Consider the following 72089-nt stretch of genomic DNA (forward strand, 5'->3'; position numbering starts at 1 on the left):
GGGCCTGAGAAATACATGCTTGTCATTGAAGTACAAAGGTTTTTCCTTTTACTATAGCTTACCACTAGCCTGTGACAGACAGCCAAAAGCATTTTGCCAATGAGTGTGGCAATTCCTTCAAGGCCAAAGGGCTCCTAACTAATGAAGGGGGGAAAAAAGCAGAACAGTGAGGTTTTTGGCTACAGAAAAAATTACAAGTGCCTTAAAAGACATTTAACTATGCCCCTACTAAACACACTGCTGGATGTAGAGTATTAGACTACTGTTCTTTCTTCCTCAACAACCTCTGTAACTTTTAATATTTCTTTCCCCAACATTCAGGCTGGTGATAACACATCCTAGCCTATTTCTCCACATGTACAAATGAAATCAGGGGTAGAAAAAGTAGCGTCCGTGGAAGGGGAAATTTGGTAGGATATAACCATTCTATAACACCAGCAAAGCGTTTGTGCATTAGTCCTAGAATTCACTCCAGAAACACTTAGGCAAAACTGGCATTCAGGGACAATGTAATAAGCTTCACAGATGCCAAGTTAAACCACTTGATATTTAAAGAGAAAAATTCTTCGTTCCAGGTCATGAGAGTAAATATACACCAGAAGATCCTGGACCACATATTATCTGGACAAGTACTGGTAGGAAGATGTTCTCAACTTTTCAGGCCTGCACTTGAGTGGAAAAGTCAAAGAAAAATCCCATCAGAACTTAAAAGAAAGCAAAAAGAATATAAATTACTCTTGCAGTCCAAGACAATTCTGTTTTGTTTCTTTAACTACATAAATACTTTGTATCATTTTAGGCTATAACTATACCTGGGAATATGAATTCCTCAACTGAAAAACAAGGGTAGTTTGTACAGTGGAGTTACAACAGTGAAAGAATTGAAACAGGCCTTACTTGAACTTGAAGGTCTCTGCTTGGCAGAAGTGAAACACAATACCTTGTAAGACCTCATTTATTCACTCCCTGTAGAAGGAAAGCATGCCTTCATTTATTTATTTACTCACTCCTTGAACCAGCTAGGCCCCCAGTCCTTGGCTGGCAGTTTCACTGACAGCACAGATACCCTTGGTGCCTCCTACAGCTACAGGAAATCACGAATACTTAGTAATTATTACCTATTGTTCACATTGCAAGGGCAATTCCCTCCATCACCTAGAGAATAGCAGTATTTTTTTTTCCTTCTGAAAGACCATCAGAATTTGTTATACACAGTTATATCCCTCCTTCTCTTCATCAGGGAATTAGGCAGAGATTTTTAATTCAAGATGTCCCTTAGCTAGAGAGGGATGGTATGGTTCTCTCCTGGACTGCGATGCTGACAGCAAAACTAGACCCCTCATCTCCTCCAGAAAAACTGAGTATGAAGTTGTATGGTTTTTAATGCTGAGGAGAATGATCTTTACATGCAATGCTGATACAAAAGGGTCTTGATGTATCTGTCAATTTTCCAGCATTCTGTGGTATTCTTCTCTTTCCATGTTACACAACTAAAATACACACCCTGCTAACTGCTGTGAAATGCAAACGATTCAATAGAAAATGCTCCTTAAATATCAGTAGTTTCATCCTTCAACCCTCCTCTTCCTCCCCTTATGATAAGCAATTTTATGCCAATTGAAAACATAAATGCTGTGCTGAACACCTCAACAGCAGCATCAATCCAACAAATCTATTCCATTTCAGGAAGCATCTGGTCACCCAAAACATAATCTGGAAGGCCTCGTATTTTATATTCATCTGCATAGCCAAAATCTACTAAACTAAATCTAAAACTATTGCCCCACCTTGATACAAACTTACTTTTAGGAAACAAAGTAAGTTTTATTTTAAGTTAATAGGAAGCACATGAATACCATAGTGTAGTGTATAAAACCAAACTCATTCTCAAAAAAATCTGGAAAGGGAATATGCATCATTGGGTTGGTGTCAAAAGAAATCAGATTCCTTAGAATATATAATCCTGGTTATAAATTTTAAAAATTCTAGAACATTCCCCAACACTAATAAGCCAAAATGTTAGATGCCTTGAGGTGAATACTTGTTATTTTCCCTACATCTAAAGCAAGTACACTGAATACTTTAAATGTTATTTCTAAAGCATCTTCAATCTATAATTGCAAAAATGTCTGTGCTTTGCCAGTTCTCCGGAGAAAGATTTTCTATAGACTATGTAGAAAGGAATTTAAAAGGGCATCAAAATGTTAAGACTTCTCACCAAATATAAATATAACCTCATTTAACTGGGGAAACAGTTTGAGATATGTGCATGGGAAGTAGAGAAGTACAGGGTTTTTAAAATACAGGAAAAAAAAAAAAAAAAGAGTTGCATTATAAAACATATAACTCAAAATCAGAACGGTTCTTTAATAATCGCAAATGAACTTTTTACAATATCAATTTTCTAACTTTCTGGGCACACTTCCTGGTAAACACTTGAGTGTCCTCTGTGAGTTACAAAGAGTAAGTTTTCTGTGTTATACAGCTAAAAAAACCTGGACATTCTTAACAACTTGGCATCACATCTTTTTTTTAAAAAACAGATCACACAATAATTTAGACAGCATTTATAGCATTATAAAATCAGAATCCCCCTCTTTAATTACTCACAAGAGCAGCCATTAAGAATACAACAGCTTTAGGAATACAAATAATGAGGATGTAAAACTATCTGTGCAAAACTGCATTATTTTACTGTCTAAAATTTCAGGGAAGTAACACCGCCAAAAGCAGAGAGAAGATAACAAACAGTCATGAAAGTAATGCTACCTTAGATTTTCAAACAGGAATTACATTATGAAGTAAATATTAGGTAAAGAAAAAAAAAAATCTGATGGCACCTTGAACAACAATGACAAGTGTCCTGGAAATTGCAGTTGAACAAGAACTGATAGAGGTTCATGTTAAAGTCTCTTTCAGGAGTAGCGATTGATTTGGGGGTATCAACTCTAGCATTTCTTTCCATGCAAAAATCTATCTTTCCAACATCTTTGCTTTGCGGGCTACTAATGCATTTAAGAATGAGCAGTCTTTTGAGGAGTGTGCTTTCTTCCATGCATCTGAAATCTTTAAAACAGCTGGATCATTGATTCCCTGGATTTCCCTACTCCAATCCATTTAACTGCAGGAGAGAAAAGCAAACTTTTATTATAAGTAATACAAAGCAAGACTGGATTGTAACTTTTTGTATCTTATCTTCCTGAGTGCTTAAGATCTTAAGTACCACAGTCTGAAGAAAAACACAGCATATACTATTAATACATTAAGAAATGATAACTATGTCTACTGTTCTCAAAGTAAGAATGCACTGGTAACTCAGAAAAGCAGGAATAGTCCTGAAGCTGCCATAATAAATAAATCAGTTTTCCAGATCACTGGAAGAAGGATACACAGAAACTGTCCGAAAAGTAAAGATTTGTATCATCATTCCATTCCCAGCTTTGGATGGAACCACAGGATCATCTGACAGGTTGAGGGAGTTGGGGTTGTTCAGCCTGGAGAAGAGAAGGCTCTGGGAAGACCTTATAGCAGCCTCCCAGTACTTAAAGGGGGCTACAGGAAAGGTGGGGAGGGACTCCTTATCATAGAGTGTAGTGATAGAACGAGGGGTAACAGTTTTAAACTGACAGAGGGTAGATTTAGATTAGATATAAGGAAGAAATTCTTTACTGTGAGGGTGGCGAGGCACTGGCACAGGTTGCCCAGAGAAGCTGTGGCTGCCCCCTCCCTGGCAGTGTTCAAGGCCAGGCTGGACGGGGCTTTGAGCAACCTGGGCTAGTGGAAGGTGTCCCTGCCCATGGCAGGGGGGTTGGAGCTAGATGGTCTTTAAGATCCCCTCCAACCCAAACCATTCTGTGATTCTATGATCTTTATTAGTGAGCATAAGAGAAATTTATTAGTTTAGGACCTCTTACTGTCAAATATATTTAATTGCATTAATATAGCAGTAGTCCTACTGACTTTATAATAGCAGCAGAACTAAACCCCTATTATAACCAATCCAAACAATACTTAAGCAAGTTATAAAAACTTCAGTTGAACAAGAACTGTAATATAAACCAAAGAAAGAATGCATATTAAAACTTTTGAAAATTTTCAATTCAACAGCTAAATAGATAAGATGAAAAGAAGTAAAACTATAGTGACAAGTATCACCAGGTACATCAGAATAAGCACAGCTACGAACTAGTTTTTGATATTTTAAATCATTAAGGCAAAGTACAAGATAGGTCTCATGGAGCAAGAAAACACCAAAACAACAACAAAAATCTGTTTTACTTACCAGGAACACCCAACTCCATTTCTATAAAGCGAACATAATTTTGTGCATTTACAGGCAGCTCATCAAACGTCCTTGCATTTGATATGTCCGTATCCCATCCTGGGAGTGTCTCATACTGAACCTCTACTTTATTTAAGACTTCCTGGTTGGCTGAGAAGCAAACAGAACAAAAATATTATGTCTACATAGATTATATATTCTTTACCACTAAACACATAACTGCAAAGCTTTTTATTCTTTTCTTATACAAAGATGTTTACTCATAAGGTAACACCAACACTAAAGGTGCTGAAGTGTCCTTTTTTGTTAAAATAAGCAGAGAAAAAAAATATTAAGACTTCAGGAATTCTAGTACTCAGTCACATATATATGTTTTTCTTAAACCACTATCTTTTCAGTTCAGAAAACACCTTTTCAGGAAAAGTAATTCCTCAAAATTTGGTTGTTTTTTTTTTTTTTTTTCCCTGAACAGTTCCAGCTCCCCCTTCATGAGAGACTTTGATGACATGAAGGCAAAATTAGGCACCAGCCTGTAAATATCAGGCAGTTAAAACTTATTTTAAAATGGCATAGGAGTGCACTTTTTACTAAACATAGTTATAAGACGTAGTTTATATATAATAGACTTCTGATACCCACAAACCCTATGCCCCAAAACTCTACAACAAATCTGTCAACCAGTGTTGAGTTCGACATGATTTACGTATGAACAGTAACTGTTCCAATTACTTCTCAGAATAGAAGGAATGAGTATATTCCATTTTGTCCCTCATTTAGTAACTTGCTACAACGCTGTCCATTAACACTGAATCCTATGATGATTTAAGTACTGGAAAAGATGCTAAGAATACTGTCTAGAATTGAATCATTCCAGTAACTATGTGAACATTAGTCTTGGAATGACACTGGGCAGTGAAACAAAAGCCTTAAGCCTGAAAATGGTCAAAAAAAATTGATAAAGAAAATGGGAGGTGTCAGGCATTCTTGCCTTCCTGAAAAAGACAATGCCAAAGGCACTGTAATTCATGTTACGTAAGCTCCATGTCTCAGATCAAGTCATTCCTGCAAAGACACCTAGTCAACCAGGGAAAGGGTTTTAGATGCAAGAGGCACAGTAGAGGTGCAAATACAAAACCACAGCTACTCCCCTCCAGTGTGTGCGTAGCCAACAAACTCAAGCTCAGCATATTGAATAATTTGACCTGCAATGTTGCAAGGACAGCCTTTAGGAACTAGGCATTTTGAGTAAGGGTGAAAAAGAACTACGCTCTACTGACTGCAAAGCTTACAACAGTGAAGAAATGCACAATTTTTGGACTAAGGTATTCACAGGTTAAGGCAAATGATCCTGAATCAATACTCGTTGTAATCAGGACAAATAGTCAAGCACATTAAGGATGTTGGGTTGCAGAGGCCACAGATAAGCACTTCCTTTAATGTCATCAGCAGTAACAACTGAGGTGTTGGCTGCTGACCAGGTGATCTGTAAAACAGAATGGCTATATTCAAAGTGCAAAACCACAAACTAATCTCCAGGCATTGTAGATGGTGTAGAGTAAAATGCTAGCTTTCCTCTTTCTGAAGAGAGAAAGTAAGTGACTGAACACCTCATCTTAGAGGTCCACAGGCTTTTTTACTTGGAATCCTCTCTGATGAGGCTAGCTGGGAGAAATCTGGAAACACTTAGAACTGAATTGTCTAATCTTGTCTACAATCTTCCATTAGTCTGTATTAGTTCAATTCCTTACTTCCCCAAAAGAGATGAAGAAAAATAAGGGATAAATTTCTTCATGTTTCTAATGATTCATTTTGCTCCAGCAGGTGTGATAAAAGATGATGTGCGATAAAGATAAGCCATAAACTCAGTGTAGTAACAGATGTAGTCATCATCTAGATTTCTCTCAGCTCTTCCCTTAGGGGATTTATCTTTTAGACTTTCTGGAATATTCCTTATTAACAGCTGAATTAGATAACAGAAAGAGCAGATATAATAGTATCTGGTAGTCTGATAGCATAATTTGGAGAGGGAATGATGTGATGTTACTTCCAACTCAAAAAAGAATATCTGAAATTTGGGATCTTGGCACCACTGTAAAAGAAAGATCCTCCAGCAATTTCCAGAAACCGAACATAAAAACAGTCATATAGGTCAGATCAAAAGTGCATCTAGCACGGTGTCCTAGCTCTTTCTTTAATCTACAGTAGATACCCAGGGAAAGAGCACAAGAAAAAAAAGCAGGCATGAAGTAAAGTTTCTCCAGAATAATCTCTCAATTTCCTAATTATCTGTGTTTTCAAAGTCTCCTGAGCTAGAGGTCGTGTCTGTGCTGAGGTCAACTGATGCCTGAAATTGGACTGGAGGTATGAGCAGGACTAGACTATGGCTTTCACATTCCTTTTAAACTGATCAGCTCAGAGCTAGCAGGGAGTTCTACCTTTCTTTCATAAACTCCTATGACTGAACAGAAATGAAGATACTGGCCAGCTCCACAGCAAAAGACTACAGCCTCAATGATACCAACTGAAGTCAGCTGAAAATTTACAAGACATTTTCAGTTCTTTCTTAACAGGAGATTATGAAATGCCCACAGAAATCTAAGCTAAAAAAAAAACAAGTGAGACTCGTATGACTCTCTGATCCAGCTGGAAAAAGGAACAATATAGGAAATATGGCATGTTTTTCCTGAGAAGATGGGCACTGTGTGTGCTTCTAATTTAGAGACAGTCATTTCACAAGAAGGGTAAATCACTAACATCTCCAAGAGAGTGGGAGGGTAGGGAGGGGAGAGAGAAAGAAATACCCTGCCAGCAAGAGATTCCCAGACTAGATCTCTTCTAAATTAAATTAAAAATGCCAAAATGGCAAGTTTTAAAAAAATAAGTTCTGCAAGTGCACAGCATGCAGAGATGCAGACATCAGAAATAATCTAATGGTCTGCAAAATACAAAGTGGGAAGAAAGTTTACCTTTTTGTTTTTTATGCCAGAGGCAGGGGTAATAAGTAACCTGCAGCATATGTGCTGAAAATGCTGCCAAATGTTGCAGAGTATAGCAAAGAGAGAGGTATGGAACACAGAGGCACTGTGAGAGACAGCATCTTCCAGCTTACCAGAAGTTCAGCTCAAACTTCTTCCTGACACTTAAGGAAGACAGCATGTCAACAGCAAAGACAACAGCTTCTACTAAATTTCTACCAGAATTCTTAATTGTTCACACAGTAAAGAAAAATGGAGTTAGGCAGGTGAGCCACGTTGTGCTGCTATGACCAAAGGTCAGCTACCTGTTACCTAGCCACATACAAAGAGCAAAGTCTGCCCTCAGGAGTTCTAAGAAGATTCTGGTCCCATTTGAGGCACACAATGAATGGGGGGGAAAAAAAAAGTAATCACTGAAGTCTTAGTACTGGAAAACACGGCCGCCTGTTTATGTCATCTTTAACGATGGACTGCCAGAGAAGGTCCTCCTGGCTTGAGCACAACACAGTCCAAATAGACCCCAGGTTAGAAGACAGGGCCACAGATGAAGCATCTATCTACTCTCAGTTCAAACGGCTGATCTCCATTATGTTCAAAGGCCATCTAAAGTACACATGAATTGCCTTAATATTTTGATAAGGGTAATTATCAGGAGATACCTGAGTCTTAGAATCGGAAAAGCATTCCCTGGTTTAGTGCAAGATGAGTATTAAATTTCCTGTCTAAAAGTGCACGCCGTGTCATTCAGTATGCATTCGGATTGTAACTGCCACTTTAGTCTGATGATTCTGGAGGGCAAATCAATTAGAGAACTCCCCCAAGCACATGGTGAAAGAGAAGATTTTTTGATAATCCCTTATGAATTTCCCTGAAAGATATGTGCTATTTTCAAGGACTGCTGGCAGATCATCACTTATTCCTTTATACATAATTACATCTACATAAATCCTACTGTGAGTTGTATCTGATTACTACAGTTGATCTCTTCACCCACAAAAAGTTCTCTGCTGATATCATATGAAAATTGTAACCCATGACCAGCCTCAAACCCTGAGGTAGCAATTAGAATGCAAAACGGGCAGTTATGTGCACATTAGAAAATCAAAAATCCCAATCTTTAGTACTGGTTAGCATTCTCCCCTTTTCTGAAGTATCTCCACTATAGAAACTGAAAAAGATGCATTATCCATGAAAAAAATGTTTTGTGATATTTTAATATTTTAACATGCAGATACATTTTCCAGGTAAAAATGCTCACCAAAATGACCACTGTCCTCTGCAGGAACTATAGTTTCTATCATGCTAAGCTGATGTCTCTTGGTCCAGCATTAGAAAATAGTCTTGCTTTCACCTAAACTAATCGCTCATTTCCTCCCCCACCCCTTTTTCCTCTTTTCCATTGCGTAGGTGTGACAGGTTTTTGGCTGCTCCGTGAACCATTAAAGGGAAGTGAACTGTTAGAAAAATAACACAGCGAGAGAAAAACCTGGCTTTTCAACAGGATCAGTTCTCTCATGTAATCCACCACATGCTTAAATGAAGTCTGCCCTGCTAGAAGAGGGGATAAATACTGTAGTGGGAATAAAATGCTACACTTAGAGTATGTATTAGTTTATTATATATATTCATATATATTCGTAGCTTCTAATTTAGCTTGAAGGTAATGCAAGCTGTATTAAAGGAAAGGGATAAATCAGTAACAAACATTTAAGAAGCTTTATATAGCACTTTATCTTTCTAGTAGACAAATGACAGTATTTGGTACAGGCGTCTTTAGGGTGCAAGTACAGGTGTGGTATAGGGTCTCTCTGGTGCATCTGGGAAGACATCAGTGGCTTGATGCTGATGTAACACATTCCTGTCATAAATTTTACAGGTCAAATGCATTTAAGTATCATATTATATTTCATCAAAAATTAAAATTGTTAAACAAGCAGTCTTACCAGGAAAATGAGGTATGATTTCACCATCTAGTTTGTACGCAACACCAACTTTGATTTCTGGAAATACATCCAGGATATCCAATTTGGTAAGCGCCAAACTATAAAGAAACATTATTCTGGTTAAACAAGTGCACCAACTCTCAACTCTTATCTCATTGTAAAAATACCAAAAGAAAAATTGATTCCTGCACATTGCAGTTAATTGTCTTTCCTTAGAAAAATAGCTCATATGGCACTAATCTATTTATCTGGTGTGACTTAAAATGAAACAAACCCAAAACCAAACCACACAAACAGCCTTTTTGTTGTGTCCTTAGATCTAGTGCTATAAGAAAACAGTAAAATTCAAAGAACAAGTATTCTCCAATTAAAGTAACTGGTCTATAGCTTTAAGTGTTAGAATTTTAATTGGTCAGAGTGCTGCCAGGACACTTTTATGACCATTCATTTGAGATGGCTTCATAGCATGATGCTTGTCATTGTCTGTTCCTGTCGTCTGCCAAATGTTCCTGTTCTACAGTAAAGGCAGCAAAATAATCAAACACTGGCTCTCTAAATACCTGGCTGCATCCTATTTTAAGTAAAAACCACAAAGGACAAACCCAGGAAAATTCAAGTAATGCATGTATTTACACAAGTTGATCTACTAGAAATTTTATACCAGTTTTGTTTCAGATACCTATTTTTCATTTTAATTAAAATCCCAAAGTCATATCTAAATTTTCTACATTTACACATACTGCTGATGATACTGATGGGTTCCCATCTGTCTTATTTTGAAAACAAACTAACAAAACAAAATCCACAAACGTGTTATCAGATTTTAAGGTCCTTGTAATGCATTTGATTTTGTTTGGTGGCATGGCAGAGGTTGTAGTAGCTTGAAGCATCAAATAGTAAGATACATAAGTGCTTCTTGGATCATTTTAATGAGAAATAATATGTGCTAGAAGTAAATAAAAATTTACAACCACAGAAATGTCAGATATAAAATCATTTAATGCTAGGAAAAATGAGGGAGAGTTATTTATGAAAGTATCAGGACAATCAACAAATCAATACTAATAATCTGAACGTTACTAAATAGCGTATGTACAATTTACAGTAATCTGCAGCATTTCATCATTTTATGTCAAGTTGCCAGCAAAGCTGTCAAAATAACTCACGCAGTAAATCCATTAATCATGTAGGCATATCGCAGTAACACAAGGTCCAGCCAGCCACATCGTCTCTTTCTACCAGTGGTAACACCAAACTCTTTACCTCTTGCTTGCAGCAATTCTCCAATTTCCTAACAAAGAGTAATAGTATTACATGAGCTTTTGGTTTTTTGTTGTTTGGGGGTTTTTTTGCAATACATGATGCAGGTGTATACTTAACAACATTTTGCAATATTGCAAGTTACCTTAAAAATTCTTCCTCTAATTTAATCACAAAGTTGTCATTGGAATGAAAACAGAAATACAAAACTATTTCTAATTCAAGAGAATGCTACTTGAGCAAATCTCTCACACGGTCATCTACTTGCATTTAACCAGTAACACTGATGTAACATAAGACAGACACACCAAGTTACTTCATACAGTTACAGGTCACATCTAGGGCTGATAATACTCACATTATTTTGTTCTGTAGGAAAGGCACCAATTCCAACTCTCGTTGTATATGCTTTCACAACTCCGTACACTTCCCCGACATTCTGAGGTGGCATGCCCAGACCTGTACACACACCTCCAACTGTGCAGTTTGATGAAGTCACAAAAGGGTATGTGCCTGTTTAAGAAAAATGGTTTTAATAAATAAAACAGTGATTTTAAACAATTTTGCTTACATAATCAAATGGAAAAAAAGTATTTCCACAATTAAAGAAAGAAAAAGACAACTCCTAGAATACTGTCTAGTTCATTAGTGGTGAGAATCTGCCTTTAGCTAAATATTCAGCCCTCATAAAACACTGTCCAGACAACAAAGATAAAAGAGTTAAATGTCTCAAAATCCTTAGGCTTACATTAAAAAAAATAAAAAAACCCAAAAAACCCAAAACAAACCAAAACCAGAAAAAAATGTAATGGAAGATGAAACAGAGCATGCCAGTCCTTAGCTGATTTGAATTGTGACCAAATGCTTCAAGCCACACAGTCACTATGTACAAGCAAGAGACTTCTACTTCATGCTTCAGTATTTTTTTTCTTTTACTGTAAGAATCAGAGGTGAGTAAGAGAGGAACAGCCAAGACAAAAGGAACTGAAAGCAACACAGATAACTTTAAAAAGTCAAAATCCTTCAGAGACTGTTTAGTGAGGTTTTGCAGACTAGCTTCAGGCATCTCTAGCTTCTTTATCTTAAATCTATCATCAGAAAGACACATTCTTTCTCTTGATAAAAAGTCATTTGCACGCACTAGTTAGTCTCTCTCTTTCTTAGGACACAGTAGTTGAACTTTTCTTTATTGACAGGTAAATATTGCTAGTGGATGTCACAAACAGATTCAATGAGACAATTCTTACTCATTTTCAGCTCCCAGTCTGGTATACTGACCTTGGTTTATCCTCTCTGTTTAAAAACACAGACCACACATCCCCACACCTACAGACACACACGCATGTGAGCTTCACTACACACTCCAGAAAAGTAGGATGGACTGCAAGGCTCAGGATTTACCATATTTGCTGCCAACAGACACACATTCATAAAACTCATTCAGTATTAAGACTTCTGTGCACCAAGGCACAGAAAACAGCCTCATTCAGAATGCTCAAATCAAATATTTTGACTAGGACTTGGCTATTGTTAACATATAGTGTCCAATCCACCGATGGTATCTACCTAAGGAGAGCCAATATTCTCTGTGTGTGTGTGTCTTGCAGCACAGGCAGGAGAGAAACCCAAGTAACCCATAGACTCTGTAAGTATTATAGACATACCTGATGAGTTTCAGACTATTTGCTCTTCCTATACTTACATGAAATCTAAAATCCTTACTACTTACAAAAAACAACCCCACCAAAAGTTTTCTGCAAATATCTGTTTTTCAGCAAACATTTCCCTGTGACAAGCACATTTGAAGACTTCTTTCCTTTTTTTAACTTGTTAAAAAAGGAAGCTTCTTCCAATATTCAGATTATCATGGGAAAACTTGGTGCTTACACTTATAGTGACTAATCTTAAGACACAGCTTCCTCTTGAAAGAGGAGGCTTTCAAACTCAGTACGTTTGAAAATGCCCAGTATCAGAACTCCTATCGGTTGAAAGCAGAGTGCATGCCAATTTTCTATTTGTTTTGACAGTAGTCCTTACAGGCTTCAACTTCAGTCTTAAGAATCTTTCCAACGTAAAAACGATGCAGTTACAAGACTAGTGAGACTGAAGAAAAAACGTGACAAAATGCAGAAGCCAATCATATAGGCTGCTCTTGCCTATACAGAGGTATAATAATTTATCTGTCCTTACAATATAATGGTAACAAATGTTTACTAATATAATTTTTAAAAAAGCTGCTTCTATATAGAAGCTTCTAATTTTATTAGCAAAATTAGTGTTTTAAGAAAAACTGCACCATTTACAATTGCAAATTGACTCGGATAATCTTTTCACTTTTTCTTCATTAGCAATCCAGATTCTCAACATCTTTCCTTACATCATGAAACAGTGGAAAAGTGTTATATAAAGGGTTTAAAAAAAAAAAAAATACAAGCTGATTCTTCAAAAGTCAACAAGTATTTTGCATATATATTTTGCCTCTCAAAGTTCTCCATTTTTCTTCTCAAGTGTTTTCCATAATGTATACAACTGTGAGTTATTTCATATGAAATTTAGACACTGAAGTAATAGGTACACTCTATTTAAGAAAAGATCTTTACTGACATTCAAATAATTAATCTTGGGAGAGTCTAAAGCTTTTTGAAAGAATTTAATTAAAAACTTTTCCACCCCACTTAATTATTTGCTAGTCATAGAGTACTCTTCTTCCAAAATACAAAACACTTCTGCCATGAGAATAGCTAAACATGGAAGAGTTTATATTTAGCATTCCTCTTTCACAACATAAGTATATAGCAGCGTGTCTCAAAAAGGTTGTACCTACCAAAATCTATGTCCAGCAGTGCTGCATTTGCACCTTCTACTAAGATCTTCTTTGGTGGTCCATGTAAAGCCTCATACATGAAATAAACACCATCCCTTACCATTGGCTTTATTTTTTCCATGCAGCCCTGAATAATACAAAAGAATATTGTATAGTATAATTTCATTGTGATAAAGCCAGCCAGAGTACAACTGCTATTGCTCCCTCATGTTCTTACTCTTTTTAAAAAGAAAAAGCAAATGAAGAAATGTTAAATATGCCATAATACATGACCAAGGGAGGGAAAAACATTAAACTCAGATTCACACAATACACATGTATGCTTATCCTAGGAGGAAAGAAAGAACAAAAAGGGGGGGGGGGGGGGACACACACGACACACCCAACCCTAAATGAATAAAATCCAAACTTTTGAAACACTTCAGAAATATTCAAGCTTGATCACAAGACTTTACTGTATTCGGTATTTCGTTTCCAAATGTTCAAAATCTCTCTTGCAAAACGAGCATGTGGTAAGATCCGTTTCTGGCCATCTGAAGCCAACAATTGCTCACAATTGTAAACAATTGCACACAATTGTAAAGCAGCATTAATTTTCAACAAGTATGTTTGTAAGTAAAAGTAAAAAGTTATTCAGTGGAATTAAGGGTCAAGTGCCTGAATGCCACTGAGTAGCTGGATGTAAGAAGCCAGTAATGTTCAGAATAATACTTGGTACACAGCCTTTTTCCCCATGAGAACACATGGAAGTTCTCATTCTCATGATTCACTTCACTTGAAATGTAACACTTTGTCTTTCAGAATTTAATCAAGTGCATTAGCATAAAACAAACATTAAGTGCAAGCACTTTTTCCTCAAGCTACAAATACACATTATGTTTCCAGCCTAACAATGAGTTTCTGATATTCTGTAATCCTAATGCGTATTAGCCATAAAGCATAAAAAAAACCCAAATCAACTGTAACTGATTTTTAGGTCTACATATTGATAAAAATACTAGTACTCAACACAACAGATATTATTTAAAGAAAGACAGAAGTGCTAAGAACTCTCATATACTCCTTTCTAGTGCTGTTAAATTGAGTTTAGTGGCAATTAAAGATACCAGAAGGATGATTTCTTTGGCCCGATTTTCTCAAAGAATTCAACATGCATGCCTTTCCCTGTTCCACACATGCCTCGATAGTTTTAAACAATTTGTCAAATTTGGTTGAAGTTTTCTAAGGGGTAAAAAATATCTCATACAGTTAAGTTTCTCTAAAATGCTGGAACAAAAAGGCTGGGTAAAGGTAAGACACCTGACAATTTTTTTCAAATAAGAACTTGGGTGCACTGCAAAAATCACACTACTAGGCATAAGAGAATTAATATTAGTGAGAAATCTCACCACTGTCCCAATTGCAGGGAAAACATCAAATCAAAATTCATAATTAACCACAAGACTAGTTTGCTGGCAATCAGGCTTCATTAGTTCTGTTGCTATCAACTTACATTTTTCTGTGTTGCTAGACAGTATTTTTTTCCTTAAGGTTTATTACTTAGAATAAGAAGTAATAATAAGAATAATAATTCAATGTTTAAGTTTCTGACACAAGGAGTTAGTATTTTGCTTTACAATGAAACATACCTTCCCCAACTACAATCCTGAGTCTTTTTCTCCTAGCCAGTATGTTTGAGCCTGTGGAAATCAAAAATAGTTCTCCCTATATAAGCCTTTTTCTTAAAGTTTACAATATTTCTCTTGAAACCAAGTTTTGAAATGCTGCATAAAGCAGGGTCTCAAGTGTCTTTAAAGATGCTAGCAGACTCTAAAATTGACACATACCAATACCCCATGATATATATTATCTGTAAATCTGGTGACTGACAACACGATTGTCAGATTTACATATAACTGTATGCAACGATTATATCATTTAACAGACAGAATCAGGCTTACCTTGAGCTTTTTCAATTCCCCTTCAATATCTATCTCTAAGGTAGGGTATATCGCTTTGTACTGATTGGCTAACACTTTGAACCTGGAAAGCAAAAATGCTTCACTGAGGTCTTTGTTTTCCTTCTCATGCCCCCACCAACCTTAGGTTTTACTGGTTACACATCTGAAATTATTTCATGATTAAACAATAAAATATTTTAATTCTAAATATAATATTTAATAAAACTATAATTATTGTAATTAAAAATAATTTTTAATTTTAAAAGTAACAACAATCAGATATAACTGCTTATACAAGGTAATACCCAGAAACTGAAAACTATGCTTACAACTGTACACTAAAATACAGAAATTACCTCTCAGAAAATTCATCAAAATCAGAAACAAGATCACACATTCTGAGTCCACTTCGAGCTGCTTTTGAAGAATACACTGGACCAATTCCTTTTTTGGTAGTTCCCAAACTTTCAAAAGATAATAACAGGAGTTATTCTTGATATAAAACTAAAGCGTTTTTTCTTTAAAGCTAATACATCCTTAGCATAAAACAAAAAGTTGTTAATTGTGAGCATTTAGAACCTTGTTTTAAGCATTTAAAACATGAGATATTTTTAGGATGCAACTTAGATTCAGAATCATTGTTTATACACATATATATATTAATCTTCTATATACTTCTGGTTTTAAACCAGTAACTTTTCAAACGTTAGTGAACTCTTACATATTTATTTGTACATAATTCCCAACTTTCATACTTAAGGAGTTGGATGCCGAGACAACATCCTTCATTACTATAAACTAAACTAACTAAAAAACTGTCCTGAAGACCTGAAGTCCTCCATAAAGCAAAAGCACAAACAGTATGGATTTCAGTTTTCTATGTAAGACATATTTCATTTCATTCTAAATGCCTCATTTTAGTTAGAGCCAGGCAAACAGAAAACACTGCCGAGCATCTAAGAGAAACAATGATACTCAAAATGCTGTACATTCGAAAGGGTTCAGGCATACATTTTCCACTGTAGCTGATTCTGAAAGCCTGGATTCTTTTTCTTACCCTTACCTACCCCACTCTGCCTGAAAAGACTTTCCCAGTTCGTGCCAGTGATACCATAAGATACAACTTGCTTGCACTGACTTCAGGTCAGAGAAGTACAGCTAGTTCAGAAAGTGTCTTCTGCCAATTTTCCTAAATAGCTATCAAAATCGAGCCAAACTGTACTCATCATAGGTAGATTATCAAACAGCTTCCCCATCTCTCAAGCGATTAACTTTTTAAGAAGAGATCAGGTGTGCAGCATTTTCAAAGGTGTGCCATATATTGATAAGGTTAGTTCTACACTTAAAGTATTTTGGTTTGTTAGGGTTTTTTTTTCCCCTAACACACACAGCCTTATCTTCTTCAATTATAAATTCTGTATATGGAAAGTGGCCCAGATTTCTTCAAACTACCTTGAAGGTACCATACCATAACTCAGTTCAAGATGGACTCCCATTTCAAGTAGAAGGGACAAGTCATACCTAAACTTTATATTAAAGGGTATCAATTGATAGGAGTGAACTGAAATACAGTTCATAATCAGTACATAATTCATTTTAGTTAGGTCATTAATAGTTTGGAGTAGATTGAGAACAATAATCCTGGAAAAAACAAGTCTTCCAATTAGACACAATACTGAGTAGTCTCACGGAGTGGTATGTTTGTCTCTAGTCCAAAAAGAAAGACATTCTAATCAATTTTGTATCACACAGTATCACGTAACCAGACCAGGATACTGTGTCTTAAATAACTGTGTCTAGCCTCCACCCCAATTCATACCCTACACAGAGAATTTTTAAGGAGAAGCTGGTTTCCATTTATTTTGTTTCATTAAGACATGCCAATTCATAAAAGAGTTAAACTGTCAGAAGTCTGTATTTATAGAAGTTAAAACAATTGTATAAGCATAATATACTACTATAACCTTTCTGCAAGGGAAGCTACACAAGCCTTATGTGTGACTTTTTTTGAGCTACATTTGAACAGATAAAAGCGTTGTGAAAATAAAAAATAAACTCACTATTCATAATGATCAACTTTGAAGTATTGGACACAAAAGAATTTTAATACCAAATATGCTATGCAGTCAAATCTACAGCTAGACATGCTAGCAGATTATTTCAATTCCCCATTGCACCTCCAAACAGAAGACAGCCTTTTGATATTCAGTTTATGATAGCCTGTTTTTAGCCAGCCTCTAGTAGCACTTCCCCCACTAGTCACTGAGATTTAAAATTTAAATTAAAATTTAAAAGGAAATAGATAGCTTAGTACTTTCAATCCATGACCAGTTTTAAAAAGCTCAAAAACAGTATGATTGTTGCAGAATTTCAAGAACCCCTCAGAATGAAGAAATACAGCACTTTTAAGAGTGACTCAAGATTTTTATCTTTGAATGTAACTTTTTTTCATGGGTTTCTTTAGAACAAATTAATTGGAGAAAAGTTGTTACTTCTTCACTGGGCTTTCCCTTACAATCTTTAATACTAACTAATAAAGTGGTTCCTTCTCACAAGTAGCTGAGTGACTGACAGTGTTTTTAATTGCAAATATTGTCATATAGCAATTTTAGCCTGAGCTCCAGAAACATTCAAGAATAGCAAATATACACATACTGGCTCATTAAAAAAACGTACACTCTTCCATATATATATATATATATATATATATATATATATATATGTTCTTCCTGTTTACTTTTTAATTCCTAAAGTAAGAGGTAACTAGACAGCTAGTAAGCACAGTCAAGTGTGAAGAAGAATAATTGGTAAGTTATCACTCAATAGCAACCTGTGTGAAGCAAGATATGCCCAAATCAGACATTGTCTTAAAGATTATTGTCATGGATGGTACCTTTTACAGGTCTCAGTAAGGAAGGCTGAATTACTTTTCATCCACATAGACAAACCTCCAAGAAGAGAGATTAAATTTACTGGTATCTCAGAAGTCTATACTGTTTCATCACTTTCCAGCTGTAGACATGTCACAGTTAATTCTGTCAGCTTTTCCCCCATCCTCAAGAACTAGTGAGCTACTTGGAAATCACAAGTTAGAAACACAGCAGCTGGTTTCTTAAAGTTGCAAAAACTTCAGTAGCAGCATGTAGTGGACAATGTAAACATTTACCTGCACTTCTGACAATGAAGCATTGTGAGATACCAAATTAGTCAGATCAGACATTTCAGTTATTTGGAGATGATAAAAGGGTCCTTCAATCTTCATAAACAGAAATACATTCGTAGATAAACAAATACCTCCAGTAAACAATTATAACATTTGGAAGCAGGAACTCTTCTTATAAAGCAAATTAGGAACTAGGAACCTTCTCATAGGGCAAAATATCAAGATACACCCCTTGCATTAAGAATATAATCTTTTGCTAACCACTGGAGAACTGAAGCATAAGAAATGATCCCTGCATACTCCACATTGAAGAGTTACAAGGATAATTAATTTTTTTTTTAAACTGATGACAAACAATAACAGAAAAACAATGTTATTAAGTCATATATTTGTACTAAGTCCTCCTATGTTTGACAAAATAAAACTACCTACTTCTTTCCTGCTTGCTCTTGCCTCTGTTGTTCTTGGATGCCATCAGCAGCTTGGTGGAAATCAAATACTAAGAAAATAAAAATAACTTAAGTAGAAAATTTGTGTTAAATGAATTACCATATCAATAACAACTTCTTTAAATCAACTCTACCTCTGTTTATCAATGTGGAAAAAAATATATATATTGAAGAGAAACAAATAAAATGACAAGTTTTTTCTCCTCTTTCACAAGTTACATTTTTTCAAAGAGAAGAGTTCTGAGTTTTTAAAAAAAGGTGTTTATTTTGTAGAATACTCTCAGACTGTGGATACACCTCCTACAGAATAACTAAGCTATTTCAGATTTGTAGCGGCCCAAAAGAATGTATGGACAACAAACAAAACACGCAGTTGAAAAAAATCCTGAAAATCAGGGTATAGTAAAAAACCATACTAATGAAATTTAAGGTGGGAACTTCAAGTAAACATTCTCATTCATTCTAAAAATTTCTTAAACTATTTTATTTTTATGTTTTAGACAACAGTGATTAAAACACATCTGGAAATAAAGGTCCCACCAACATCTGTTATGTAAACAGAATTCATCTTCACAAGCCCTGATTATTCTTTTAAACCATTATATATTATTAATGACAAATATCATACAAAGTATTCCTTGCACCAATTCTCTATCATCAAAACAAAAAACAAACAAACAAACAAAAGATCTGACATGACTCATGTCAAATACAATGCTGTAACAGTTTTCATGTTAACAGAAGTCAGCTTATTTTTCTTAAGTACTATCTCCAGGAAGTTAAACAACTAATATACACATTACACAGGAAAGACTGAAAACTTGCAAGAAACAGACTCATTTAAGTACTCTGGTCTCTCTGGAACAAGAATGGTTTTCCTTGTTTGCCTTACCAATTTATTTTCACACATCTCCATAATTTAAAGGATTAAATTATCCCCAGGGGCTTGAACCTATTTTTAGTTGATCTTTTGTTACAGACTAATCATTCACAGATCACCAACACCCATTTTAGAGAAGGTCTATTCATCATGGCAACAGATCTCCAGACTGTCATCAAAACATTCTAAACAGAAGCATTCTGAAAGTTCATTTACATTAAGAGTGACTGTCAATAACTGGTCCTTTTTGCTACGAAATCTTCACAGTATTGACACTGCAATATTATCACTGCAGAACAGTTTTTCTAATAATCTAAGTTTCTAAGTAATTCACCCACAGTGATTTTACTCTCAGAAAGGATTTTATTAACTTAGGAACAGTTGCTCAACTATTTTAATCTCAGTACTTACTCCAAAGTAAAAAATCATATTTATTCTGAAATAACATGTTCACTCACTAAGCTGTTCCAGATCAGCTAAAAAGGAAAAAAAAAAATCCAAACAAAAAAAGCACAAAACTTTTTTCCGGTGTTATAAGCTTTTATCTGATAAAGACCTAAAAAGTTTGCATCTTCAGAAGATGACTACCAGAGCAGCAATAATCTCATTTCCTAATACATGCAGTTACATAACTATCATGTCACAATATCTAAAGATCTAATTTGAAGGATAAATTTATGTAACAGAGACGTCCTAGGAATGATACAGGAAGAGCCTCTGAAGCTCTATGTTCGTGGTTTGGACTCTAAATACTATTTTAGTCGAGGCTGCAGAGTTGTCTGGAGCATAGGCTGGAGTCAACACTTGACTGATGAGCTCCCTGAGGCGGGCAGCCATTCTCTCCATCTCTATAGAGTCCTTCCCATAAAGTCTCCTTTCTGAAGTGGCAATTTACTTGGTATAGAGCCTGTTAGTTTGGAAGTCACACCCAGTCACGTGGCTTCCCAGAAGAAAAGCTGCTATGAACAACACTGGTTTTACACCAAAGAGGGGAATGAATCCTTCAGTCAATTCACTCCTGAACTGCTTTTTGACTACTCTGCACTTATAACCTTGGCTTGGAAAGTGAACCTGCTTTCCTGACCAGATTATTTTTATGGAATAGCATTAAAGAGCCACTAGAATATAAACCTGGGAAGGTCCTGAGTGATGAACATTTTTTTTCAAGGATCTTCGATAAACCAAAGCAGCATATGGAGGCTTAATCCAAAGAAAAGTACATACCTATATAAAGAGATGGTTAAAAATTGTCACGCTTTTAGTGCCAAGGAATGTTCAGAAAAAACAAAGATTAAAAAAAAAAAAAATCAATGAGAAAACAAACCACAAACAGGAACTTACCAATATGAGCCCTGTCAGAAATTATTAGTCTTTTTTCCCAGCCTTCTAGCCCTTAAAAGACAAAATTAAATAGTTCAAATTATGTTTTGTATAGCATTTTTGTCTTCTGATGTACAAAGGATAAATACTTTTTATGTTTAGATTTCAGACAATCTATTTAAAGATTGAGCAATCACATTCCAGAGGGGAAAAAAAAATAATCAATAATTAAAACTTGGCATCAGCCTATAAAGCTGAAAGGCTTATTCTGAGGAAGAATTCTAACTATTCTACTAGTTCCTCAACTTCATCAATCAGTTGGTAGCTTTTCGGTTTTGAATAATCTAGACCACTGATTTACCTCACTTAGACTGATGCCAAGCACGGCCATAGACATAACAGAAAGTATCCAAAACCTGATTTCTGAATCAAGAAGTGATCACCGCAGCATTTGTTTATATTAACATGTATCATCAAAATATACATTAATATTGTAAGAGGTAAAACAACTATGAACAGGTAACACACTTTAACAAGTTGTTTCACTTCTTAAATTCACTACTTCATGCAGAGAAAACTCTCTGCAAATAATTCAAATTTAGAACATGTTCTCTTCCAAAACTGTAGAGACTCCTTTTGTCTGTCCTCCTGCAAGGGCCCTGGGACTTCTAGCAAGAATCCTTAAGTCAGAAACTAGCAGCGAGAGTTCTGGAAAAACACATTGTATATAACCTCTATAGAGGCATCCTCCACGTAAATATTTTGAGGAGGGCCCCATGAACTATTTTAGAAGTAAGATCTTAAAATTTTCTCACCTTTTCCTTTCTTCAAGTTTTTTTCAGCTTCTTCAAAGAGTCCTGGCAAATGAATTACAACACCATTTCCTGAAGAAAACCATTACGCAAAATTTAATGAATTATTCTGAACATGGAAAAAAATATTCCAAACAATCCATACAAAACATGAAGTGTCTTTGAAGAACATTTTATTTAAGTTTTTAAACTTTTAAGACACTGTCATTTTTATTCTTTGGAATTCATCTGTGAAAGACTGATTTATACCTGAAATAGGTGTTTCTAACTACATGCATTGAATCTTTTTAATAAACTCAAACTTTCAATTTAGATCTGGACAAACACTAACAGCATCATGGGACAGTCCAGAATGCAGCTTCCTCATATCTAAAAATTAACTTCCCTCTTTGTACTTCATTTAATAACCCTATTGTTTTTAAAAAGCTTAGCACATTTCTATCATTATTATAAACATTAACATCCCCTCAGGCACTCTTCTGCTGTAAATAGACACAGAATATTCCATATATAGAGTTGGCTTTGTTAACAGACTAGCAAAAATAACAGAGGAAAATCTCTATCAAAAGCAAGCTCACTTTCCTACAGCTGTCACATTGCTCAGAAAAGACTACTGGGTCACACAATTAACCAGCACCACTGAGTGCCTAAGAAGAAGCATTTTCATATAGCAGAACTGAACCATCTTGAGGCCATAACAAACCCAGAAGACCAGCAGATCAAAAGCTTTAAGTATGATAACATCTAGCTAAAGAATGAAGAGACCTGCCATTTGAAACTATTTGCATATCACTTAATTTCACACAGATAAAAGCATTCTGAACAGCAAAATACCAAGTATTTAAGACTTCTTCACTATAACCTTCATGGTACAGTCCTAATCAATAGTAATAATCTATTATAATACTCCAGTCATTTTGGTCTTGCCCTTCTTTTTTAACCTATAAGCCCTTTCAGTGGAATCCTAAACCAGATTTTTTTTCCCCAAAAGATACTTTAAACACAAGGCAGACCTAAGAGAAGATAGAACAAACTTCAGAACAGACAAGAACAAGAGAGAGCAGATAAAGACAGGAGGATTTGTAAAAAAGCTCTCTCCTGCCTACTGTATTTTTAAAGGATGAGGTCTTTCCTACTCAACCCTGAGTCCACCAAACAAAACATGGCAAATGGGCATCCTTTTTTACTGTTTTCAAGCAATAATCTTTTAAAGAAACATAAACCAGTAACACATCAAAAGAGAATACCAGTAGTATCATCTATCACAGGCCTCAAAACTATAAGCAGTTAACTTAATCAGAGTAAATCTATTTCTATGCCCACTGGCTTAATTCCCATAGAAGTATTAGGCAGGGCAAGCTGATCCCACTACCAAGTCACAATATAAAAGCCGAAAAGAAGCAATTAACCACCAATTCCCATCAATTAAAGGGTTAATGCTGACTGCAAGGATACAGTCACCAGAAGCTGGACCCAAGAATTCAGCAAGCACTGTTTATGAATCAAGTAACTAGCAACAGAGGCTCTTTAGTTTCTATGCTGTTTAGCAAACCGTCAGTGACCACTTACTCACTGAGAGGCATGACTGCTGGCTCAAAACAAGGAGATATGCAGGAAGAAGTGATAGGAAGAGCATGACAATAGAGTTTGGAGAAGTACACCATGTAAGGGACAGGAATTCTGGGTAAGCAGCATGAAAGTGTCCATAAGGCATACGCAGCTTTTAGTGACTCGGAGACTCACCTGATTTGTGAAACAGCACACAAGCACATGCATAGTTATAACGCTGTGTAGACATGTTTTATACTTCATTTTTAGAAGGAAATTTCAAGGGCTACACAGCATTATTAAGTAGGTTGGTCATATAAGCAATCCAAAGAAAAAAACCACATAGGATTGGAAACAAGATTCCAAGAGAGGGAGGGGGATCAGTAGACTTGTAAGGACAAACAGATGTGACAATCTAAACCTCCTTTCAGTAAGCAAACAGATCACAGATCCTGACATCACGCAGTACTGCCACTGCCCTAAACCTTCTAATGTACTCTCCTGAAAGGACTTCTTGGTAGGAACTATATAGTACAGAATTCTTTTGGAGTCAGCATTCATTTCACAATACAATAGAAAAGTGAGAAGAGAACTATGTTTCAAAAGTTATTGGTAGTTACTTAACAGGGCTGAAGATTAAAACAGAGAGGAGGAAATCTAAGAATAAGAGAAATAATTGGTAGAGAAAATAACAAGAATAGGAGAATGAAGATATGCTGGGCAGCCAGCTGTTTGCATTGATAGAACAGATAGGAGCAGAGATGAACTATCCAAGACAATAAAAGAAACCTTCATAATTCAAACTTCACAAGTGAGTTAAAACACTATTAAGATAGTAGAGCAGTTCAGGCCTATGAGAATTTGAAGAAGAAAAATCCTGACTCTGTGTATCTCCAGATGTATTTTGCTATTTTAATATGACTGAAGTCTGTAACTACAGTATTGTCTATTTTTTAGAGATGCCCCACTTACCAATGAATGCAGTGACTTTTGGATTGATGATCCCACTTGGCAGAAGATGAAAGTCATACTCCACAGAATCCACAACAACTGTATGCCCTGCATTATTGCCTCCCTGGGCGGGATGAGGGGGAAGGGAAAAAAAAAAAAAGGTAATAGTTTTTAATACTAAAGACAAATGAACACACAGCATAGAGATGGAATAAACTGGTTCCAGCTCCAATTCTTCAGCTTTTTCTTATGTTACTGACAAAAAATCTTCCAGAGATTTCCTTCTCCCAGGAAATGAAGCAAACTCAATTTGTCAAATTCAGCAATTTCAACATCTGTCACATAGACTTTGGACAGTATTTTGGTTCATCAGAAGTACAAAAGCTTGAGATAAGATTAAAATGTTTCTAAAATTCATTGGACAGAAGCATAAATATTCTAGAACATGTAAACACTTCTAAAAGCCTTCATGAGTTTTACGAGGTTCCTATTACAGCTATGGAGAGGAAGTATTAAAAGTGAAACTGCAACCTTAGCAAAGGACAAAAACCCCACCAGTTAAACTGAGTATATAAAACCATACAGCTATTGGGAAAGGTAAGTCTAGCTCTTTGGCAACATGCAAGCTTTTTGTCCTGAATTTTGGGTTCAGTCTTTTGAGTGTTTTTCTATGAATAGTAACCAACAAAGTTAACTTGTTCATTCTATACCTCCTCTGTGATGAGAGGTCTGTAATAGTACAAGTCATTTATGTCTGAAATGTGCTGTTAAGGAGTGAATCTAGAGGCAACTGAGACTGTGGTTTTGTAAGTTACCGGAAACCATTTACACCCAAACTAACACTTAACATGTCTAGCTTTTTCACTACCACAAAGAGACTACCAAGAGATTTACTAAACTGTGAAATATGTCTAAAATACAAAAAGCAGCCTGTGACCAAGTCTTAAAGGGGTCAAGATAGGCTCATGAAACTAAAAATTACAGAAGTTAACCAAATATCCCCAGTTCTCATTTGCTGTACTTTTGAAAATAAGCTTACACTCTCTTATGACTGAGTCATTTGTGCAAGACAAGGTTACATACAAAATGGTTCTGTCTGTCATAACTATAGAAACATCCTTTACAGGCACCTTACAACAGAAATAAGCAAACTGCTTCACAGAAGGAAAGCCTTAAAGGAAAGGCTTATTTATGCCTTTTTCAGCATGAGACAAACCAAAGAACAGCACTATATGAAAAGAAGATGACAAAAGAAGCTATATCTATTATTAATCTAGAGAATTATAAATCTGAAATATTTCAGAATAAGGTATCACAGAACATCTTTCCTAGCAATGGAATCAACAGCTACTCACTACTACATTTACAAAGCAGGAATGCAATACATAATGTCATATATCTGTCATTATAAAGAATATTCTTGGATATCAAACATTTGTGCCAGTATATAAACAAACACACATGCCACATGTAAAAGCCTAATCTTAGTGAAGTTAGCAGTGAAAATTCTTGTAATTTCAGCATTATTTCTTTGAGGTCTTATAGCCATTCAACCTCCTTTGGAAACAGAGGGAAGACTTACAAACCTTCACCCAGCAAAGGAAATGTCTGAATTTAAGACAAGTTTAAATGATTTAGTAATATAGAGTTTTTCCATGTAGAGAACAGTACCTTGAAGAAGTAAAGATTTCTGGATGCAGATGGTTATCACTGCAAATGATCTGACTTAATCAGAGAATGACAAATTTTCAATGCACAACATGTGAAAAATATTGAATACACAAATAAAGCAAATCTTTCAAGTTTATGCTTTTAAGAAAATAATAAATGTTCAGGAATAGCCTTCCTTCTCTGCCTCCCATCCTTTCTACTCTGTAGCTGTTACAAGATTATTTAGTGGTCTACCAACTCTACAGCTGTATCTGTAGTTTAAAAGGAAGTTAACTAGCTATATTAGCCGGTAGATAATTTTTGAAATGCAGTGCTTATACTCCTGAGCTACTGCAAGTTGCTCCTAAACTAGATAATATTCTAAGAACAATTACATTATATACATACATAAAATATACAAGCTTTTTTTAGTAAGAAAATACATTGGCTTTCTACTCCGTGTTTGAGAACCTAAGTAAAATTTTCTTGGGGAAAAATGAATAGTTATGTCCTAATGCAGCATTTACAGTCAAGTACATCTGCTGGAAGAGGTAGTTATCTTCTTCCTCATCAGATTTCCTTCAAATTATTCCTTTCTATGAGATCCACTGGTAATATCAGTCTAGACAAATCTAACATGAGCCCTGAAGTCCTGTAAATGAAAATGCAACACTTAGGTCCAAGTACTGAGGTAGCATTAACTTACAAATGGGAAGACGAGTCCAAACTCTCCCACTGCAGCATAAAATAACTGGACCAACCCATAAGCAACACTAGAATTAGTGAATGACTATTCATTTGAAATCCCTTAAATCAATGATTTAGTTTTGCTTCTCAATTTGTTGGTTTTTTTTTTAAAAAAGGTTTTTTAGCATCGTGAATGTCTAATAAAGAGAAAAATTTGCCATTGTAGAGATTAGATCACGATTAACAATAAATTCTTAGTCTCTGAGTTTGCCAAGCTACTGGCCATTCAGATATGGTAACTTAAAGGTCAGCGGTCACGTCTGCGTGAGTAAAGTGTACAGCACAGTCTCAGACTCCATTAAATCATGAGAACAGCAGCTGGGTTTTGAGGGTGTCAAGATTTCTCCCTTGTACTGTTGAGTGATGCCAAGGTGTGTTGGTTCCGTGCTCACTGAAAAATGCTGCAGGAAAAAAAAAGGTACTTTACCTTTTAAGCCTTGAACTACACACAGAGCACAGCTCATACTTCATCTAAAAGCAAGCTAGTTATATATACTTCTGCATGTTTACTGTGAGCAGTTATAAAGGGATTTTGCTAGAGACTAACATAGAAGACTTGACATTACATGTGATGAATCACCATCTGAACATACTCTCAGGCCATACTAATACCTCAAGGTTTCCAAATACTTGTTTTTAGGCTAGACTCAAATTTGAATTCAGAATTTAGTTGTTTTTAATATTATGATGCCTATGACATGAAAAGATTAAATCCAAAAAGTGCTATTCTGAGCAGCTGTCTGGTAGAACATTCAGTCAAGCTTCATCCTGCTTTGGATGTCATTCTGTCAAAATGTGTCATTTTGAAAAACATTTTTTATTTAATGCTCTCCTAAAATACAGTTTGAAAACAACTGTATTTCATTAATTCAGTTTTCAAAATTCCACTGTTGATTTACAGGTAAGCTCTACCCTAGCTGCAAAAGTGCAAGTGTATAGTTACACAGTTAGGAACTGTAATATATCAAAAGAATGGTTCCCCTGTACATTCACAGTGAACTAGCAGTAAAGTGTACACATGTTGTGTGCTCAGATGTTGCACAACACGGGTTTGGCAAACAATTCTAATTACAGAAACCTGAACTCAGAGTTCTAGTGGTGGTGGGGTGGAGGGGTGAGTTGTTGTTAGGTTACGGAGATTGGTTTGGTTTTTTAAAATCCTCCAGAAATTGATGATAATTCCAACATCTTCATAATGTAAGCAACTACTGCCTCTAGGCATAATTCAAGGTATAAACTGATGAAGTCACTCCTGGCTTCAGTCCTTTTCCATTCAGATTTCTTGCTCCTCCCTCATCACACTAAACCAAACGGGACCAGTTAGGTCACTCAAGCTAACACTCCTTTGATTCAAATGTTTAAACATTATTAATGGGGAATTGTGGAATTTATTTTCACTACTAGTTAAACAAAGTTCATGCTCCAGTGACCTTCAATATATTGTATAAAGCTTTTGCCAGAGGGAAATTAAGATATACAACTAATTTCTTGAGGCTGGCAACACTGCCTAGTTAACTAAATATAGGAATCAGTCTACCATATCTCGGTAACCTTCTAGGTACCCAAACTACAGAGTTCTCTCTCAGCCATGCGAAAACTGAAACACTGACTTTGGGCCAACATAGACAAAGAGGCCAAGTGCGCAGCAAGACCAAAAGATTCTCATGCTCAGTCTGGGATACCCTGAGTGCATGTAGCAGTGGCTCCTTTTCCCTTTCTCCCTGCACAGTGGCAAGATTTTCTTCAGATGAGCCACAAAGTGTACCATAGCCAACATACTCATTAGAGCAACGCAACTCTGTGTTCAGCTACAAATAGATAGATTGCACAAAAGGACTGAGGTGTGGAAAAGATTATTTCTTATACCTGAAAGATAGAAGGCAGCACCAGCAGCACTCTGAACAAAAAACTTCTTCACTGGGCTGCTTTCTTCCCATTCTACAGAATGGCAGCAAAGGAAGCCCCTCCAGAAGTCAGAATGCAGGCTGTGGAGGGAATCAGGCAGCCAAGGCAGAGCTGGCTTTGCCAGAGTAAGAGAAAAAATATTGCAAAGATTTGGGGAAGAAAAAAAAAAAAAGGTAATCAATAAGACAAAATGGCATGGCATAGTCAAGAATGTCTAACAGACTCAAAACTTTACTTGCTTGGTATTGCAATGTAGTATTTTATTGAAAAAATTATGCAAAAGAGGCTTTCTGAAAGACAACACAGACACAGATACCTAACGCAAAAGACAAGCAAGAAAAGACTTTTGAGGAAAAAAAAGAAAGATTCTTTTAGCAATTTGGGGGTAAGTTAAACTCACAGAGGACCAAAAAGACCAGTTCAGGACAGGCAGTGTAGGTGGGACCAGAAGAGAGCTGTCAAGGTCCAAGTACCTACTAAACATAGTAAAGTCTGCGTTCTCTGCTTCCATGGTACAGCCTCCATGGTACAGCTGTTACAGAGTTGTCTAACCCCACTTATCGAACATATTAAGAAGAAAAACCAAAACTAACCGACCACACAAAAAATGCACTTAAGTGCTTTCTAAAAACATTTTGTGAATATTTTCCTTTTTCTTCACTGCTGCATATCACAGGATGTTACAGTATCAGATACAGTACTGTAAACCCTCAGATCATCTGCCAAAACAGCAAATCAAAATTCTGAAACTAAATAAGACTGTTTCTCTTAAAAATTTAAGAACCTTTTCCCTCTCTCCTCCCCAAACCTCATATCGCCTGTCAGTTTAAACAGCTATAAAGATAAAAATTATAAATTCAAAACTAAAAAATTAATAATACTATAAACATTAGTCACTGAAAATTAATTCTGATTGTTATCCTATCAACAACTGTGTACATTTATTTTCTTAAACATACAATTACCACAGAGGAGATAAATCATTTTTTGCATCCTTAAGCAAAACCCTGCCTACACATCCTTCAGTTTGGATACATACAGCAGAATCCTTACACACCATGAGCTTCTTATTTCAATAGACACAATCTAGTATATTCCAACATTTTTTATTTTAAGTATTTTCATTCTGGAACTCACACCAAAAGGTATCTGCTAGTTACCTGAAAACTTTCTTAGCTAGGCATCATTCCTGAAACATACCAAGGACACAAAGTCAGACAGCAAGCACAAGAGAAAAAACAGGTGTTTATTGTCCAAAAGGCCGCATCACCTAGAATTCAAATACTGTGAACTGGAAGTATATTGGAAATTAAAAAAAAAAAAAAAAAACACAACCCACAAAGAGTTCTAGTTAATATTACACCAAAGACTAATCAGTCCATAAATTTAATATGCATAATGCTTAACTTTTGCTTATTTAAGGCTGAAATCTTTGTCTAGATTATTACTAGGCTACTTAGGTAAGAATATAAACAATCTTCCCCCTTAAGTTCTAATAAAGCTCACTTAAAAGAGAGAGTGCTATTTAAAAAAAAAAAAAAAAAAAAAAAAGAAGCGCCAAACCGTGTCCCTCTAAGTTTTCTTTAAATTAGAAAACAGCCTCTGGATTTGGGCTCATTTCATCACAGAAAACGGAGTAAAAATAGGCACATGCCTTACTAAAGAACAGAACATTAAACAGATTCTCCATCTAGCAAAAGAGCAGTTACTCAAACCAAAGAGCAATAAGATCCAGTAACAATACACTAGACTCCTATATCAAGAGGCTAACACAGGCTTAGTGGTCCTGAAGTCCCAAGAACACTTTGCTTAGATAAAGCACCATTTACTTGTGCATCCCTGTCAAGGTACAGCATTGCAGTTTTAGCATACTCTGAAGTTTCCAAAACTGGATTTTCAGAAGTTCACAATCTTCTTAGCATTGTATGTTGAGGTAGATGTAAAAGTTTAAAGAATTCAATTTGTTTGTCCTTTCTCCCTTCCTTCTATCTTTCAACACAGTATCTGGAACAGTTCTCTCCCTGAGGATTCTTTGGCAACCAAGGGACCAGTCTTTTCAGCAGCCCACAGCTTTACCAAATTACAATATTAAAGTTTGTTTCTGAGTTTCCCCAACTTTTCAAGTGCCAGGAGCATTAACTTTGTAATACAAACTAATACAGTGTTGTCCCTCCCAACCTTTTAATTTTGCCTTGTAGCCAAGACCTAGGCCCACTGCTGCTGCTCAAGACTTCAAAATAACACACCAAAGTTTGGGTGGTTGGTTTCATGGTTAGGTCCAGTCTCCAGTTTTCAGTTTACCAGTTGCTGCCTACACTGCTGCCAGCTGTGCTGAAGGAGTAACTGCCACCAGGTTACACTGAACCTTTGTGCCAATAACAGGGCAAAACACAAGCTTGATCAAAGTGAAGGGAGAACCAAACACCTATTTCTTCCCCCACAATATCAGTTCAAACAATTCATGGAGATTTATGAAGTTGGGAGTCTTAGCAATAGCTGCTTTAATCATAGCCTTGATGCAAAAAGAAACAAATAAAACAAAAAAAACACCTCAGCCATGAAAGTTTCCTAGTACTCTATTTAAAGAGTTGCTGGTTTGCTTCTTGGGGGTCTTGTTTGGTTATTGGTTTTGTGCGTTGTTTTTTTTTCTAAACTTCTGCACATATCCAGCTCAAGAGGGTGCCAGTTGGATTGGAATGAAAAAAATTCTTTCCATTTATTCGGACATGCAGTGTGAAAGCCATCATGAACAATTATGAACCTATGCATTTCAGTATATGGATTTAGTTTAGGGACTTTTTAGTTTGATGCTCTGATGGATGAACAATTTTAAATCCTATCAAGATACAGAAGACCTTTTTCCTTTCATGATCCTGACTCTTAAATTATACTATTATTTTTGAGCATTTTAAGCCATTAAGAGGAATAATGAAAGTAATATCAGGCATGAGATCATTATCCAATCTATAATATTTTAAGCAAAACCTGTTGTTGTAAGATAACTAAATGCATAAACTTTTTAAAAAGGCATTATTCCAATTTTCCTGGTGTGGTATGCTTAAATCACTTCCTTGAAAAAGTATATGATCCCTGGCCACTAGCTGGTAATCCTGAAAGCTATTCAACATGTAGAGCAGCTAAGTATTAAGGACTCAGACAGAAAGGTGCATACAAATAGCCAAATTATCACACAAGTACTGTTAGAATGACAGTAATCCTGTTAACAAAACCCTGTATTTACCCACTTTCTAAAAGACTCATTCCAAAAAACATTCCCTGTGAAATATCACCTTTGAAATATTCCTTTTATGGTGGTCAAGTGCTCAGAGACATTATTATATTTTAAAGCAAACAAACAAAAATAGGGTTTTTTTCTTCAGCTTGGTAAAGAAGATTAAGTAGCCTAAAAATCCTTCTCAGTGTAAGCGCCACACCCAAGAATCTGCATCCATATATTCAATTTAGATAGCTGGTCAGTACCACACACAAAACAAGATACTATTCTAAAACCTACCTATCCTGGCAAATGTGACCAGAATCAGTTACACATGGACAGAGGGGGCATAAGATAGATAAGGCAGCTGCAAGTATTGGACATCTGGGGGCCATTTGATAAACATTGTTAGGAAACACCCTTCTTGCAATAGTTTTGAGTACCTGAAAATACTAATTTGGAAGGAAATAAGTCATTATCTGCTAGTCAACAATATACTGGAAACAAGCTTGAAATTTCAATAAATCAAACAAGTGAACCCTGCTATCCAAAAACCACTATCAAAGCACTGGAAGACAATACTTACCACAAACAATACACTCATGTACAGGACACAAACACACTAGCTACAATACTGCACCATGGTACAGTCAGTATCACTGGAAAACATACTGAAAACTAATCAATAGTATCAAAGAGGACTACATTTTAAACATATTGACTGAACAGTATTTCTAATAGGACATCTACAGTAATAGTAAGGCAAATAATTCCAGCACTTCCCCTATCCATGCAAAATGGCTTGTTTTTCTCTTGCATTCTATAGCTTTTAAATATCTTAACTGCCAGCTAAAGTATTTCGGATGAAGAACTGAACAGAACAAGCAATGATATTAATGCAAGTACTTGACTACAGCTTTTTTTTTTCCTTATAGCTCTGACGACTGAAACAGTTTTTAGAAGATTAACTAACTGGTAAATGCAAAATAACGTACAAGCAACCTACAAGCAAGACAAGTCTTCTCACTTTGAACCTTCCCATGGAACAAGAGCTCTTTAGTTTGTTATATTCTGTCTATGCAGAACAGCTTCCAAATCATGTATAAAGCATGAAGAAGGAGCATTCATAATAATATTTAACAGCAGTTTTTCTTCTGGAATTGCATTTCTGTACTAGTCAAAAGCCCCCAAGGAACATTCACGTATCAAGCTGATTCACTGGACAAATAAGAACCAATATTTTTGGGGAGTTATGGCAGAGTCTTGATAATTAAGTTAAATTAAAACAAAATAGTAATGACATGTTTGTCTTCAGAAAGCCTAATTGATGACTACTTCACCAACGTTTTCCCATCATGACCTTTATTGTCAGGATTAAAGAGGGATGCTCTTTTTAGACAAAAAAAATTATTTTCTTGCTGAATTAAAATAATGCAATAAAGTTTATCAGATAAGACTTCAGATTCACAGTGCTTAGCCAGCCACTACCAAAACTCAGCTACCAGAACACTAAAGTTGAAATAACCACCACCTGAGGTTTTGGGTTGGGTTTTGCTAAATATGAAGGTACAACCAGAATGTTTCCCAAGAAGTCATTTATTCAAGAATAACTTATTTGGCTTTCCAAATACTTCAATAATATTAAAAATATTACTTATTATTATATATATATAATTGAAGTATACATAATCATATATACACACACTATATAGAAGATATATAGTATTGAAGTGTCTATATATATAGACACTTCAATAATATTAATGCTTGCCAAGGACAATTTTTTTTTTAATAAATAAAAAATATCAAACTGGGAGTTACAAAATCCAGTATGTTTTATATGCCCGCTAACTTAAGAGCTCATGTAAAGCAAAGTGAAGCCAGTGATTGAGAAAGCATGGAATCTTATTTTCCAAAAAGACTCTGAAGCCATACTCAGAGAAATCCTGAACCACAACTTTTTCCTCAGGTGAGTGTGCTCAGAAGAGTTCCATGCTCATGGGTTTGCAGCCAATCTAATCGATTTACCTGAAAAGTACGCAAAGACTTGACCGTTTGTCCTTACAGTTTAAGGATGAAGGATCTGCAGTTCTTCTATATTCCTGGCACAGGGGACTGTTCCAGAAAAAACTGTATACGCTTAATATATCCTTCATTCACTGAAAGACCACCATTCTTAAATTCATTCTACCTTCAATCTTTAGGGTTTTTCCTTCCTTTTTTAGAAAAAAAAGTACAGTCTAACAGGAAACATTAATGTACCAACTTGAATAATCAGCAAAACCAAAAAGTAAAGAAGAGTTGCTCGTTCATAAACTGAAAGCAAAAATACTACTCCTTGTTAAAAAAAAAAAAAAAACAAAAAACAGACATTCTCTGGTTTTTAAAACCTTTCCGTAGAGCACAAAGAACAAGAGTAAATGTGTGCCATGTGTGCTAGCCAAGGAAGTGTACACTTAAGTATGAGGCATGTGTACATACAAAGGTAGAACATGCAAGTGAGACATCACTGCAGGAACACACTAAAAATACAATGCATTTGAAACTAAGATGGAGGAACAACGGCATATCTTTCTCCATTTTAGATCCACACAAGTTGAAAATACGCATTTTCTTTTCAGACTATTAGTCAAGGGCAGACTACACATCAGTATAATAAAACCAGAACAGTTAAATCCATTTTGAACACATCAAGACAGGAGAGCAGTTCAAATCGTGGTGCCTCACATACAGCAATACTCTCATAACTGCTAAGACTGGTCTGCATTACTGCAGCTTTACTCAACAGTGGAGATGCATAGGGGAAAAAAAAAATATTTATTAGAAAAGCAGACTGAAATTACTATTAAAAGCATATTGTGAATGGCTCTCTATACTGATACTAAATACAAAAGTATTTAAAGCAGCTCTGAAATACTGGCATATGCATTTAAGAGAACTATCTACCCAAAACGTCTACGATGACAATCACTGCCTTTTCTTATGACGTGATCATGCCAAGTTGTCTATCTCAAAAATATGATGCCTCAGGGTAGAGCAAAGAAGTCTTTCAAGTTATCTCCTCTAGAATAGAAATTAGTTGTCTAGTTTAAAGAGATGTTATCTCCTGCTACATTAAGGAAGAAGCCATACACTCCTTGCAACTCTCCCCATCAGATGTGTGTGTGCATAATTTTTTCTACAGTTTACTTTTATTGCTACCACATTCCAGCATTCATTTTTAGCTCAGGGCAACCACTGTTGTTTCTGAGCTAGCTGTACAAGTGACTGCCAAGTTGGGCAAGAAGCAAGTCAATGTTGCTTTGGCATCATATGGTTGTAAACATTTTCATTTAACTCTTAGATGAAAAGTCAAAAATACATCAAGAAAGCTGGATACTACCATTACTTACAAGTAACATAAGAAAAGCTCCTTTTTGCCACAATCTGATGCTGGGAATGCTGAACACACCTTTTAAAAGTTGACCAGTCTAGCAAAGAGATGCATCTGAACCCCAATGATGCACCCCAATTAGACATAGCTTTGCGATTACTAGGCTATTTGCTTCTCATGTCAATACATACTGCTAAAAACCTATTTTGAACTTCAGATTGCAAACCATCCCCCTTTAAAACAAAGTTTTGATAACTAATTCATTTTCTCACATCCCAGATTTTGTGCTTAATTTCTTGCTTCCCCCTGCTCAAAGAAATCAGCAGCTAACAAACTCTACTCTATAACCTACTCCTGGATTTCAGTATAAACAACATCCAGCAGCTAGCAATTTTTTTCCTTGACAATTCATTCATGCTTGTAAGATCTAAACCTAGTTCAAGAAGCCATCAATGTTATATACTTAAAAGTTTCTAAAACTTTGGCTAGACTTCAGAAATTTTTGAATGTGTAGTACAAGAATTGTTGCATGAGAACAAGATCAAGAGTGTGGTTTGAGGCAGAATATGACAGAATAAGCACATTATGTTTAACATAGTCACCTGTTTTTCTCCTAACAACAAAAAAAAACACATTAACTTTAGTTAAGTCTATTAATCTCAAAGAACACCATACACTTCTCTGTACCGAGAGAACTGCTACTGAAAGACAATATTCAGAAAGACTCTTTAGAGCTGGGTTTTGCTTACTCTCACCTGATCTGCAAAACCATATACTGTTGCAATGCCTACATATGTTAGTTAAGGAACAGGATTCATTGGCCAAGTCCAGAATAAAGACCAATCTTTCCCTAACAGATAAAAGGGATCAAGTGAGGCAAGCAGATAAGGAACAAGAAAATTGTTGAAAGCACAGATTGGTCCAACAGTATGTTGCCTCACTGCATAAAACCCCACTGACGTTTGCTACATTTCACAAGAACATTTAAGGAAGGATATGAAAAACAGTGACTTCAGGAATATTGCCTGAGAACAACTTCCAAATGGGTGAGGTAGCACAGTAGAAATAAAAAATATATTTGAAATGATAATAAGCTGCTATAGAGTAACTGCATCTTAACCAACCACATACAGTAAGCTTTTGTAGTAAGATTTGAAGAACAATAAGAAACCTGCAGATCAAGGTGTAATTTGCTCTTTAGTGCTATTATGATCTTCTTTGTTAATGGTTCAAATGACCTGGAAAATCGAATTTCAACTGTTCTTCTGTTTGAATTAATTTAGACATTGTATGATTACAATAACAAGAGATCACCTGTCAGTGATGCTCTAAAGCAGGCCTGTAAATCATATGACTCACTGATGGGGCAGGCCAAAGAACTCATTTTTACTGACCTCTCTTTCCTCACCAGGGCACATCATTGGCATGCTGCCAACCACTTCAAGGTCCAAAAGTGCACCAAGCACTTAAAAAAATGAGAGCTCTAGCTAGACATCACATATCGAATGCCTGCACAGCTAAAAAAAGCACCAATAGCTATAGCTACTGATTCTGCTGTTCCTAATTCTGCATGGCCTGTGAAGGCTCTAGACTAAAACACCTTTTCAAACAAGAATACTTAGAAAGAGAAAAGAAGTGGGCGTGGTGAACGGAAGATAAGAAAATTTCAGTTTAAAAAAATAGTGGCTATATAAAGACTAGTAATATGGAGGTATTAAGCAGCGTTGGTCTGAGGACTTCAGTCAGCAGTTATCAGCTGATCAATAGTAACTGCTTAACCCCAAGAACCTGCTCACTGAAAACTTCTCCACTAACTGTTGCATTGTAATCGCCATGTATGAAGCGATCAGTGGTGGCATCACTATACATGATATTGTTCGTGGGGAGAAGAGGAAAAGGGAGTACAAAGAACCCCACATTGCAATTACTGTGTGTTAGCAGTTGAAGAGTAGGAATCGTGAAATCCCACTGCAGGCAGAGCAGACCATACTGAAATCAGTTGAGAAGATTTGTTAAGAAGCTACAGTTTTGTTTGGAAGTAGTAACAAGATGTACAATAGAACTGAAGAAGCAGGAAAATAGGATTCTTTAGCATAGAGAGTATTGCTTAAAAATAACTTCGAAGACTGACAAATCTTACTCACCTGTATCAATTATATACTCTGAGTAAGTCAGCTTCCTCCAACAGTAGGAACAGGAAGTGACCAAAAATTTGCTGATGAAACGAGTAAATAAGAACAGAATCATGCAGTACAGACATTACTATTTTTTTGCATACCCTGGTAGATTTGGTGAACGGGGTGGTGGTAATAAGGGATACACAGTGTATTTTGGTACTGTATTTGTTTTGACAAAATGATTATCTAAAATAATTTGCTTGCATTAATTTGCCATTCCCATATCCACTAACAAATGAAACTCCGGTAATTAAATTAGCTAATTTGTTTGCATTCAGCAATGATAGGAAGTCCCTTAATCAGAACAAGAAATGTTTTCCTTTAACTTTTCATTACCTGTGTGGAATTGACAAAAATACAATGTACACTCTTCAAAATTGCCAGGTTTGACAGCATTAAGTCTAGCTGCTTAGTAAGAGGAAACTATGTCAGTCAAAAAACAGAAAAGCAGTTTTTCTGGCAACTACTCCTGAATCTCAAACCAATTCTTTCTCTGTTTCACTGTCTGGACTAGGATTTATGTGATAGCAGGTAAAGAGACTTTGCTCTGTAAGCCACTGAAGACCAGATGTAAGTTTAAGTGCAAAAGTCTCAACAATGCATTTGTTTGATCAGTAGTATCATTCTACCTGATATTTCCCAGAGGTAAATGAAGACCAACTCAAATTTAACAGTGGAAGAACAAGTACATATTTTGCCTGTCATGTAGATATGTTTGTAGTAACTGTATCTGAACCCTCCGTATGTGCAGTGCCCTCACAAAACTATCATAGCTGCCAGTGCAGCTGCATTAGCAACTACATACATGCAGCCCCTGGATGTATTTTAATTTTAGGTTAGTCTCTTCAAGGAATTGATTCTGAAACCATAATACCAGTTCTGATAAATGTGAATCTGTCTCCTGAAGAGATGATACCATTTTCTTGCTCTGAACACAAGACTCCTTTCAGCAACCTCTAAAACTAAGATAAAACACTGTGAAGGGCAGTATTTAGAAGAAGTAGAGCCATAATACAACTTATTTCCTGACACTTGTTCAGCTAAGTGTAACTAAGGACGGACCTCATTCCCAATGCTATAGTCAGCTAGTTATACAAGTGACTGAAGTCATTAGCACACCTGCTTACCTAGGAGACAAGAAGGTATGGCCATAGATTTCGGAGTAGAACTTCTTGCAATGCCTTTTACAGGCATTGAAAAGTAGATGAAGGTCATTTCTCACTTCTGGGACAGGACCATTTTCATGCTCTGCATCTGCACCCAACAAGGTACAGTGATATGAAAGACACTAGGGTGTTTCACTGCAAATGTAAGGCAAGTTTCCAAGACACCTTAGACCTCCTACAACTTCCCAAGTCCTCCAAAAAAACAGTTGTGCTAATAAATTTTTCACAAGAACACGCTAGAAATATTTAATCTCATCCACAGGCATTCTAGCAACTCTGCGGCATGATGAACAGAAAGAATCATCCTAGAATGAGAGTAAGAGTACAACAGTGAAATAAGAATCAGAAGCTCCAATTACACAAAGCTGCTATTAGCAAGTGGCAGACTAAGTGTGTTACAATCTTTCTTTCTGGACTTGCACCCCTACAAAAAGCACAAGGGTCATAGTCTTAATTTACCAGCAGTAACAAAAACATCAAGAATATGCTTGCATACCCACTAAGAGGATTTAATAGCTCAGTACCACTGAAAGAGAATATTCCTATTTTTCCCTTCTCGTTCTAAGAAATTGTTCTTTGAGTTTACCCTGTCCTGGGCTCCTCTGAGCCAATTAAACTCAGTTTTATTTACTACAACAGCAGAAAGTAAATCCAACAAAAAATAGTTTCCTGCCATTTTGGTGAGCTAAATCAACTTACAGACATGTTCAAGGGCCAGAGTCAGTGCATGGGAGGAGACCCAGACAGTACAGCCATCAACAGGAAAGGGAAGAAAGAAGAAAAACTCCTTCCCCTTCAGGAAGAGGAACAAGCTGTTAGAAATGGCAGAACAGGCCATGAAACTCAAGCCTGAGATAGCATCATCATTTTTTCCTTTTCTTGATCCTTTATCCAGCTGATTTGAAAGACAAGTAACAAATACATTACAACACATGCCCACAAAAATTCAGTCTGCCTCTCTCACACCATCAAAACTTCTTAGCATTAAACATACGTGTTCACCTAGATGCCCTTCAAGTTTCAAGAACAAAATTGTAAAGGACAAACTGAGTCATTGTGCTAATAATCCACAAAGCCAGGCAACCATGCCACAGCACGCATCAGATTTTATTTAAAAAAAAATACATGGGGAAAAAAAACCTCAATTGTGAAAGGAGCTATTTAAGATTATTCTTTACTTCAAAATCAATCTCTGAAGTTCAAGTTTTTGATTTGTCAGTTTTGCAACTGACTTGACTTTGAAAATACCAGTTTTACGTGCAGTCACCGTTGGATAATACAATGCTTCAGTGTTTGTACTCTTCGAGAAGTGGTACACTCTTCCAAAATATATTTATTTCAGAGCAAATTTAATTTGTGCATTCAACTTATATGACATCCGCACGTTGTGGGCATTTTAATGTGCTCTACCTCTTATTTGAAGGAAACAAAACATTCATAGCTTTAGTTCATCATCATCTTTTGCCCTATAGAATTACTACACTAGAAACGTTAAGAGAAACATCTCCTCAGATCTATGTTGTTTTAAGGTAGGCATTTAGAGTACTACGCCTGCAGGCTAGACACTTTTTTTGCTCTTGTGCTGGAATACAGCTTCCACACAGCAAGAGAGAAGAAAAAGACAAAGATTAAACGAAAAAACCGAGGTTTTACTGGCGCACCAGTGATCTTGAAGCAAGGGCAGGCGAGTCCTTCCAGAGCTAGTTTTATCTGAAGACGACCGAGTTGTCGCGGACGACATGCGCACCCTCACGTGCATCCTGTGAGGAACCGCCGGTTTCGCGCCGGGGGCCAGCACTACCCCTCCGAGCGGGGCAGGCGGGCGCGCTCACAGCCGGTGGGGCTTAGGCCACGCCGCCGCCGGGGAAGGCTCCTCGCCCCGAAGCCGGTAGCGATGCTGCGAGAACCGCCGAGCGCGGCCCCTTCCCAGCGCCCCCCAGACAAAGAGTGCGGCGGTGGGCCTGAAGTGGGGGAGCGACCCCGGGCGCATTCCTCCTGCTGGAGGCCAGCTCTCGGCGGCGAGGAGGGCGCCTTCTTCCTCCTCCTCCTCCCTCCGGCGCCGGGACGGGGACAAAGGAGGAGCGGGAGGGCTGCAGAGCCCGGCCGCGGGGCTCTCGCCAGGGGCTCCTGCCCCGCCGGATAAGGCTTCGCCGCCCCTCAGCCCGCCCTGCGCTGAGGCGGGAGTCCCGCCGCCTCGCCGGGCACCACCGCCCGGCCCTGCGCTGGGGCGGGCGAGCAGGGGCGAAAGCAGGCGCCCGCACGGAGCCGGGCGGCCGGCGGGGCCGGTGGCGGGGCCGCTCGCCTCAAGGTGACACCCGCGGCCTCCCCCGCGCCCCGGCCGCCTCCTCACCTGGCACCTGCAGACGATGTCGGCGTCCTGCGCCAGCAGGTCCACCACCTTGCCTTTGCCCTCGTCGCCCCACTGGGCCCCCAGCACGACGGTCACCTTGTTGCCGGGGAGGCGGGCGACGCACTCGCCGTTGGGGATGGCGGGCGCCGGGGCGCCATGCTCCGCCATGGCTCGCGCTGCCCGCTCCGGCTCCGCTCCAAGCACATGCGGCAGCGCGCGGCGGCTCCGCTCCCCCCGCCTCCTCCGCCGCCGCCGCCGCCTCCGCCTCCTCCCGGGCGGGCGGGCGGTGGTGCCGCTGCCGCGTCCAGGTGCCGCCGCCTACCGGCCCCGCCAGCGCGGCCTCCCCCCGCCGCTCGCCGCCGCGCAGACCCCCTGCCCGCCGCCGCAGCCCCGCTCCGCTCCCACGCCGAAAACCGGAGCCACCGCCGTCACTCCCGGCGGCTTTCCCCCCCCTCCGCCCTCGCGCGGCTCCCCCGCGCGCGGCAGCCCGGACTACATTTCCCAGCGTGCTGCGCGGCCTCTCCCGCGCGGGGCGCCGCGCGGAGGCGGGCGCGGTGCGTGCTGGGACTCGTAGTCCTCGGCGGCCGCACCTGTGGCAGGACGGGGCTCTGCCGGTTGCCCCATGCGCCCCCGCGGCGGCGGGAGGCGGCGGCGCGTGGGGAGCGGGGCGGTGGCGGCCCCCGAGCTGCTGGCCCCGCTGTGCCGCGGCGGCTGCGCCCCGTGGGGCTGGAAGGAGGGAGTCGTGGGGAGTTGCCTTTGTGCGCGGGTCTGGCCTCGGCTCAGTGTGCGTTCCAGCCGCGGCCTCGGCTTTGGTGGGCACAGGCCCTGTGTCCCTTCCCCGCAGCGGGCTCTCCGGGGTGCAGAAGCCCGCGGCCTGAGGTGCCGCAGGTGTCCCCACACCGCTCCCGAACCAGAGCGGGTGCCTCTGCGCCCTGCCAGCCTGGGGGTCCCGTGCCGGTGTGGCTCTCCGTTTCCCCTCACGTTTCATCTGCAGTGGGCAAGGCATCCCTGTGGCCTCTCACAGACGTCAAACCTGCGAGCGTGTTTGCAGTGTATCACAGCTTTCCCTATGTGGTTAGTTTTGCAGACTGAATGATAAGAAAGTAAATTAGCGTTTCTAGAACCAGGGGCTAAATGTAAGAGGCCATTTTCTCCAGAGACACCGGAACACGGCCCCAAGCTTATTCATGAGGAAAAAAAAATAATGGAAAAACCCATAGCAGAGAAAGGCCATCACGCATACTTGAGGGTTTAGAAGTGGAACTGATGTCTCAGTGGCTGTTTTCATTCCTTCCTGCTTCACAGAATCAACACCCCTGGGGGAAGAATTTATTTTTTTTTTTTGTAAAGTAGCTATTAAAAAGATGGAAATCTGAATGATGTAATTATTGCTAAGACAGCTATTCAAAAACCTGAGTCACTAAGCAGTTACAATCTGCAGCTGTCTGGCAGGTTGCAGAGTCTGATTTTAGTTGGTCCTTCGCTCCTTCAGGTTTACTCTAACCAAGAATTTGAAGATCTATAAAAGCCACTGAAGAAAAGTTTAAGTGTGTCTTGTAAAGCTAGGAAGATATATAACAGAAAATTAAATACAAAATTGACAGAGAACTTTTTTTGAAAAACTGAAAAAATCCAAATCCTGAATGTCTAAAGAGATGCTATGACAAAGCAGTCAGTTCAGTACAAATAAGTTAACAATTGCAAATGATAGGAGGCGATTGTGTGTAAACACATCAAAGAGCAAATAGTTCCTTAAACATTCACTATACTTCATAGTATTAGTACTTTTGTCTGCTTGTGCTAAAACCAAACATAGCCATGATTTCTGTATCACTGCACAGAGCTCGTGGGAAGTCACTGAAAGCCACAAGGAGCTGCTGAAGTCAGATTCTCCAGTCTTGCTGACACAATGGGAAACTTTTTTAGTCCACTCGCTTAAGAGGCTGTAGATCATCTCATGACTCCCCAAACCATGGTCTAGATTGATGTTTCAGGATGTGATTTTCCAGTATAGCTGAATCACATTAATACCTCACCATTGCCAACACAAATATTCCCTTAAATCTTAAAATAAATTTAAGCCTGTTGTGGTAGTGTCCTAGCAATGTGGTATTAGTGTAATGCCACTTTCCAAAGAGTTCTCAGGCACACGAATCCATTGTTCTGCTATTTTTATTTGGTGTAGAAGAGTTTTGAGATTTATGTTTTGGTATGTTTTCTTGGTAGATATAGAACCAGTGAAGAAAACTGTGAACACTTCACTTCCAGAAAACCTCTAAGTAGTTAATGAAGATCAAGCTAATCAATACTGTTTGGTACTGCAAAGTTATATTTAATATATGGTATTATAAGTCTGTCATTTCTCCACCCCCTTTTCTTTGCAAACTACATGGAGGCTCTCATTCTAATATGTAAAAGATATTAAATACTCTTTATTGACATGATTCACTAACTGTATTTATAGTACTAAAACATAGTAACTCGACCAAAGTACAAACACATCTGGTTTCTAATGCCCCTTGTCAGAACCAGGTATTTTGTGTAGTACAAGTAAGAGTTTAAAATAAAACTGTGCAGAAATTCCCAATTGCAGTTAGTTCGGTTCATTTACTATAAACAAGAAAACCAGCAAGAGCATGCAGTGTTACAGTACTGTTTTTTTCCTCTAAAATGTATGTCAATTAACTTTTATAGTAACTTTTTTGCTATTCAAGCAAGCTGAATCTGGTCTGAGAGGTCAGGTCTGCATTTAGAGGTGGCACGAAGCGGCAAGAGTTTATGTTCAATCTATGAAGTAATGTGACTGCCTTTTCTGGCATTAGAAAGCTGGTATATGAGATTGTCTTTGTAAAACTGAAGGCATGGCAGAAGTGTACACTGATAAAGTTTAGGTTGTAATGTCTTCTGAACCGTTCAGTGTTACTGCCTGAATATGAGGAACTGAGGCAGCTACATTTATTACAAATTTCACTCTAATTTGGGTACATTCAGGCTTTTCATATGACTGTATTTCCTACCTCAGTAAATTGCAAGAGACTCAGATGGGAATTTTTAATAGATAAACTCTGAATGGAAGCAGTGTGAGATTTGCATTTCATTCAGATGTGTTGAAGAGATACATGGAATTGTTATAAGTTTTCAATTATTCTGATGAAGTATCCTACATACTCTGTTTAGTTATTTTAAAAACTAAATTACAGAGTAGTTTAGAGGAGAATTTAGGTAGGAACTTCAGTAGTTCAGAAAATCAAGGGTGAGCATGAATGAAAGGAAAATGCTGTAACAAGCAATGTGGCCAACTGGACTATTAGCTAATGCTCAGCATGGCCAGTGGGTCATAGAGTGATATTTTTTTCTCCTTATTAATACTTCTTAATTGCGTTGAAGGATTTCTGAATGGTGTTAATACTTTTCTGATACTGTTTCCTACTGTGAGCAATTTCTGAGCTTCAAGAAAAGTATAGATTGAAGAAATATAGCCCCTGGCAATGAAAATGTCAGAGCACATGGTCCATGATGCGAATTTTCTGTTAAAATTGGTTCTGCCTGTGACAATAATGTAATACTCAGGTGTTTTACACTAAGGTCTTATCTACACTAGAATAGTGGTTGCAGAAAAGTGGTCTGTGGGCCATGGTTAGCTAATCTGCAGGTGCCCTACAGAGCTGTGTTAAACAATAAAATATTTAAATTTGTTACATTAATCTCATTAAAACATTCAATAAGAGGTGTTAATTTTACTTCCTGGATGTTTACAGCATCTTTAGAGCATTTTCCTATTTTAATTTGATGTTAAGATGTACAGTGTCTCACAAAAAATATTGGGCGTTTATGGTACCATAGTCAAAAAAAGTCTAAGAATCACTGTGCCAGACACAGTTGGCATCTGTAGCACTTCAGACTCTCCAGAATGCTGTCAGCTTATCTTAGGAGGAAGAGAAATCATTATACAGTTAGGACATACATAATGTTATTTCAACAGTGTGCTAATGTAATTGATCCCTGCTTGTTGCTTGTTATTACTGGTTTTTAATTAGTTTTTCCAGTTAAAATTTCCCTTAATTATTTTTGTTACCTTCATTAATCTTTTTATTATGATAAAAATGAGATTAAGAACATTATAAAGTAGTATTTGTATATGTTGTCACAACTGACGTATTTGCACACACTAGCAAGTGTTTTCAACTCTGTTTAGATATATCTAGAATATGAAGGAACTTCATTTATTGAGTGGAAACTTCCTGATGTATGAACTGCAGAAAATAAAAGGTAAGAACTTAAAAAATCATTTAAAAATCATAAACATCAGCACAATAGCAAGATTTTGAATTCCGTAGGAGAAGAGTTAATAAGGGATAGTTTTGAAATTCTATTGGCAGTTTACAGATGTACATTTTTTACATGCAAGTATAAATAAGGTAGCAGCTGACAAGACTAGAGATATAAAAGAAAATAAAATACTGTAGTTGAAAAGTTGTAAAGCTAAATCCTTTGCTTGGAAATGAGATTTGTAAATTATGATTTGCAAAGACAACTATTTTATATAATACTAAAAAAAAGTAAAATGTTGAGTTCTTCAGATCTACATATGTCATTTTTCTCTAAAAGAAAGGCAAATTGTTGTCTTGACAGAGCAGAAATTACAGAGTTTTCTGTTTGTATGATACTAAATATGTACCTATAATATGTTAAATATGAAAATGAACATATATGATACAAGTTAGCTTTTATTACTGTGTTCCCCCCAGAATTTTGTTGTTTCTTATGATCCAAGCAGCAGCTTACCCTCCAAGGCAAGTGTAAATACATTCCCTGTTCTTTAGTGTTACACTATGTTAAGTGTTCACAAAGATACGGTGCTCTGTCTCTGTCTTAGCCTTTAACAGCATCAGCCATAAAAAGTTTAATAAAATGCATGTGTGATAGATATTAGGTGATTCATTTTTTGCAGCACTTTATAGATTTATAAATTTCTCAGAATATGTCTCTGAGTCAGGGAGAATGAAGCACTATGTAAGAAAAAAAAACAACAACCCCTAATGAATGTATGAATCCTTTTTGTTGTTTTTATTCAAATGCCAAATATGGCACAATATTTAACTAAGAAAGATCCTGAATTTGCTGAAGGCTTTTCCTTTTTCCTAGGTTTGGTTTTTGGTCAGAACAGTTCCCTTATCTGGGTCATTGCAAAAGTGTCAGCTCAAGGGAGGGGAGCACAGTAGCCCCAGTTTACATCAGGCTTTATCTATTTGAAAACAGCACCCTGAGTTCACCATCTCTTGAAAGCATCACAAGAGCCGAGCGTAAGAGCTACTGCATCAACCAAGATTGTATTTGGTTGTTAAATACAGGTGAGAATAAGGATGTTTTTGGCTGTGTTAACCTGTGACCTGTAATACCTGAGTCCTGATAAATCCTTAATTTCTTTTGCTACTAATCCTGATATTTTGGGACAGGATAGGATGAGACTAAACTGGTAAATGGGGGGTGAGGTGTGACCTTAAAGGCAGGTGATCAGGGTCTGTAGGCCTCTGGAATGACCCATACCACATTCTCAGAGAGCTCAGGGGATGGGAGATGTGCCCTGCCAGTTGTCTGTCATTAAGGGGCTTGTTTATATAGCTGTTGAGAGACAGTCATCCTGTAGTTCCCAAAGTGTCACTGATACGGTACGGTAGCTAGGTTGTCTCACATACATGTGAGAAGAACTTGAGCCAAAAGCTTAATGAATATTTTACATGTTTTTAGGCTCACATTTCTCTCACATTCTTTTTTTTTTTTTTTTTTTTTTTTTTAAATTCAGTCCAATGTGCTTGTAAATAATGCCTTAAAACTATAATCATTCGGTCTTAGAGGTGCAGATTGTCTGTCACTGGATTGCTGAACTGCTAGATTGTACTCTCTGTTTTATAAAAACGTGGGGGTTTTCTCTTGCACAAACTTATGAAGAAGACCCTGAAATCCTAAATTTTCAAGATTTAATCTAAATAGATTCTCAGATGCACACATTTCATGTTAACTACGTTTAAACCTCTGTGTTATGTGTGGTGTTTATTTTTAAAATAATTTTAGTTCACCAAAGCCAACACTGAACTGTCCATTTACTGGGACTTACAGAATAAAACCAAAAGTAAAGACTGAGGTAAGCTGTGAAAATAAATTGTGGTCTGATCATTGTGTACTCACTGATGGTTTGGATGCAGATGTCTCTCATAGCATCCATAGTCTGTTGTGAAATGGAGCTCCAGAATTGAATATACTAATTACAAAATAACCTATCTTTATCTCTAAAGGTTGTGAAGGAAAACTTTCAAGTAAGAACAGAGTTCAGCTACTGTGGAGATGGCTTGTTTGCTTGCAAGATGAATCAATAAATTCTGAGATTTCTGATAGCCCCTTCTATTTTATTGAAATAGTAAATATTTCACACTTATCCCTTTAACATCCAGTTAGTCTGCTTGTTCTACAGACCTGTCTGCACCCTGTATCTTCTCTGGGGACAAAAGGCAGCTGCTTTTCATATATATAGATGCAAAAACCCTCATTCCTCACAGTAGTTTTTGTAATGAACATTGAGAGGTTTTATACCAAATTCTGTCGTATGGTTAAATCTTTAAAAAAGTATGGGACAGTGTTAATGGATTTTAATCTTACAGTAGATAAGAAACCATTGTGGAGACATTATTAATTTTCTTATAAATTAATCAGAACTCTTGATTCTTAGATGGGTTTGTAATAATAGTATTTCCTATCTGTTACACTGGAACAGCACAGATTAAGTGAGTATTGTCACTGATTTCCATCATGTTTACCACAAAAAATTGGGGATTTGACTAATTAGGATTTTTTCAGTATTTTGTAGAGAATGTAGTTGATGGTTTGGTATCTGAATTGTAATTGGGTTTGGATCTGAAGAAGCTCATGGTGAATCCTTATTGGGGTCACTGATCAAAAGGAACTATAATATGTTTTTAAAGGATTAAGGAAGTTTGCAATATTATGTTGAACCGCTGCTGATTAGATAAGACCGTTACAAAGAAGTGAATGGTATTGGGCCTATGTGCCCATTTACACCTCCGTTTAAGGTGGCACAGAAACATATGTAAAGTGCATAAATGCAGTGCATTCTATTCAGAAAACATCTAATATACAGACATTAAAAAAACCCCAAACAAACAAACAAAAAAACCCAACCCAAACACATTTCATGTCAGAAACCGCTCTTAATTTCATATTTTCTCTTACCAGATGGGATTGCTACAGTTTATTTCATTAACATCAAAACTAATTGTTGCCTGTTTGTGCATGTTTTCTTTCTCCTTCTCGTATGACACTCACCCAGTGCAAAACCTTAGTTCTGTCCACTTTATGTTTCACCTCACCCTTTCTATCTAAGTAATCCTAAATCCTACCCAAGTTTTCAAGCTCACTTGCTGCCTTTAATATTTTTATTTCCTATCAGTATCTCCTGAGCCATTCCAGAATATCTTCAGCTGTTTAAGTTTTCAAATACTGGTTGAATAAGAGGTAGCAAGTGCTGTGATCAGTCCTAACCTACTATGTGATTACTGACCAAGGCTTTAGGACCTTCAGTTTCCAAGTATGCTTGTGTGTTCATAAAGAGTTTCACTGAATTCAATTGGACTATTCATAAATCAAAGCTTTTTCTATACGTAATAAAGCATTATACAGATGTGTATATTGATACAAGTAAAACATAAACCAAACTAGGACGAACAGTGTATCAAAGCAAAACATGTTTCTGTCATCCAGACATTTGAGGATGAAGAGTGGTATTTACTTGCTTCTGATCATTCTAATTGTTTCATGTGGTATGTGACAGCAGCTTCACAAACAGACGGGGTTTTTCTATGTAAATATTTTTTGAGATATATAATAGTAACATTTTCTAACAGGAATAGTATTTTTAATTATATATGTGAATAAATGAAAAACCTGACAGTTTGGAATTTTTTATTTTTGGATAATGTTGGTTTGTGTGTATATGTACGGCTCAAATTAAAGAACTCCTTTATTTGCACGTTGAATTAAAATCCATAGAAAATGAAAAGAGGAGCTTTTGTACTTAGTATAGGTCTAAAAATGAAGGGTATTGACATGTAGATTGAGATGTAACTGAAGAAGATACAGCCAGCCATTGCCCAAGGTAAATCAGTGTTCCAAGACAGAATTGCAGAAGGAAGCTCAGGAGCAATTGATTAAACAGAAAAGAGCCAGACTTGGGAGGACGTATGTCTAACAGGTCTGAAGGTTACTGGAGAACCTCCTATCTACTGTAGAATGCAGGGGGATTGTGAACACAGGGGCCAGGAGTACATGTTTCTTGAAAGGAGTCAACTGTAGAAATAAAAATATCTTGGATGCTGTTGCAAGATTCCAAAGAATACTCACAAGAAGGGAGAAAAACGAGACAAAGACTTTATTCTTTTGTCTATGTATGTGTATTTATCCTGCTTCATTAATGATTTTTAAACCTTAGAACATGAGTATGTCTCCCTGCACACTCCTACATCTCTGAAGAAGGCTATGTCAGAGTGAAGTTGCAGCTAAAAAACATCCAGTCAGACAAATAGGAATTAAAAATAATTGAACAGAAGGTGTCACTTGTGTGGAGGGAGAGAGCATGCTTTTGAAGTGTGCTAGACAGGCCAAGAAAAAACGAGTAGTGAAGCGTAAGAGCACATATTTTAACATAGTAAGACCAGACACGAACCCTGGTCAGTCTAGGAAGCCTTGCCAGAGTGATGATCACCTTATACTTGGAAGCACTAGGAAAAAGGAAAGAAAAAGTCAGATGGTCGTGAGACTACCAAAAATGTTCTGTAGGTTTCCTGAATAAAACCAGTAGTTTTTAGGTGAAAACAGTAACTTGTATTCTGCTCCTATCATCCATGAGTTTGCCAGTATTTGGCTTGATTTATTTATTTAGGAGGAAAACATCTACAATGCCATTCAGGAATATTTTCAATGGCATACTTCTGCTTACAAAATATGTATACAAAGTCCTGTTTCTCTAAACTTAATAGAAATAAATATCAGTAGCTTTCTTTTCCACAGTTTCCAAACCCCTCCTGTGTAATGCAAAGCATCATGTGCTTGCCCTCAAAAGCCATGCAACTGTTCTCTTTATTTGTATAGTAGGCTAGTCAACTCCTTACTCAGATTTTTTTTTCTGTCAACCCCAGGGTAAACTTTCTTGCGTGTTTTCTGTTTCGATTAGTGTTGATATTGCCTGAGAATATGTTTCTACATTTCCCAGATATTATTGCAGAAAGGAGCACTTAATTGCTCTTTTTGTTTTGTTTTGCTGGAAGGAATGCACTGAGAAACTTAGAAGCCAAAGACAGCCTTAATAGCAGCAATCTCTGTCATCCTAGAAGAACCGTAGATCAGACTTTTTTCTTCTACTTCAGTCACACCAGTTAGAATTACTTGTGTCGTTGCTTGAAAACTGCAGATTTAGTTTCATAGTCATATGGATTATTTTCAGCAAATTTGAAGATATTCGGTAGATTTTTAAGACTTTACTAGAGCGGTGATTAAAACATGTTTCTGTATTACAAACTCTGATCCTTGTTTACAGTTTCATTTTTCTGCTTAAACTGATGGATGAATTCTTTACCTCTTTTGAAGGCAGTGGATATTTTAGCATTGATTTAATCATAATTAACATTTTATCCAGGATGTTTGATGGGGTTTGATTTCACCTAATTCTCTTGTATTTCTGACATGCAAGATGCAGCAGCTTCCTTGCCTTTCCCTCGCCCTTGGACCTTACCCATTCCAGCTGCAGCAAGTGTGTAGAAGACTCAGAGGCCCTAATTCTAACACAAGCAGTACTTTGCTCCCTGTCATGTCATTACAGAGAGGGGCACGTCTCCCTTTCTGGAGAGGAGAGTCTTCTCCTCATATAGGGCACAACACAGGGCCTCCATTGTGTGTTCTGGTACAGCAGGTATTCTTCCTTGCAAACTGATCTTCTTAATCTGATAACTTTAAATAAGGTGAACTTTTCAGAAGACATGCTTTATTTAAATAGTACATATTTTTGGTAAGAGAGAAGCTATGTTATAAAAAAGTTTATGAAAGATGCTTAGAGTAGTTTTTTAAATGAGAAACATTAGCAAATATGGATCTCTCTTTAAATATTAAAATATTTATGCAGTGGAACAACCAAAGTCAGTACGTTAAAAACATTATTTTAGACACTGTATAAACACCTCATATAAGCAGACTGATTAAAATCGTGTAAAATAGTTTTATTCAATAGCAATCTTTTTAATGATAATTTAAAGTAGTATGTAATTTATTATTTTTGTAGAACAGAACCACTCTCCATAAGTGAAAGCCAGGTAAATTTAAGTTTGAATGTGTTCATTTGCCTTATGTCTTATTTTAGCTCTTTCTGGGTTTTTTTTCCTCATTTTTAGGGAAAACAATTTTGACACAAATTCAGGCTGATTGATGGCAGATGTTGGCAGACCAACCTATTATTCATTTCTTTGAATTTGTGTACTTGTTTGAGAATTTTAAAATGTGTGTGGCATACAATGAATCTGATTAAACATTCCATTGGTAAACTAATATCATCGTGTTTAAAAAATTCCTTATTCCATAGCATCTGTGAAGTTTAATATAAAGAGATGATAACATAAATTATTTCCTACCTCACCCCCTATTTGATTGTGACAGATTGTGATCATGTGGGGAAATATGAAAACTTTAAATAATAAAAAGTGTCCTTGCTAACAAACTGAATTGATATGTAGTTTGCAGTCTGCTAAAAATGACTGAACTTCACAGCTGTGGAAGCAAGCCTCTATTCTCCCTGTGCAAGTTCTCCTACTCAGCCACCTCTGAGCAAGCAGCTGTATGATTACTCAGCTTGCCCTATTCTAAGGATGGATTGCAAGACTTGTCATTTTGATGTGAGTAGATGAATAGGAAACTGCAGGATGCGAACTGTAGGATGTAAACTTGCAGCATGTCAGCTGTTTTATAACTCAGTGCATATCCTTACACCACTATACTTTGTGGTAGAGGTGGTGAGTCTGCCTCACTGAATGATTATTCCCCTTGCCTGTACCATGAGAGGGAAATACCAGGTGTTTGCTGCCTTCTTGACTGAAAGAGCAGTGTGTCAGCAATGTGCCAGTCATGGAAGCATACATGATGCACGTTTAAATAACACCTTTGTAACATTTCCTTGACAAGAAACAAGTTCTGTTTTGTTTCAGCAGCGAGTAACTGCTCTTCCTTTGCTGCAGCAGAACAGGCTGTATATAGCTGCATAGCCCACAAGAACAGAGAGAGGCTGAGAAAGGGCTTCTGAGGGAAGTATGATGGCATCAGAGGACAAAAAATTCTTCTGCATAAATTCTTACTCTTTCCACCCTTATTTCTGAGAAAGGAGGTGCTGCTTCCCTCAGCTGTTGTCTGTTCACATCAAAAAGAGAGCACAAGACTCCCTTGTAGCATATGCATTTCCTAAGTTAATATTGTTACATTATCTTATGTGTTGTCACAAGAAGAAAGACTATAGCACTGTTAGAATATCAGTTTGTTAAAAAACTATCAACTTGTGTCTCTTTTTTACTTGCTAGAAGTTAATTTTGTAGATCTATGATGCTGAAAGTGCAGATGCTTTTGAACTGAACCACACTGCAATTATTCCACAAGTACACTGAAATGGTGTCACTAAAGAAAAAAGTTAAAATGCATGTCTTGCAAAAATTTACCATTTCAAAGTGAAAATTGAAATATACTGCCTGCCTACATCTTTATTTCCTTTTACTGTGTTAGGAAAAATAATCTTGCAAGGTTTTCTCTCCTGTTAATGCTGCAGCAGTAACGTGGGTATAATGAGCGAGGTGAAACCTACTGTCTATTTCATAGAGATAGAATAATTAGCAAGTTTTAGTGATTCAGTCAAATTTTAGTCTTTGTGAAAATTATATTCAGAAATTGTAACTGGCAGTAATGTATGACAGCTAAACAGAAGTCTCTTTTCAGATTTCCTCATGCACCTTCATAGCAAACTGCTGGAAGAAGATTAAAGCAAAAGCATTGTGGAAATCATAATATGCAATAAACAGGGATGTCAATCTATTGGTTTAATTTAGACCTAAAATGTGACAACCTATTGTACAAGCTGATCTATACAGATAGATCTCTGGACTGAATGGAGATTCATTTAAGAAATTATCTCATATAGAATAGTTGTAGGGATTAATATGTACAATAAATTTCATTAGGAATGGGTTTCTGACATAAACAAATGGCAGAAAGTAATTAGTCTTTGGTATAGTGTCCAACACGGAGTATGCATACATGCGTGTCACCCCAATTTAATTTATTTTTTTTTATTATTAAGTTGCCATCATTATATCTTTTTTTTAAAAAAAAAATTTCTTACTATCTTCAAAATAAAAACAAAACAGAAGAAAAAGCAATCTTAATTGAATTGTGAAGGCATTTTTGTGGTTAGATAACTAGATGTTAGGAAAGTGGTTTTGTTTTGTGTCTGCTGCTATGGAAAGAATGCAGAGAAAACTGAACTTGGCTCTGAGTGTTGTGTATTCTGAAAAGAATAGGTTGAGCAAATACAATTTTGATGGTATGCCATTGTTTGAAAATTTATTTTATAATATCAAAGCTTATTCCAGCTTCAAAATTTCAAAAGAGAAGTGTTGTAATAACAGCCTTATACTAGCTGGACAAAATTATAATTAATAACAACCTTTATTTTACTTAAACAGAGTTGTCAGATGCTTGGCAGGCTGTTTCGGAATTTGGGACAGGAACCTGTTGTTCATATCTATTTGAAAAAAAGGATGCTCTCAGAAGCACCCAGAATTCACGTATGAGTTTTTTAGTTTGGATTGATTTGGGTTTTTTGTGGAATGCTGTTTAGAATTTTTACACTTGCAGCTCTACAAACAGCTGTCAATGAGTAGGGCCATGGTGAGAGTTGTTGATGTCTGGGCCTGTTTTTTCTACTTTCAGATAACTGTGCTTCAGTAATAATTTTGCCATTTTTCCTTTTCTTTGAAGACAGCTTGTCATCTACAAGTTTAGCTGCCCTTTGTTTCATTCACTATAGTACTTAAACTTACATAGGCCTTTTTGTCAGTCCTAAAAAACTCACTGTATGTAATTGGTCTACTTCATATGTATAGAAGCTCATGAAGTAGAAAGAGAGACAAAAAGCCACCTAAAATTTTTACTGTAATGAATGGTCTCTGAGTCTTGCTTGTCAAGTTGTAGGTATCAGCTCAAAGTTCAACATATCCTGCCATTCAGGTATGCCATTCCTGGAAGTTCAGGATCTGTGTGAGGTGTTATGTCAAACACCTCATCATTTAGGAAAAAATCGTGAACAGATACTCTTTGTCACCCTTCTCTAGACTTCTAAGTGGGGGATTGATTGCACATTTTCATTTTATGTGCTGAGAATTCAGGCACAATTTCAAAAAATAAGTAAGGTAGCTCAGGCAGAATATCATTCGGGTTCAATTAAACTGCTTCCAGTGTCTCAGCTTGTTTAGGATAAAGGTCAGGTATTTGTGCAAAGCACCACATCTCAGACATTTTCTTTTACCAGTTGCTGAAGAATTCAGCATTTTTGGGGAATCAACAGCTAAGTATACCCTTGATGAGCAGCAGTAGAGCAATGGCAGTAGTAATATGGTTCTAAATATATGTGGTAAAATAATTCCGAAAGCATTAATCCTTCTTATAATGCTTGCTTATATTACAGTCATACTTTGACTGGGGGTTTGCATGTTCTGTATAGGAAATAGGATAGCAAGGAAATGGTTAGAAGGTGAGGGAAAAGTGCAAGAGATCCCAGAGCCTCCTCATACTATAACATCCACCATCAGGTGACCTTTGTAGGAGATTTTTTTCTTAGAAACATCATAGGATTCCAAAGGATAAATGAGGTTTTTTCTTTTCACAAGTAAAGATTGTAAATTTTCCTAGAAATAAAGGGATTGTGATAAGATTTTGGTGAGTCTGGACAGTCACAAAAAGGCAATTCATGTATCCAGACAAACCTGGAGCACTTCCCTAGGTAGTGCCATCCCCTTCAATTCCTGTTTCTTCTGTGCTTGGAGGCCCTGGCTCTTCTGCACTGTTATTTCAAGTATTTTGGACCAAAAATACTAGAATTAATATAAAGACTCTCATACTGTCAGTTGCTCTACTTTTATCACTGCTTACTGCCTTTTAGGGCAATTACTTCCTTTCCTCTCTCAGTATCTTGTATTCACCATATTTTGCAGTGTGCCATGAAAACACAACAGGTCATCAGCAACAAAAACTCAGTTTTTATTTCATTGTGAGTTCATGAGAAAACAAAACAAACCAGTAAATAATAGTGATGGGAACATACAAGGAGTAATGTGTAGAAAAGGTATTTGTCACAAATTCTGTGATCTGTAAAATTTTATACTATGTAGGCCTTCAGTGAAGCTAATCCAAATACTTCAGAGCTAAATTTTGTCATGGTGTAGTGAGAACGACTCTGGGTTTACATTTTACAAGGAGTTCTCAACTGGAGATGTTTCCTGCGGCATATTTGCCATCTGACCCTTACCCATTTTACACACTCTCCTAATACCAAGAAGTTCATTACTATTTTGTGACTTTGCCTTTTTCTTTAAAGATCTTACTCTCAGCATGTAATTAATGATACATATTACTCTGCAAGAAACGAGTATGAGTTTTAACGGGATAGGTAGTACTGTTCATGCAGGTTTGGTTTGCTCTCTCTTGGTCCTTATCTATTGTACCTTTCTATTTTATCACTAGATGGCAACATAGCAACACTCCATATCAAAAGTTGCTATAACCAGGGATGGGTTTTTTTCTATCTCATTTTTTCACAGCAGAGCTTAAATAATTCGCCCCACCCCCTGAAAGGGGAACATAGGCATTCTGGCAATTTCGGTAAATTGTTTCTTAATGGTGTGAATTCTAGTATTACTTTTTTCTATCTTATTAATTGCTGCTTTTTTAGACAACTGAAGTGCATAATAAAGTAAGAGAAAATACAATTGCTTTATAAATAAAGTCTTTTTTTCTTCCAAATAAGGAAGAGGGTTTATTGATTCATCTGAGTCATCTCACGTATGCTTTGTTATTTTGTGGAAACACCTTTTATTGAAGCCAGTGGCACTTATGTTCACATCTACGAGAACAGAATTTGCAAAATTTTTACTTTTCTAAATATTTCATTTACTGAGGTAAGTCTGGAAGTTAATAAACAACTGAAAACTGAAAAGAAAACACTGAAGTAAGTTTAGGGTGAAGGAACTTGTGTCCAATAATTCTAGTCAGACTAGGACTGAAGTATTATCACTAGACAAGGTATAAAACCTGAAATTTCAAACTCAGTTTCTCAGGAGACATATTTTCCAGTGAAATGAGATAAAGAGAACTAAGACCAATCTTAACTTATCTACCAGCTTCTTTTGCTTTTGGAACCTTGGACAGACTCAACGGTTTTGCCCAGTATTTGTTAAACAGTCAGTGAGAGGCTCTTAGGCTTCCTAAGTCTCCTCTGAAACTCAGCAGCTGCTTCTCAGGAAACTCAAAACGGTTTGTAAGAATAGGAACAGATTTTGTCCTCCATCACATTTTCTCCAGAAGCCAAAGTGCAAAAGCTTATACTTGTCCCAGGTCTGCTTTATACTGAGCTGAATTTTTCTTTTCTTTTTTTATTTTGTCAGCCCTGCTGTATCCCAATGTAGTGAAACAGAACTCTTTGGTCCTTGATATTTGAACAAGTCATCTTCTTCAGAGGTGCTGGCCTTTTGCACCCTGTCAGATCCATTATTATCCTATGTATTTAATGAATGAGTTGTATTATGCCAATGGAAGTTAAGGAAGTAATACTGGAAAACTGTGCAGCTACTATTAATTGAAATGTAATAAAAATCAATTGTATGTCTTGATTAATTTGCATTATCCACATCCTCTGTTTCCTGGGAATGTTCATCAAGGAAACCTCTTAAGTTTCAAACTCACTCCAGACTTGATGTATTGGAGCTACTAGAGCTGTGTTCATATCAGTGTATATCATAATGAAGTGACAGTATGCTATGTAACTGAGAGGACCACACAGATTGTTAATCTCTATAAGAAACCCATCAATGAATGGATTAGTAGAATTCATTAATAGTTCTATGGAATACACTGAGGATGGGCAACTGAAGCATATAAGCGTAAGGATATAGAATTACATAGTGTGATTTGTTATTTTTTATAGGATTCTCTAAGTTACTTGGTTACCAGGCATACTAACATTTTCTGCTTTCAGTGCTTAGAATATCTGCATTAGGGATGCATGTGTAACTGTCAGTGTGATGCACACACACACAGAGTTTGTAAGAAACTAAGAATTCTTCTTCTGGAAGACTTAGAAATTCCCAAGATTCATGTCAGGTTTGCTAGTCTGCATGATCTACAATAAGCCTATTCCTACATATAAATTATCTCTTTAAAGCCCCATTTTCTCTTATGGTTTATCAACACAACTCCTGCTGAATTATCAGTGGCCTTGACCATCAATCTGCAATGTGGCTTGGTATTGGTTTTTGTTAATCTGTTTTCTTCTACACATTCCAAGTAGCTCAAATGAGGTTGTGGGAAAGGTGGGGAGATGTCCTCAGTAATAGTGAAAGCTGTATTATTCCATGGAGTTGCAAAGTGAAAACCACTCATTTTTAACTCCAGATATTATTTTCTCTTATTTTCAGTCATGTACAATTCTTGGAGAGCACTGAGATAGGAATATGCCTTGTTTGGTAAGTTTAGAAGTTAAAGTCCAACAGCAGGCAAATTTTCATCTTTTTCTCCCTGATTTTATTTCATCATCTATCTTCTGGAATTAGAACACAATTTGGAAATAATTTTGTAGCATTGAAAGTGCAGTTCTTCTAAGAATGTGACATTAATCATGTAGCTGAATTTCTTTCAGTCCATTCAACTGAATGAAGTTTTCATCTTTCAAGTTTCTTGTTTCTTCCATTTCCAGATTATGGACAGTCAATGTACCTGCAATATCAGATCACATCCTATCAAAAATACATGGAAAACCAACAGTATGTCAGGAATGCTTTGTTCTAGAGGCTCCTTTTATAATTTCAAGGCCCAAACAGTCCTTTCCTAGCAAGAAAGATTGGGTGTCACTCTGTTCCCCACAAAACAGTGACCTCTCCATTAAATTGTCTACATGTTTTACATCAACAGCAGTTTTATTATCAAATTTTGGAACTTTCTATACAAATGATGGATTCCAAACGTACATAGAAAAAGAAGTTTCTCAGATGCTTTGACCCAAGGCCTAAATAACAATATAACTGATGTGGCTCTAACAGATTATGGAATAATATATTTAATAAATGGTACTTTTTATAAATGAAAAACTAATAATTTTTTTAATCTTGGAGTGGAACATAAGCTTCCTGAAAGTGAAATAACTGGAACACATTCAAGATATGTTCATGTGTCCATCCAGTGCAGATAGGTTATCTGTTATGTTCATTTGACATTTAAGATATGGATGGTCTTCATTAAATGTCTGGATGAATCTATTTTAGATCTACTTTTCATTGATGTAATGCTGGGTTTGAAATTAGAAATGACCAGACAGCAACAAGTTTATTTAAAGAACATTTTGAAATAGAGGCTGCACACTGTGGCTCTCACTGCATGAGCTCATGCAGCCATATGAAATCATTTTTAAGATCGCAACTTAAATTTGTAAATGCATTTCCATGAAGCTCTCCTAATTACATTAGCTGAAAATTTATCCCAAAACATCTTGATTTCTTAATGTACATCCCTGATATAAAGTTTAAGAGAAGTTACTATTTACCTAATCGCTGTGTCATTTTTTTAAGAGTGGAAAACAATTAAGTACTTCGGCAGTATGGACATCTTCTGAGGTTTATCTTGGATATAATGAAACATTTAATAAAATAGGAGATACAGAAAACTTAGTGAGGTTCTGAAATTTTTCAAGTGATGATTTTTTTGTCTGTAGAGGCTGTTAGCTATGACTCTGTCCCATCTGAAATTATGTTGCTGATCTGGAGTGGCTGCAGCTCCTCCAGGTTTTTTTCCTGGCAATTTATAATGAAGACTTTTTTTTTTTTTTTTTTTCCTGGCAATTTATAATGACTTTTGGGGCTTAAGAGATTTTTATTGTCCTGTTCCTTGTAGCTCTGTTATGAGGATGTTATAAATGCAGCGTTATCATCTGGGCTGCTGTGGGATTATGTGAGCATTTACTACACTTACAAAGCCAACACAGCTAATGGATGTTTTCAAGTATCTGGATCAAAATCTTCTCTATCAGAAATGTCTTATGAGACCGCTCTTCACCAGATTATTCTTGGTTAAGTAGATTAAAGTACTTATTCGGTTATTTTAATTAAGTGGTAAAGTAAAAAAAAAATCAGGTAAGATCACTGAAGCTACCTTTTTATAAATAACAGTAGTAGAGTAGTACTATTCATTTCATTGGTCTGTTAAGACTGAAAAATATTATTTTTAGATGGACAGACATAGCAAGAAGAGACTTAGTAAACTAGAGTTATTTATTCTTCAGGTATTGTTAACTTGCATCCATATGTGTATGATTCTAACCTACACTCCCTATTCAGTATGATTCTAATAAGAAAACTCTGGCTTTCAGCCTTAGCATTTGTTACAGGAAAATAACTTGATTTTTGTCCAGTTCTGTTTGACTAGAAGTTTAATGGCATGATAGCTCTGATTTTTCTCAAAAGAAGGTGATTGAAATGACATGACAACCTTTTCAGTATGTCAAAAAGAGACTGCTTTGCAACTTTCTGACTTTTTAAGGCATTCACTTTCAGATTATAATTGCACCATCATATTGAAAATACCTGGAATTCCCAAGTAGAGCACTACTGTTATTAAGAAAAATTCTTTTATTCATTATTCCAGCCTCAGGAAGCCCCATCAAGTCATTTCCCAAGGTAGTTGCTCATCTTCGGTTGGCTGTTAAAAGAGAATTGAACTAAGCAGCTGCCATTCACTCTACAGACAATGGTATGTTGTCTTGACTACTTGAGTCACCTGGTAACTGTACAAAAGTCCAATCTGAGTCCCTCTCTATGAAGTTCAGAGTTTGGTGGAGCAATGCTGGACACTACCACAGCCATGTCCTACAAAATTGTTCATGAAACTTGAGAGATCTTATTCTACATTTTTGAGCTGTTGTTCCAGTCAAAAACCCTTCTGAGAGTGCAGGATAATATGGAAAACCTCTCTCAGGCAAAATTAGCCAGCTCCAAAGGCCACAATAAATATTATTTGGGATGAGGCTTGCAAGATGAAGCTATCAGGCTTACTGGACACTCAGTCTTACCTATTAATGCATATGTGACATAGAGGATGGATCCTAACAGGATAGCTTGAGAGTCAAGCTTATCATTGCAAATACAGCAGCAGCTAAGGGTCTACTTAAAAAGAACAAGAAGCAGCTAGGCAGAGTATGGCAGCATTGCCAGCCCAACTATTGCACAGTGCAGGCAGCCAGGCCAAGGGTAGGTACTCACAAAAAGATTTCTAAACAGGACTTGATAAATATTTCTGCTAAAAATAATAACCTCAAGATACCATAGAAAAGCATACTGACAATGCCATGAGAGGAGATCAAGTGACACTACTGAAGCCGTTTTCTTGGTGATCCTTTTTAAAGAGAAGTCAGGCTTGTGAAGGCTCACAGAAGACTATACCCGAGTACCATTTCCATACTGACTCAGCAAGGAGAAACATGAGAAGGAAACTCATTAAACAATCTTCCAGCGCTCTTTGTTGAGAGAGAGTTTCTGCCTCATAGTCACTGCAGCTTCCCTAGCCTGGCTAGAGCTGATCCACAGAAGTCTTGTGTTACTACCCCAACACAGTCAAGAGACAACTCTGTCCAAACAGGCAGACTGAGCCTCTGGCCTTTTTCTCTTGGGGGACTGTGGGATGTTTACTATAGAAGTTTACTTTAATATACTGTACTTATAAACAGATTGGCACGACTCAAAATCAGGTCCAGCAACATACCCTATGTGAGATAGTGATTGAACTCAAATGGATGGAAGCAGGGACAAGCTACCAAGGACATGCAGGGACAGAACTGGGAAAACACCAGTTTGGCTGGAATTGAAACTAACGAAGGATATGAAGGGTGGCAAGAAAGGCTTCTATAGTTGCATCAACAACATAAGGAAGAAAAAGGAAAAGGTGAGCCCACTGCTGCATCAGGCTGGAGATCTACTAAGGGTAAAGAGAAGGCTGAAGTATTCAGTGTCTTCCTCTTTCTAACTTTATTGACAAACGTTGTTTTCAGTCTTACCAGGTCACCATTCACATTAGTAAATTCTGTGGGAGAGAGTTACTACATTGATACTCAGTATTAATGGATCTAATTAGGGACTACTTAGATAAGATGAACATGCACAGTCCACAGGATCAGACAAGACACCATTAAGACTGCTGAGAGAGCTGCCAGATGTCATTGCAAGGCCACTCTTCATCATATTTGAATAGCTGTGGTGATCAGTGGGAAAAGGCAAATAGCTATCTGAAGAAGGAGAGAAGGAAGACAAGGGAGAACTATTGGCCAATTAGCCTAAACTCAGTCTTTAGGAGTATTATTGATCAAATCATCCTGGAAGGCATTTCCATTACAGAAAGAATGAGGAAGTGATTGGAAACAGTCAGAATGGTTTTAACAAGAAAAAATGATGCTTGACCAACCTGATAATTTTCAGTGAGAAGATAACTGACTTGGTGGACAAAGTCATTAACAGTAGATGTCATTTACCTTGACCTTAGCAAAGCATTTGATATACAATGAATGACTGGTGTGCAAGGTGGGTAGAAAACTGGCAGACCCCAGTTCAAAGTCTAACTGGCAGAGGAGCACTGATATGTTTAACATCTCCATCAGTGGGAAGAAGTGCACTCTCAGCAAATTCATGAATTACATGAAACCGGGGGCAGCAGCTGATAACCTGGAGAAGGGGAGATACTTCCCCATGACTTTGAAAAAAGATAGTCTATTTTCATCATCCCTTTCAGATTATACTAGATTAAGAGACCACAGCTAATTTTCAGAAAGGACTAGACCATAACATAAAAAATAGTACCCAATACAGGGCCTGGAAAATGCGTATCTGTGCTAGAAACATAATCAATGAAAATAAATACACCATTAGTGGATTTTAATAGTGTTTGAGCCATGTGGTTAGGGACAAGATAAAAGGTGAGTGAGGCTGTATTCAACCATGAATCAAAATAATAGTAATAATGGATCATCACTATTTATTATTTTCTGCTACAATTTCTATTTTGTTTGCTCAGTTACTGGCCTTCACCAGAGGTGCCCTGCCAAGAAAAGATGAGCTGAGACACCTTCAACAGATTTTTGGAGTATTCAAGGAAGTACATCTGATTCTTGTGAGGAATTGATACTAGAAACTGTTGCCTCCAGGATAAAAATTGGAGCAGTATTGTCTCAAGAAGGCTGACTGACAGAAGTGCAGTCTTCAATACCTGAGTCAGAGAAGGCTTACTCAGCTTCATGGCTCTGATGTTCATTCAGAGCTGTGTTAAGAGCTCCTTTCTGTCAGAACAGCCTGTTCTCCAATAGGAGTTACACTTGCTGCTCACAACTTTGGTAAACGGGACATTTGAGCTTCTGGTGATTTGGTTTGCTCATTTACCTCTGTATAAAGGTGGTCATCTCAACCAGGGTGAAAAAATAAAGATCAAGGCACTGATGGTTGCATTTGTTCCATGTGGACTGGTCTGAAACTCATTCAAGATTTCAATCATATCTGAATTTCATTTGAGTAAGGAAATTAATTAATCAGTCCTCTTGCCTAAACTCCCTTTAGTTTAGGGCTGAGTTGGACAGCAGACAGATCTTAATCTGAATAGAACTAAATTATTTAGACAAATTCCTCGTTCATTCTTTCTGTAGCCAGAGGAGTGAAAAGCACAACAAACTCCTTACAAAGCCTGTTCATCTAAGTACTTTCAGAGATTAAGGTATACTAACCAGAACTGAAAAATGTCAGACATCCACAAGCAGCCACTTGGAGTTCCACCTACAGTGCCATTGTAAAAGCATCTATGAATGATATAGTGTTTCTTAGAGAATCTTCTTCTTAACATATGCTAACTCCATATTAGCTCTGGATGTGAAGGGGATGCTTCTGGTTACCACCATTACTATGGTGGTTTATGTATACAGTCAAAGAAAAATTAAAGGACTACTTACCATTAATGAAAGTTCTTTGAGATGTGTACACCACATGACTATTCATCTTCTATCTCTGGAAGAGGTCATCCTAGAGCTGTTTAAATCTAGAATTATACAGTTGAGCGAACTACAGAATATATGGTGTGGTCTCCTTTATGCCCCTATGTGCAAAAAGGGGAAGCATGTGCATGCTTCATGAGTACTGCTCAAGCCGTATGGCTTCAAGTACTAACAGCACATGCATCCAGAGTGGCAGTGTGCCTATGGGGAGTATATCTTCAAAAACTCCAGCTTGTGCTGAGTAGTTTCCTATTTTCTCAGAAACAGTCCTGTACCTGAAATGTATATAATTATCACTAGGCATTTCATTATTACATAAAACAGTGTTAAGTATGTATTTTAGAGTAGTTGATCACTTGCCAAACTAGTTTGTTCAGTCACTGTTTTATTAAAGACACTGGTATCCCCATTCCTCATATGAGATTGCACATGGTAACACTACTAGAGTCAGTAGATTGAAATTTATACAGTCATTAAAAGCCAGTTAAGGAGTTTGCCTTCCTTCTTCAAAATATGCTCCTTATATCTATGCAAAGGCCCATCTTCTATCCCCATGATATCCAGATTCTTAAGCAAAAGAATTCCCATTGACAGGGAAATGATCCTGAAAGATGATCCCAAAAGACCTTGCCTTTCCTTCTTTCTTTCTTTCTTTCTTTGGGAGTGAGATTGAGAGAGCAAAAGATATATCTATCGGTGTTTGAGTGGTTTGAGCCCAGAGGGCAACTGAGCACCAAGCAGCAGTTCACTCACCCCATCTCGCCCAGCGCTGGGAAGGAGAAAAATGAATCAAAAGGCTCAGGAATCGAGATAAGGACAAAGAGGGGTCAATCAGCCATTTAATAGTGACAGGCAAAAGACAGGCTCATTAGGGGAAGAAAACTTTAATTCAAACACTAACAAAACCAACACTTAAACAGAATAGGACTGTGAGAAGCACTGCCACATCTTAAAAACACCTCCCCCTACCCCTTCCTTCTTCCCAGGCTCAGTTTTCTTCCCAATATCTCTATCTTTTTCCCCAGCAGCACAGGGGCAGGGGATGGGGGATGCAGTCAGTCCGCTGCTTCCTCCTCCAAGCTGGGGTGGAAACACTCTTTTGCATTCCTCTCCTGCTCCACATGGTGTCCCTCTCACGGGAAAGCCCTCCACAAACTTTCTCTGCCGTGAGTCCTCCTCACAGGATACATTCTTCTTGAGATGCTCCAGCGTGGGTCACCCCCATGTGTTGCAGTCCTCCCAGCACCGAACTATAACAGTGGGGTCCTCTTCTCCCACAGAGTCCCGGGGTTGTCCACGGGCTGCAGGTAAATCTCTGCTCCTCCGGTGACCTCCATAGGTGGCAGGGGGGTGGCCCTGCCATCTCACAATGGGATAGAGGGGGGCTCTCTGCTCCAGTGCACCTCACCCCCTCCTCCACCTTCCTTCCACTGACCTTGGTGTTCGCACAGCTGTCCTTTTGGTAACTCCTCCTCAAAGTTCCCACTCTCTCTCATGTTCCCCTTCTTAAATATGTTATCACAGAGGCACAGCCACCATCGCTAATTGGCTTGGCCTTGGCCAGAGGTGGGTCTGACTTAGAGCTGGAGGAGATTTTGAGAAGCTTCTCACAGGGGGCCACCACTGTAGCCCCCTCTCCCACTACCAAAAACCCTGCCACTTAAACCCAGCCACTAGGCATAGCTTGTTAAAAGACTTCTCTTTAACTTGGGGATGTATATGAATGAAGTACTTGCAGATATCATATGAGAAAGATAACAACTATAAGAAAAATTAATTTGAAATAAATACAGCCATCATCTTTTGTAAGTTTAAATTACACAAATGTGTATTCTTTCTGCTTTTCTTCTTACAGACTACTTTGGGAATTGATAAAAATGAAAAATAACATCTTATTTTCTGGGAGAACTGTCTTAGAATTTGTAAAGCTTCTTGTGTAGATAAGTGAAAAGAAAAACATTGTCCTTTATTGAATCCAGCTGCTAATGTATACATGTTATTAATCGATGGTTCTAGAATATACTGCCAGACCTATCCTTTGGAAATTGAAATATTTAGTTCTACATTTACCTCTGAGGATTCTTGCTCAATTGTAGCTTTTCAACACAGTATGGATTTGAATGTCTACTCTGTGGACATGGGAGATGAAGTGACGTTTTAATCTCTGATAGCTTTTGAGAAGGTGTCTGTAAGTACATCTCTGGAAGTCTACAGACCAGACCTACTGCAACTAGAGAAAAGCAGCAGTTATGAAGTTGCTCATAGAATCTGTTAAAAGTGAGATAAGGCTGTGGGGGTTTTTTTAAGTTTCTTTCATGAAAAAAATGGTTTTTTCCACTATATTTTGCTATATAGTTTTATTTTCAGCTATATTTGGCCAATATTTGAGATAAGTGTGTATGTAGAAGGAGGAGAGAAAGGCTTCTTTCCACATGCATTCACTGTCATTGAGAATGCGGTGGAGTATATGCTCACATAGGTCCATGCAAATTAACTTTCTAGCGATATAGCTATTATTTAGGTATATTTTCTTAAAACTCTAAATTAAAATAGCATATTAACTAAGGTCAGCACTGTAAATAGCACTGTAAATTTGTAAAATAACTAAAAAATTCTGCAATATTAAGAAGGCAGATTTCTTAAGAAACATGAACAGTTAAGTCACATAAGTTGGAGATAATCTACACAAATTTAGGCATATGGAACACAAATATCTCCTAAGTGTTTATCAGCATTTCATCTTGTTTATTTGCCCCTTTCCATTCTGCTGCTATGTTTCATTTGGATGTCTAATGATCCATACATATAAAAAGTGTCTCTCCTGTGCTTGAACAACCAGCTAATTTATATGCCTACTCCATAATCATAGAATGTTGTGAATTAACTGCTATTTTCTAGGAGTTTAAGTCCTGTTGCTCTCTACAAGCTCACCCCTTCCTAAATATCTCAGAAACAAGGCTCCTTTATCAAGCCCATAAATGAGGCACAACCACTAGTATAAAAACACTGACCTAAGCACAATTGTTTGGGCAAGACTTAGGACACAGCCTGGACTAAAGAGCTAGGAAATACCAAAAGTAGATGGTGTAGAGGACAGGTTATATAGCACACACCTCACCCTCCTCCTGGATGAGACAGAGTGGGTTGAGTGTTTTCAGCTCTATCTCAATGCCATGATGTATCTTTGCAACCTTCTTTGAGACAGAATAATTTCTAGTCACGTCACAGACATCAACGTTTTCCTCTATTATATGTGAGAATGCCTGATCATGGAGTGCAGAATGTGTTCTTATTGTGTGTGGGAATGTTGTTGAAGGAAAATTCTTGTGGTGGTTTTAGGTGCTATTTCATTCCTTGTGTCTATGAAGAAGAGAGAGTTGAGGATTTAGGTAGCTATATAATTCTGCTGTCTAGTGATCCTGGCTCTTTGATCTTCTTTTTATCTCCTTTGTCTTCCTCTTTCTCCAGTTCCCACCCTCTCTCAGGGAATTCTAATCCTCCTCTCTGTGCTTCTTCCCCATGGAAGGCTTCGAATGGGGAACTGACCATGGTGACTGAGTGCAGGAGTGTTTGAAATAGTGACTGATTAGGAAAAAAAGGATTTATTTTTTCTTCTGAAGCTGTCTGTGGGATGGGATTGGCATTCTGGCAGAGGTGACCAGATAGCTACCATGCATATGGCCACATCCCCTTAAAGACACCAAGTTGTTTCACTACAGCAGTGTCTGCAGTAGAAGTTAGCCACTTCTCTTCTGTGACATGGAGAACTTCGAAGGAAAGCGGAATGTGTGATTCCAAAATGAAATTATGCCAAATCGCTGAGGGTGTCTGTGTGAAGCAAAGAAAACACAGGGATAGGAACAAGGCTGCTGAATTGTGCAGTCATTGCAAGCACACTGCAAGCATGACAGTGCTTTTATTTTCAAATGTTTCACGAAGGAGCTGCATTGCTTAGGATGAGAGTAGGTCTCTCGGGTGCCTTTTCCACAGGAATCTGAAGAGTGTAAAACTGCTGAGAGGTACAAAGAGCACAGGCTTGGTCTTTTGTGCCAGGGTATTTGTCTCAATTAAATGAAGGTTCTTGGTTTACGGGATATATCAATGTATAGTTCAGATATCTAATGTAGGGCAGATGAATCCCAGATCCACTGTTTGGGCAACCTAGAACCAGATGAGTAGAGAGAAGATTCAGCCTCTCACTTAACACAGGCACTGTGGAAGACCCATACAGAGTAAGTTCCAGAAGTAGAATTGGCCTTTTTTTCTCAATTCCCCAGATATCATGAAGATATCCTTTATCTCACTAAAAGCATCACTGTGATTTAAAGATTTTTATTCTTTACTGTTATTTTTTATTCTCTTCTAGACATTTACATTTTACCACCAAACTGACTATAATTTAGAAGCCAATTATACAAAGGTATTGTGACTAACAGAAAATTTATACAGTAGATGTTGAGCTGATAATGTAGTTTTGATAAATAGGAATTCTTAAAGAGCACCCAGCCTTCCTGGACCCCGAAACCCTTCAGGACCATCTCCCAAGTGATTCTGTCAAGCAGGTGCCTAAACAAGACAAAGTCATCCCTTCGGAAGTTCAGGATGTCAGTCCTGCTGCCCCCTCTCTGGCCTCTCTAAGAATAGAGAACTCTATTATTTCATGATCACTGTGCCCTCGTCGGCCTCCAATCACATCATCCACTAGTCCTCTCTGTTCATAAAGAGGAGATCCAGCAGGGCACCTTCTCTGGTTGGTTCACTCACCAGATGAGTCAGGAATTTGTCTCCCACACATTCTAGGAATCTCCAGGACTGGTCCTGCTCTGCTGTGTTGTATTTCCAGCAGATGTCTGGGAATTTAATTCATTTCTTTACCAGGAATCATCAGACATCAATAATGCCTCCTTCATTTTATTGAGAAACCCACCATTGCTTTAGGATATCAGATGATTTTAAAACCTTCTTCAAAATTAGCACAGACTTTATCCTTTGGTAAACTGTCCTGTGGTCTTCTGGATTCTTCTACCAACTATCGCCCATGAGGATCTTTGCCAATGAATGAAACAATATTAAATCTATTAGTAAATCTATCACTGGCAGGGCCCTACATCTTGCACTCCCATCTCCAAACAAAACAAGTCTCATCAGAGAATACCATATTCCTCTTTAGCTAAAATGGTAACCACTTATGCCATTGATAGTAGCAGTGATGCATAAAAAAGAAACACACATTTTCAGTTTGCTCTGTGCACTTGGGGAGAAGGACTGTAAGGGACTGGATGCCCAGAATTAGCACATGTATTCCTCTACCTCCTTTTAACTCATATTAGCAAATCTATCAAGCCTACTTTATGAGCAGAAATTACTTGTGGTTTCTGAGATAATTCTGCTTGTGTTTTGCTCAAGAACCCCCATGCATTCAAATCTGGTTGTTTTCAGGCAGGTAACTTCCCTAGTCACTTCTGTGATACGAATCCATCTTTGACCCCTTCATTTAAGCATGTGTGACTGTTTCAGACTTGCTCATCCCTGCTTTCTTCCCCCAGCATGCTGTTCAGTTTTTCTTTCCATATCAGCCCATACCTGTAATGGTGGCAGGATCCTCAAAATGTCTGTGTGGATATGCCATTTCACCCTTTCTTCCCCTCCATCCAAATCAGTCAAAATGGATTGCTTCTTGGCAAGTTACAGAATTCATGCAGCTGATTTTAGCCCAGGATACAAGGAACAGGTCTCTATGTTAATATACTGAAGTACAGAGCCATAAAAACCCATGTGCACATCTCATGATATCATCACTATGCTTTGAATCAAAGGACAAAGTTGCCTGATTATTCTTTTGTCAGAAATGGTGTTTAAAAGTTTTGAATCAAGCTTCCAAATCAACTCTTATGTTCTCCTTCAAGGAGTGCTAAAAAATGCTAGTGAACAAACCTTGCCATTTCAGAATCTCAGATCACAGATGGGAAATACAATCAGCTGTCTTCAGTACTGTTTGCAAGGACCAATGATTTTGTGAAATTGATTTCTTTATGGAAAACTACAATAGGAGCAACCAGCTAAGTATTCTGTTTTAGGGCTGCCTGAATCAACAGTCTCTGACTGATTTCACCTTCAGTGCAACAGTAGGTTGTCTTATGCCTTTCATCTTATCTCAACACAAGCCAGAGTTCTGGAAAAAGTTCATTCAGATAGTATGCCAGTAATTTTGCTTATTTCCATCTTCCTAAATCCAAATTCTAGTGCACCTGTTAATGGGCTCAATAATAAGCCCAAATCTCCCACAACAGTGATCAACCTCCCACCCAAACTTGACTTTTCTGCATTCCACAGTGTGGCTTCTCTGCAAACTAACAAAAAAAAAAATCTTTAATCTATTCAAATTTTCTAAGCTGTCTTCACTATCTCGCTTTAATTTGACTCGTGTTTATCTATAAAGACCCATTTCACGGCAATCCTTAACCCATCCTCCCAAAGCAAAATTTATTTTAACATTCCAAGAGAACTAGTCCTGAAACTAACATTGAAAAAATGTAGTCTGTCCTTGGAGAGCTGATGTATTATTACAACAGGAACCAGGAGATCTAATAAAGTTAAACTTGTTTCTCTGGAATCAATAATCATTTAAAAATCAGACAGACAGGACTGACCCTCATAGTCCCTCAAACATCCACCTGTAGTACCACAATTCCTGTATTAATACAGTAGGAGTAAAATGGGACACTGACATTGTAGGTGATGTAATAATAAAATAAGAAATAGTAAGTAATAATAATAGGTGCCTCTTGCCTCCAAATGAAATGACCTTGATATTGCTGTATTTCATTTATTTGGTGTTACTGATTTATTTGAAAATAAATTCTAACACAAATTCTTGTTTTGGGCTGGGGATTTTTTCATAGAGAATTAACCAGCAGTGTTATGTCAGCTGAACTGCAGCCTAGCATCTTTGAAAATGTATGTAAATTACAGCATCAGGTAGGCACTGTAAGGTAATTTGAAAAAAAATAAATACAGTAACAATGCTTCTCAGACTCTTCTGAGCAAATCCTGACCCAGTGCCAGGAGGATTTCACTCCAATTCATATCCTTGCAATTAACTAACATCATGTAAAATAACATAAACACTGTGTAAGTATACATGCAGAAGAGAGGAGGTTCACAGTAGAGTATTGATGAAAAAGTGTCCAAGATGAGTAGGACATGAAACAGTTGGTGGACAAGAAGGGAGCCATAGTACTGAAACAGCATGCAGAATTGGTGCAATAGCCATTATTCCAATAGCCATTAGTAGTGACCAGACTCTTCAAAGCACATGTATAAGACTAATTTCTGGAAGATTTCCTGGGTAAACTAAAGTTTGTGTTTTTTTCAAGTATCTTACTTTTATGTTGACTGCTCTCCAGGAAGGCATTTTGTTGTTGACAGGGTGGAATAAAGCTCATATGACAATACTGCATTGGTCTAACCATAAAATGATCTAAAAGGATCACTTTCTGCTGAAAATACATTATCAGCATTGTTAGTTATTATGTTGCAAGAAAGATAAAGGTATCACTTAGTATTCAGTAAAGCATTCTTTGTGTTCAACAACAGGAATAATTGAAACTCTTGTAATACAGAAGAGTGGAACACAAAGAAGAGTGCGAGACAGGAAGCCAGAGTGGGATTATAAAAATTCCCCAAATGCAAACACACACCAGGAAGATGTCAGAAGAGTGGGTTCAAGCCAGTGTAAACAGAATAAGCAACAAAAGTTGTGTTCATCCTTCCTAAAAAATAAAGGCAAAGAATGAGTTATTTCTTGCACAGAAGGCTGGAGTATCTGGCTTGAAATTCCTGCATAATCACTGTGTTGTTCAGAGAGACAGAAATTTGTCTGAAATCCTCTCCACATCAAATCCAGAGACAGTTTTGTTACCAATGCCCATTCGGAAAGGATTCCATTTGGATATCCTATTTATCAGTAGCTTCCTTGGCATTTAGGTCAACTTCATAGCGTTTACTTCTCATCTAAACAAAATTGTTTCACTAAACCCTAAATTTGGGCTTTTGCTCAAAGGGGCAATAATATCATTACAATTCAGTAAGCATTTTTGGTAGTCTATCTGTGGTCTTGATATTAGAAATATAGCTATAGTTAAATTTAGGGTGAAATCTATTTCATCATTACAGTTACATCTGTCTGTTTAAAATACTTCTACCATTAGAATATACTTCTAATAAAAACAACACTGCTTTGGTGTATCAATTTATATTTAAGAAGCCTGACCTATTTGTACCCTTCTTGTTGCTAGAATCTAATCTTAATCACAAATACAACTTTGGATAAATTTAAGTATCTCTGTAAAATAGTTTTAAATCATAAAATCATAGATCAGCCTAGGTTGGAAGGAACCTTGAAACATCATCTCATGCAACCTTTCATGGGAAAGGCAGCCTAGATGAGATCAGCTAGTACCGTGTCCAGTCACACCTTTAAAACCTCCATCAATGGGGACTCTACCACGTCCCTGGGGAGGTTGTTCCAGTGGATTATTGTTCTCACTGTAAAACAATTCTTAGATCGAGATAAAACCTCTCCCGGTGCAACTTGTAGCCATTGCCCATTGTCTTCTCCATGTGGCTCCTTGTGAAGAGAGCTCTTTCTGCTCAGTATTGCTCTTTTTGTTTATATATCAATAATATTATTGATATTATGCTCTAAGGGAGGGTTGGCTTTCAGGTCAGCATCAGACTTACTCCCGATCATATGATTAGAAGAGCTGATGTACACATT

At 37.4% G+C, this 72089-nt stretch overlaps 2 protein-coding genes across 4 annotated transcripts; one reads left to right on the top strand and one right to left on the bottom strand.

The window, feature by feature from the left end:
- Positions 1-2343: 2343 nt before the first annotated feature.
- ADSS2 (adenylosuccinate synthase 2) lies at positions 2344-41287 on the bottom strand. Of its 3 annotated transcripts, none has more exons than XM_074925528.1 (13): positions 40930-41287; positions 24369-24471; positions 21852-21920; positions 21058-21102; positions 18820-18886; positions 15581-15688; positions 15225-15306; positions 13285-13411; positions 10819-10973; positions 10367-10491; positions 9201-9298; positions 4283-4432; positions 2344-3121 (listed from the first exon to the last, which is right to left on the bottom strand). In XM_074925528.1, the coding sequence occupies exons 1-13, from the start codon at positions 41095-41097 to the stop codon at positions 3069-3071; spliced, it is 1350 nt and encodes a 449-aa protein (XP_074781629.1). In that variant the 5' UTR covers positions 41098-41287; the 3' UTR covers positions 2344-3068. The 3 variants fall into 3 exon arrangements, with proteins under 3 accessions (XP_074781629.1, XP_074781621.1, XP_074781638.1); XM_074925520.1 differs by having other exon boundaries at positions 21058-21108; positions 40930-41285; XM_074925537.1 differs by lacking the exon at positions 24369-24471 and having other exon boundaries at positions 21058-21108; positions 40930-41048.
- Positions 41288-51851: 10564 nt separating this feature from the next.
- On the top strand, positions 51852-59365 carry CATSPERE (catsper channel auxiliary subunit epsilon). Its single transcript, XM_074899543.1, is given in 7 exon segments — positions 51852-51878; positions 52554-52628; positions 58860-58982; positions 58984-59081; positions 59122-59195; positions 59198-59241; positions 59243-59365. Coding segments are annotated over 7 exon segments (564 nt in total).
- Positions 59366-72089: the final 12724 nt, after the last annotated feature.

This window comes from Athene noctua, chromosome 1 (genome assembly GCF_965140245.1).
Source record: "Athene noctua chromosome 1, bAthNoc1.hap1.1, whole genome shotgun sequence".
Classification (NCBI taxonomy): domain Eukaryota; kingdom Metazoa; phylum Chordata; class Aves; order Strigiformes; family Strigidae; genus Athene; species Athene noctua.

Bases quoted from the DNA above. Each gene is read 5' to 3' on its own strand.
- ADSS2 (XM_074925520.1), bottom strand. From the start codon at position 41,097: ATGGCGGAGCATGGCGCCCCGGCGCCCGCCATCCCCAACGGCGAGTGC. The intron at 24,472-40,929 runs GTGAGGAGGCGG...CATCCCGCCCAG, and splicing joins ACATCGTCTGCAGGTGCCAG to GGAGGCAATAATGCAGGGCA. The intron at 10,974-13,284 runs GTAGGTACAACC...TTTCTTAAACAG, and splicing joins ACTGCTGGACATAGATTTTG to GCACATACCCTTTTGTGACT.